This window comes from Xyrauchen texanus, chromosome 11 (assembly GCF_025860055.1).
Source record: "Xyrauchen texanus isolate HMW12.3.18 chromosome 11, RBS_HiC_50CHRs, whole genome shotgun sequence".
Lineage (NCBI taxonomy): Eukaryota > Metazoa > Chordata > Actinopteri > Cypriniformes > Catostomidae > Xyrauchen > Xyrauchen texanus.
Window position 1 is genome coordinate 14,693,184 of NC_068286.1, and position 72,089 is coordinate 14,765,272.

Genomic DNA, 72,089 nt, shown 5'->3' on the forward strand with positions numbered 1-72,089 from the left:
AGAAAGTCATGTGGTCAGATGAGACCATTTGGTCATAATTCCACTAACCGTGTTTGGAGGAAGAAGAATGATGAGTACCATCCCAAGAACACCATCCCTACTGTGAAGCATGGAGGTGGTAGCATCATGCTTTGGGGGTGTTTTTCTGCACATGGGACAGGGCGACTGCACTGTATTAAGGAGAGGATGACCGGGGCCATGTATTGCGAGATTTTGGGGAACAACCTCCTTCCCTCAGTTAGAGCATTGAAGATGGGTCGAGGCTGGGGCTTCCAACATGACAATGACCCGAAGCACACAGCCAGGATAACCAAGGAGTGGCTCTGTAAGAAGCATATCAAGGTTCTGGCGTGGCCTAGCCAGTCTCCAGACCTAAACCCAATAGAGAATCTTTGGAGGGAGCTCAAACTCCGTGTTTCTCAGCTGACAGCCCAGAAACCTGACTGATCTACAGAAGATCTGTGTGGAGGAGTGGGCCAAAATCCCTCCTGCAGTGTGTGCAAACCTGGTGAAAAACTACAGGAAACGCTTAATTGCAAACAAAGGCTACTGTACCAAATGTTAACATTGATTTTCTCAGGTGTTCAAATACTTATTTGCAGCTGTATCATACAAATGAATAGTTAAAAAATCATACATTGTGATTTCTGGATTTTTTTTTTAGATTATGTCTCTCACAGTGGACATGCACCTACGATGACAATTTCAGACCCCTCCATGATTTCTAAGTGGGAGAACTTGCAAAATAGCAGGGTGTTCAAATACTTATTTTCCTCACTGTATTTGTATACTTGATACCAAATAAGTTTGGTCTCTGCATGTTGATATGCAAATACAAATAATATACCCCATGTTGCAGGGAGGAGATTTTAAAATGAGGAGCACTTTACACCACACAAAAACGTCATGCAGATGTTGCCAAAATAAAGGCTTGACAGATTAGATCTCTGGTTTAACTGGACCGCATAGCAATGCCATGTGCATTACAAAAATATATTATTTTTGTATTATAAATAATAATAATCAATAAAATATTATACGTTTACAATAACATAATATTCAAGTTGACTGGGTTCCAAATAATGATGATGAATAGTGGGTTTAGACACTATAACAAAGTGGCCAAAAACAGGCATACATTGGTCAGGTACAATTTAATTAGAAGTGTTTTTTCTCCCTCTCTCTCTCTCTCTTTGATTCACTGTTTTATTTATGTATGCATTTGTGGCTTAAATGAGTTTGTTTCTTTTTAAGAAGGCTCCAGTGTGAACCCTCACAGAAAAGTCTTAGAACATGGGCAAAACATTACCAAATTTTGGTAAAAAGGAATCGATTTTCTGAAAACTCGAAAACTGCCTTTATATGCTTTTTAGACCTTCAAAGTTCTGGTCACCATTTACTTGCATTGTGAGGACCTTCAGAGCTGAGATATTCTTCTAAAATCTTTGTTTGTGTTCAGCAGAAGAAAGAAAGTTAATGAGGGTAAGTAAATGATGAGAGAATATTATGACAAGTTTCCCAATAATAAGACCACACAATTATATACTAGTGAGATTCACATGACATGGAATACTGTAAAAGTGACTGATATGTTTGACTGTGTGTGTAGCAGATAATGTATGAAGAGAGAAAACAATTCTCAAGGAAGACTCGACACTAATAGCATTTGTATATAGAAATGTTTAATAAAATGTTGTGTAACTGGTTAAACATAGTAAAAAATGTCAAACAATCAAAAACAAAGCGTATTTTCTTTCCTTCCTCACCACCATTCGGCTTTTACCCATGTTATTCAGAGTGGATAATCACGCCAGAGACTTAAAAACACAGAGAAAATGAAAGGTATAGTGACACAAGCTTTGTATTGTTTTGTTTCTATCTGCATGCATAAAAGGGAGAGACTGTATGAGAGTGTGTTCGTAATACCTCTGCGTGTACTCTGGGTCAGTGTTCAGTAGAATGTCTTTAATCTCCTGTGGGGGATTCATCCCATGCAGTGCGGCCCTCTCCCATCTCTGAAGTCGACTGATCCCTGACACACGCACACACACATGGACAAAGCTTGAGACGACTTTAATTCAAGACCTCTAAGTGATAAGACTGAAAGTTTTTGTATTTCACAGAAACAGAAGCCACATAAGGAAGATAATGAAAAAAATTTTAATTTACTAAATGAACATCCTGCAAAATGGCAGATGATCGAATGGTTGATAAAAGGGATGGATTACCTGTACATGGTCCGAACCTCTGGTCCAGATCAAACACCTTCAGCTCCTGTAGCTCTATTTCTTTCAGACTCAGCTGTGGGGGCTCAGGCTCTGGTTAGTAATAACAGGTTCATTACATAGTTATGAAAGCTGTTTCTCCGCTTGAGCATTTGTTTGCTTGAATTGTCATGCTCCAGTTTAGGGATACCAAGACAATTCACTTTGCTTAGATCTACCTTTATTTAAACATGCACATACTGTCCCACCTGGTGGTGAATGAGACTTGTCTCTCTTGCCACCTCTCCTTGCCTTCTTTACAACCTTAAAGGTGTCAGTGATGAGGCCACGCTTAGGTGTCATATCTGAAATGAAATTATTGTTTGATTAAACATCACAGTTTGCTAAAATGTGTCTTGGGTGAATAAGACACGTCTATGGTACGCATTCTTGAGATTAACATGTTTTATTGATTCACACATCAAACAAAGAAAAGAAAAACAGATATACACAGAATCAATATTTAACCCCCACTACCACCCTTCCCAATCCCCAACCCCAACCCCACCCCAAACCTCAACAAACACTCCTGTGGTCACACATGAGCACACACACACAAATATATAATAATCACACACATTAATAACTACACCTTTCTTCCCTCTGCCCCACCCCGATAGCCCTCCAAGAATGCCAAATATTTGCCCCATTTCCAAACAAAAAAATCCAAATTCCCCAGTATTCTAGATTACCCTTCTTCGAAAGCCACCACCCTCCCCATCACCGAGCACTTAAATAGGGGCACTCCAGTCGACTTCCATCCCCTTAAAACAACAAGTCTGGTGATCATGACACTGGTTAGGACCTTATTATTTTTATGTGTTTATTCCTTATATTGAGGACCACCCCATCGCCTAAAATACAGAGTCTGGGGCACAATGAAATTTGAGTGCCCAATACGTCACACATAAAACTCTGAACCAAAATTCTTGAATCTTAACACACCACCAAAAAACATGGGTTGTGTCTCCATCTTCTGATTGGCAGCAGGTGGGTGTGTCTTTAAGACCAAGCCTATACAATCTAGAGGGGTCCAATAGAATCTATGTAAAATATTGAATTGCATAAGGTGCACCCTTGCATCTCTAGATGTAGACTTGATGTTTTTTAGAGTTCTAGCCCACACTCCCTCCTCCAATACCAAGTTTAAATCTTGCTCCCATAATCTCTTGGGAGAAGTTGAAGCTCCATCCCCCAGACTCTGAATTAGCAGGGTGTAATACACTGATGCCTCATGACCTTTTCCAAAAGCAGTAATCACCACTCCCAGAGTATCTGCCACTTTAGGGGGTGTACACTACTTAAAAAAATAGTACAGAGCAGGTGGCGCAGCTGTAAATACCTAAAGAACTGAGATCTGGGAATCCCAAAACGTTGAACCAAATTTTCAAAGGACCTCAACACTCCACTCTCATATAGGTCACCGAGTGTATTAACCTCCCTCACAATCCACTCTGACCAGTAGAAAGGGGAATTATTAATACATAATTCTGGGTTCAGCCATATTCTCATGGCAACATTTAAATAAATGTCTGAATTAAACACTCTGGACACTTTTGTCCATACCGAGTGCAAATGCGAGATAACGGGGTGTAACTTCTCTGAATAGTTTGATAGAAAGGCTTTGCAATGGTGAAATAGGGGCAAGAACTTCATGTTCAATACCAGGGCTCACTCAGATGGAAGCAACCAATGAGCCAAATGTCTGAAGCCCGAATGCATAATAATAAAACAAAATCTTGGGTAGGCCTAGCCCACTTTTGTCAATCAGCCTATGCAATTTACTGAAATGTAATCTGGGACATACCATTCCAAATGAAGGACTTTACTATGCTATCAAATTGCTTGAAATAAGAGAGGGGGATATCTATAGGAAGGGACTGTAGGAGGTAGTTGAATTTTGGAATACAACTCATTTTAATAACATTAACTTTCCCAATCATAGATAAATGTAATGAAGCTCACCTGCCCACATCGCTCGAAAACCTTTTTATTAAAGGGTCAAAATAAACTCTAACTAAATAACACAAATTTGTTGGGAATAAAATACCCAAATTCTTAATGCCCTGTTTGGGCTACTGGATGGTGCCCGGCTGAAAAGGCGTTAATGAACAGCACGCTGTCAGAGCCAAAGCTTCGGATTTAGACCAATTAACTCTGTATCCTGAGAACTTAGAAAAGGAATTAATAATTCTGTGGAGGCAAGGCATAGATCTAGTGGGTTGGAGACAATTAATAAAATAAAATCTGAGTAAAGCAGAAGTTTATCACCATACATCCAGCAACCACCCCTGGAAAATCATCCTCCTTAATTATCTCGGCTGCTAATAGTTCCAGGGCAAGACAGAAAAGTAATGGAGAAAGAGGGCAACCCTGCCGGGTGACCCTATAACATAATCGGAAATGAATCCATTTGTTTGTTCCCCCGCTATAGGTGCCTATAAAGTAACTTAATCAACCAATAAATGTATTCCCGAACCAGTACATTTCTATAATCTTAAAAAGATAATCCCATTCTGCTATATCAAATGCCTTTTTAGTATCAAGTGAGATGGCAGCGACCGGAGTCTGGTCATTCGCCACAGACAACATGATACTGATGATATGACTGATGTTATTAGAAGAGCTACAACCCCGAATATACCCCATCTGAGCTATATGTATAAGAGATGTCATAACAATACTTAAACTGTTTTTAAAATAAAATAATGTAAAAATTAAATTAAAACATTTTTGACAATATTTTTACATCTAGCTGGATCAGGGAAATTGGACGTAATGCTTACACTCACTTGGATCTTTGTCTTTTTAAAGAATCAGACAGAACATCTAAAAATTCTTTAATGATTCCATATAAACTTCTAGCAAAAGTGTTGCCAGTTCTGTAGTATAAGATCTCAAAAATTCATCAGATGACATTCGGCACTTTAGCTCTGTCTCTGCACTTTTAATATTCCCTTCCAACTCCAAGAGTTTTCATGGTTTGGATTTTTTGGTGAATGAGGCATATTGTATGATCCCACCCTAAGAACTACCTTAAGTGCCTCCCAAGCCATGCCCACAGAGGATACTGAAGACCAGATGTCTCCATATAAACATTGATTTCACCCTTTAACATTTGTTGGAATTCAGGGTTTTGCAGTCTCTTACATTAAAGCACCAACAATATTATTTCCTTTTCTCCATATGTGGCAACACCTTAAAATGTGCCAGTGCATGATCTGAGACTAAAATGTTTCCAACTGAGCAATCAACAACAGATGAAATGAGGGACTGAGATTAAAAAAAGAAATCTGTTCTAGAATAAATCTTATGGACTGATGAAAAAAATGTATAGTCCCTACCAGATAGGTTCAAAAGTCTCCAAATATTTGTAAGAACAAGATTTTTACACATCCAGTGTTGCTCTAGGGGGCTTACACATTTTTGTTTCACTATGATCAAGGACTGAGTCCATCAATAGATTGAAGTCTCTTCCCAGTATTATATCATGAGGAGTGACGGCAGCTTGAATCATCCCTTCAAGATCTATAAAAAAGCCCTGATCATCAACGTTAGGTGCATAAATATTAGCCAAAATAAGACTTTGCCCCTGAATTTCAGCTAAAACAATAATGACTCTTCCTAATTTATCTTTAATCTGTTTGAGACATTTGAATTGTGGATACTTACTTATGAATGTAATGACTCCCCTGCTCTTACTTGAACACTAAAGAAAACATGTCCACCCCATACATTTTTCAGCTTTCAGTTTCTTCTTGAAGAATATCATATTTCTTATGCTTAAAAATATAACTAACCTTCCTTTGATTAATGGGGTGCCCCAACCCATTCACATTCCACGTGGAGAGAGACAATCCACCCATATTAATATTTGACATTTTGAAATATTACAAAAAATAGATTGTGTGTCAAACACTAAATTATAAAAACCACATTCCAACATTAGTGCAACAATCAAACCCCAAACTTCCCCCCCGAACCAAACAAACAGAAAAAAGAAAAACGTGCATTAATTCCACTCACGACAGCACCAACTGACGTCTATCCTTCTAAACTCAAACAGTCCATGTACGCCTACGAGAGCCCTCACGACAACTTTGCTGTCGGATTGCTCAAGTCCGGTGTTTCTATACAAATTTTGTGAGACAGAATTACACAACAAAAGATGTAACACAAAGAACATGTAGATTCATCCACATAACAGCCGCTAGGCAGAACAAGCACAACAACAAAGAATAGGCACTCATTTTCTTCAGACAGTCAAATGAATGTTCAGTGAGCTGGCCTACTCGGTTGCTACATGAATGCAACAAATGACCTAATCACTCCAACAAGAAATACTCCACAAAACAAATTCCAGCCAACAGGAGGCATAATTACAAGGAACATGCAGATTCATACACAACATTCTGAAGGATTGTTACTTCACAAAACAAACTCCAGCCGCTAAGTGGACCCTGCACAAAAAGAAACAAAAAAGGTGCTCAGTTTCCTCGTACAATCAAGTGACTGTTCAGTGTGTCAGTCCACTCGGCTGCAACGTGAGTACCAAAAAATAAATTACTCCATTGAATTTATGAAGTTCATCGCTTGCTGGGGACATGTAAATATGTTACAGCCATCCTTATCATCTATTCTCAATTTGGCCAGGAATATCATTGCAAAAGTGACCTTCTGTTGTTGTAAGAGTTGACCTTTGACCTTCGTCAGCATTGCCAACTTTTTCAACATTTCTCGCCACAATTCCTGCAATTCTCCAACCAAATCGACTCCCGGGCTCGAGGCCTCCGGGGGCATGTCAGCTTGAGCACATAAGTGTCTTTTAATGTCTCCAGAGCCAGAATATTTTGAATTCTTTGACATATTGTCTTCCTAGAACAGTTATGGAACGGAGTGTATCAAATCTCACCGGTTTATGACACTAATAGTGTTAAAACTAGCAAAGTGCTCAGAGCTCGCTGTTCATACATCCGAACCTCGCATGGCGGCACGCGACTCCCACTGTACGTATTCTTAAAGGAATAGTGGAGCTAAAAATAAAAATTCTCTCATAATTTACACACCCTCAAGCCATCTCAGATGTGTGTGACTTTCTTTCTTCTGCAGAACATAAACAAAGAAATTTAGAAGAATATATCAGCCCTGTAGGTCCATACAATGCAAGTGAATGCTGATCAGAACTTTCAAGATCTAAAAAACAAATAAAGACAGCGTAAAAGTACAACTCCAGTGGTTTAATCCATGCCTTCTGAAGCTATGTAATATATTTTGGGTGAGAACAGACCAAAATATAACTTTTTTTTTCACGACATATCTTGCCATTGCAGTCTCTCCGCATGATCACAATTTCAAGCTCGATTACACTTCCTAGCGCTTGACACATGTGCAGAACATTAGATGGCACTAAAAAGTGTAATCGAGCTAGAAATCATGACCGCCAAGGAGACTGCAGATATCAAGATTTATAGTGAGCAGTTTTATTTTGGTCTGTTCTCACCCAAAATCAATAAGATCACTTCTGAAGACATTATTTAACAACTGGAGTCATATGGATTGCTTTTTTGCTGCCTTTATGTGCTTTTTGAAGCTGCAAACTTTTGGTCACCATTCACATGCATTGTGAAGACCTTCACAGCTAAATGATGAGAGAATTTTCTTTTTTTGGTAACTATTCCTTTAAATTAAGCTCTCACAATGTGCTCACTGAAGAATCTAAAATTCATGATATAGAATTTATTTCAGCATCCCAATTCAACAAACATGTGTTCGTTTGACACTCAAAATCAATGTTGATTTGTAAGCAATGTTTGGGGTTTATTCATAGGAAATTATTGTAGCACACAGCACAGGAAGACCTTTTACTTGACAAAGTGGACTCATTATGTTATGACAATGTATTAACAATGAATATATTTGTAGCATACCAATGTTCATTTAAAATTAAATTGCATAAAATTATCAGCAAAGGCGGTCTAAGAAGATTTTAAGCAAAATCTTATACAAGGAAATCAACAATGCTCCCAAAGTCTTGACAAAATACCTTTGCATCTCCTCAGATATATATAAAAATTACGCAGTAAATGCACTGCGTACTATTTACTACACCTGAATGTTGCTAGAATGGTGTCAGATGGTATATTGTTTGCGAAAATTGACAACAGTCTGAGTCTTCATCGAGAGGGCTTTTAACTTTCGCTTTGTGGTTTGATCGTTTACAAAACACTGCTGGCCGACGTTTAACAGAATGGGAGGAGACACGCACACTGCGTGATGACGTCAAGGTGAATTTTTCCATTAAGCGCTGCACTCCGCACATCCACGCACGCAAACGGGACTCGGCCTTGATCCTGTCGCTGGATAACAGTAATTCCAATTTGAAAACTACACATATCTATTTAATCTTATATTCAATAAAAGTGCGTTAAATTATATAGTCTAGTTGAAGTATGACATTAATCTGAATCGTTTCGTCAGTCACAAAATAGAAAAATACAACTGTCCGCTATTGATTATCTGAAAAGTGTAGCTTTGTTAGCTAAGTGTATTTATTTATATATACATCAAGGTGAACTGTCATGCCTAAACATTACTGTACAGCACAAAGCTACATGATTTACAGCCAAAACAATGCAACTGCAATAAAAAGCGTGCTACTGCAATGTCACGAGACGATTTCTGAAGACTTCTGCAATACTCTTGAATCATAAAATGTTGTTGAAATCTTAATACCATAGGTTGAGGCATAATAGTAAATTCTTTAAGAAAATTGTGTGATGCATATTATTTTATTTATTTTATTTATTTTTTTTATTGCTCAAACGTAAACAACAGTATACAAAGTATACAAAACATACAACTTAATATTACCCTTGCCAGGGGGATAGGTATCACATACATTCAAACAAATTGTAAGTTATACAAATATTTCTAGTTTTCATAGCCTTTTTGTTCAATGAACCACAAATTAATTTTATATACGATAACATATCACAATAAAAATGTTTAAAGGCCGGTTTTTGTTTTACATATTTGCATTTGTGGATATAGAATTTAGCTTGCACAATTAGTAAATTTATAATAAAGAAGATGCATATTTCTAACTGTTTTACTGATGTCGCAGCATTTGAACGTCACAGGTGTGTCTAAGCTGGAGTGGCTGCTGCCATGAGCGACACTCTGGAATTCAATGAAATTTATCAGGAGGTCAAGGGCACCTGGGTGAGTACAAGATTAAAGAACAAATGGTCTATTGTACATGTTGGAAACTAATAAAAGAGTGTGTTTGTAGCATGGAGTATTGTTTTGCCATAAGTCAAAATGTTATTACCCTGATATTATTGTGTACTAACACTAAACATTGACAATTCTTCAGCAATCAACAATGGAATTGTGTGCAAAATCACTGATATATTTCCTTATGTCTGTAGAATGATGGCCGTCTGCGATTTAGTAAGCAGACAGTGGTATATAAAAACAACAAGACTGGAAAAGTGGACACCATTCCAATCCCTGATCTCACTCAAGCCCAGTGGAGGAGAGTCTGTCTGGGTCATGGCATCAAACTGTCCACCAGCACTGGCCACATCTACAAATATGATGGCTTTAAAGACACTGTGAGTCAGAGAGACAAAATAGAAAATGCTTAATTTTTCATAGACTAAATAAATTGCATATACACTTTCATTCCATTCCTCTAGTTTTCATCTGTCTCTTTATGTGTAGGACTTGGAGAAGATCTCGGAGTACTTTAAAGCAAACTACAAATTGGAGCTGGCAGAGAAAGATATGTGTGTGAAGGGCTGGAATTGGGGCACTGCTAAATTCGGTGGTCAGTACTTGTCGGAACACAATTTTCACAAGAATCCATGTTTTATAATCGGTCACTTTAAATCAAATTGCCATGATCTGTGGGTTGAATGGTGGAAGTAGGAATTTTGAAAATGTTATGCTATAATACTTAATGTAAATCAATTATACAAGTAAAGGAAGATAATTAAAGGGATTACTTGCCCAAAAATGAAAATTATGTCATAATTTACTGAACCTCATGTTGTTCCAAACCAGTCATCCATATTGTTTTATGCTTACATGGCGCAGAGATAGGGGTGGGAGAAATAAATCTCTTCTCCGATGCATTGTGATTCTTTCTCTAACAATTCTCTATCGATTCTCAAAAATTCAGAATAGTTTCTGAGTTCAGTTTAAACAGTGGCAGCGCAGTGGCACCTATGTTCGCAGCAGATACAGAGTGAGATGCTAGAAACAAATGATCAGAAACACATATACTAAAGCCTAATGCAAACTACAGGACTGATCTGCAGACTGGGTGTATCAACCACACGACCATTGTCCCTGAATGAAACTACGATCCCAAAATTAATTCCCAATCTCATGCACAAAGCAGCAGGGGTTTATTTGTGATAACATATCAAGAAACAACACAAACGACCATCTCGCTCCCGTTTTTGCACATATTTGCACAGAAAGGAAAAAAACTGTTAAAAATGTTGATGAGACAGTGGTTCAGGAGAAGTGGGTTATGCTTTTATTTTATAATAATTTTTTGTCTCCTGCTTTTCTCTCATCTGACACTCTCTTTCTTTAGCTGTTGCTCATTGCCGGTCTCTTGCTTGTCGGAACAGAGCACATACATGATGCTTGACTGATTTCTTAAAGGGATATTTCACCAAAAAATGTTTTATGTTCTCATAATTTACCATCATTTACTTTTGCCATCCCAGATGTGTATGACTTTCCTTCTGCAGAACACAAATTATGATTTTTTTGAAGAATATTTCTGCTCTGTAGGTCCATACAATGCAAATTAATGGGTGCCAAAATTTTCATGCTCCAAATAGCATATAAAGGCATCATAAAAATTAATCCAAATGACTCCAGTGTTTTATTCCATACCTTCAGAAGTGATATGATAGGTGTGGCTCAGAAACAGATCAATATTTTAAATCATTTTTTGCTAGAAATTCGCATTCTTGCCCAGTAGAGGGCGGTATGAATGAAGAATGTGAATCATTAAACAAACACAAGAAGAAGAATGTGATCGTGATCTGTTTCTCACTCACTCCTATCATATCACGTCTGATGACATTGATTTAACCACTGGAGTCTTATGGATTACTTAAGTGCTGACTTATGTGATTTTTGTAGCTTCAAAATTCTGGCACCCATTCCCAGGGCATTATATGGACCTACAGAGCTGAGAAATGTTCAAAAAATCTGACCTCAGCAGATGAATGAAAGTTATGCACATCTAGGATGGCATATGGGTGAGAGAATACATTTTTGGGGGTGAACTATCCCTTTAAGCAGAAAACCCACTTTTTGTGTCACTTTACTGTCGCCTGCGGTGAGGAAAGTAGAAGCTGACATCTGCACTCTCACAGAAGCAGATATCTCATGGCCATCCTGGACCAGCAACTGATAGTTGTGGTTATAATTATATGCTTGGGATCGATTCATTCTAAATTAATAATTTAATACTGTTTAATACTGAGTGTGCAGTATGTATTGATAAAAAACTGGCCCAGGGACAGGATGCATTGTGTTGCATTGAGAATCGTTTTGTAATAGAATCGTGACCACTTGAATCGTAATCATATTGAATCGGGAGGCCAGTGAAGATTCACACCTCTAAAAGTGAATTGTGACCATTCTGCCTAACATCTACTTTTGTGTATCATGAAAAAAAGAAAGCCAGATGGGTTTGGAACAACATTTAAATTACAAGTTCTAGCTTTGCATTTCAATGAAATGCTAAATCTTGGGAAAAAGAAATCACAATCATGTGTATGGTGTGGCACATGAATTTTGCCTTTCTGTCCATGTAAAATCAATGATTTTTTTATGCTACTTTCAGGACCATTGCTCTCATTTGAGGTGAGTGACAGTGCTGCATTTGAGATTCCACTCTCCAGTGTATCCCAATGTGCAACGGGAAAGAATGAGGTCACGTTGGAGTTTCATCAGAACGATGACACGGAGGTCTCCCTCATGGAGGTACGCTTCTATGTCCCACCCACCCCAGGAGACGAGGGTTCTGACCCGGTGGAGGTAAGTGCGTGGAATGTGTGTCCATGTGTTTCTAAAAGTTGATTGTTTGTGATTCATCGAACTAGGGTTATAATAGTTAAGAATTTAGATTTTTGTACTTTTTCAATAAGTCTTTTAAATTTAGTTTAGTTAAGTTTTTATTAGTTTTCACTCTGTGATTGTTAGTTTGGGTTTGGTTTTCGTTTGTTCACTGCCATGTTGAAAGCATGTGGTATGGGTTCCTGTAGCTCAACTGGTAGAGAATGGGGCTTGCAACATCAGGGCCATCGGTTCAATTCCCAGGGAGCACAGTGAAGGAAAAATGCATAATTTGAATGCACTGCAAATTGCTTTAGTTAAAAACGTCTGCCAAATGCGTAAATGTTCATGTAAAATGTGACCAGCTGAATATTACTCGATTTATATCAATAATCCCCATTAATGGACATTTTCACTTACTGAGTAAAGTTTTTACAATTGCATCGGTATCTGACAACTTTGTTTTTGCATGGTGTTGCATGTTCGCCTCACAACATAAACACAAATGTTGCTAAGTGTACCTTTAATATTAATACAGTTAACATAATTTAAGTATGATTAGGTGGGTTTCAAATCTTAAAAGATTCTGTGTGTGTGTGTGTGTCACGAAAATGTATTTTAGTTTCAGATTTTCCAAATGTCGTTTTTTATTTTATTCCATTTAACCAAAATTTTGTCATTTAGGTTTCATTTTAGATCTTGTTAACATCAATAACACTGCATTGAAACAACCAACGAGATACTGAAAAGACTATCATCATTTATTTTTTATATTTGCCTCACAATGACCAACAGATGGAGTAGTTTACCAAGTAATAATCATTACATGCACTTGAAAAAAACATTATTTACATCCATTAAGCTCACTTGGAAGAGCAAATATCAAAATCATAAAGTCCCAGTATTTGATCATCACAGCACTCTGATCAAGTCAATATATTGCTGTTTAGGCATTTGCCCAGAATGTTCTGTCTAAGGCAGATGTGATCCAGGCTACAGGAGATGCTGTGTGTATCTTCAGAGAGCTGCAGTGCCTCACACCAAGGGGCAGGTACACACACATATATACTTACCACACACCTCTCTCCATTCTCCTTACTGGGATAGTTCACTCAAAAATGACAATTCTGACATAATTTACTCACCCTAATATCGTTCCAAACCCATATGACTTTCTTTTTCTGTGGAATAAATAAAGGAAATGGTAGGCAGAATTATAGCCACAGTAACCATTCACTTGTATTGTATAGGAAAAATATGCAATTGAAGTGAATGATGACTGAGGTTAACATAATGCCTAACATCTCCTAAAGTCATATACTGTAGGTTTGGACATGAGGGTAAGTAATCGTTGACAGAACTTTCAGTTTAACTATATCCCTTAACAATAAAAAAGAATGAACTTTCATAGTTTGATAGGTTTCTTCCTTCTGTAGGTATGATATCCGTATTTATCCCACATTCCTCCATTTGCACGGTAAGACGTTCGACTACAAGATCCCTTACACCACCGTGCTCCGCCTCTTTCTGTTACCTCATAAAGACCAGCGGCAGATGTTCTTTGTGGTGAGTGGGGCATCACAACCAAAAACCAATCTCTGCTTTATCTTTATGGTTAGTTTAAGGGGCTGTGAATTCAAGTCATGATTGTAATATTAGTATGTAATGTTAAAGGGATAGTTCACCCAAAAATGAAAATTCTGTCATCACTGTCTCACCCTCATGCCATCCCAGATGTGTATGAATTTCTTTCTTCAGCAGAACACAAATTAAAATTTTTAGAAGAATATCTAATCTCTGTAGGTCCATACAATGCAAGTGAATGGTGATCAGACTTTTGTAGCTCCAAAAATCACATAAAGGAAACATAATAGTAATCCATAAGACTCCAGTGTTTAAATGCATGTCTTCAGAAGCGATATAATAGGTGTGGGTGAGATAGAGAACAATATTGAAGTTCTTTTTTTACTCAAAATCTCCACTTTAACTTTCACTTTTAGATGTGAAAGTGAAACTAAACAGACACCACATGTTACTTTCAGATGTAAAAGTGAAATTGGAGATTTAGAGTAAAACACCTATTATACCACTTCTGAAGGCATGGATTGAAACACTGAAGTCATATGGATTACTTTTAAGTTTCCTTTATGTGTTTTTTGGAGCTAAAAATGTCTGATCATCCCTTGCAATGTGAGTACTTACAGAGCTGAGATATTCTTCTAAAAATCTTTGTCTTACACATCTGGGATGACATGAGGGAGAGTAATTGATGAGACCATTTAAATTTTTGGGTGAACTATCCCTTTAATGTTGATTTTAGAGATGAACCCCCTTCCATTTCTTTTCTTTCAGATCAGTCTGGACCCGCCCATTAAACAGGGTCAAACTCGCTATCATTTTCTCATCCTTCTGTTCTCCAAGGAAGAGGACATCAGCCTCACTCTCAACATGAATGAGTGAGTGAGAGAGAGAAAGTGGAGGAGAGAGAGACAGAGAGCAATGGACAATGGTGAAGCGTGGGAGGGGAATGAGGATATTTGAAGGAGAAATTAATTATTTCCTATATTCTGTGTAGCAAAAAAAAAATATTCTTCCTGAACAGCTGTTTCACTTCAACAAAAATCTATTGACATTTCTGATTTGGATATTAGAGCAGATAGTCATTTTTTAGACATACATTAGACTTATTTCAGGGATCTTGAACCTGTAGCAAATTGGAGTTAAGTGCCTTTTTCAAGGGCACAACAGCCAATATACATGTACACCATTATACTGACTATTACAGAAATCTGCTTTTTTAAATAATCCAACAAAGCAAGACATCCACATTTACATGATATTTGAAATAATTGTGTTATACTTAGCGTTTGACGTGAACACATGAAGAGGCATGCGCACAATCCGTAACATAAAAATGCTGGTAAAGATGTTTACATTCAATGTGAAATCAGCATAATAGGCAAAAATCTGCCTGTGTTGATCGGTTTATTCTTACATCGTTTTACACTGATAAAGGAAAGCCATTTTATGCATTTACATGACCAAACACGTTGTCGGCTTATTAAGCATAATTGGTAAATGCGCTCAATTCTTATAAGAACAGCAAGCTTTTGGTTGCTCATACTTTTTGGCAGAGATTATTTAGCAGAGACTGGTCACTTCTATTTAAATGAATGGGAGAAATTGGAATGCCCAACCAAGAAGCTCTAGTGCCCAATGTTCAACGGATGTAGAAAGGAAGTCCCGCCTTAGAGTTAAAAGAGCCAATCACCTTTTAGAAACAGACATCACCTGTCAATCAACTCACTAACACATACGCATTAGTTATAAAAGCTGGGATTATTGTGTGTTTTAGCATAATATGAGGTAAAGAAGCACAATTTATAAAAAAATATTATCATATTTTATTGCTGATTTGAAATTTTTGACCAAGCATTTTTGAGATTTCAGTGTCCCCTCAATCAAGTAAATAGAAGCTGCACTGGCATGACTGGAAATAGCCTTCCCAGAACGTTCCAAAGATGGCCGATAGTGGACTGACTTGCTAGAAAGACTTTGATATTTGTCCAGTACACCACGCAACACCACCTCCCAGTCAGGCACTGTTTTTAACAAATCCTCCTCACTTGAGTTATATTTTTCATTATCCATTTTCATTTAAAAATTGAAATCTTGTTTGACTGCTTCATCGCTTTTAAAGCTATTTTGCTATTTTAGTATTTTTCTAGTAATGTAAACACCTTTTGAATTCATTTAAAGGAGCAATATGTAATATTGACATCAATCATTTAAAATGGGTACTGCAGTCCAAATTCAAAATATTAGAGAGTTGTCTCCCCCGCCCCCTCCTCCCCAGACTCGAAGCTCATGCAGGTTGCCATGTTGAGGACACGCAACAGGAAAGAGCAAACTGACAAAGGCAAGCGACGAGCCTTACTCTGTAAGTTGATCAGCTAATGTACACGATTGTAATGTTTTTATTGTTTACAAATGATAAACCAGCTCATGTGGATTTTTTTATAACTGTCAATGTTAGTTAGATGTATTGCTGGCTTCCATGGCTGCAGCGCGCTGTGTTTGCCCACTAACTTGTTTCAAATCTGGCAACCTGGGGTGTCGAAATACTATTGGGAAATGGGCAGTGGGAGGGATCACACAGGCCAAAACACAAACAGAAATTCCAGCCCATAACAGCTAACAGGAATTTCAAAGTAGAATATACTGGCTGAAGCATTGATTTCAAAGAAGACAGTATTTCAACTTAAATCTATGATAACATATTATGATAATTTTGTGCTTTAGTACAGTAAATATATTGCATATTGCTCCTTTAAAAATCTAATTTAAATTGGCTTATAATGAGTTAAAATTTACAAAAATGTCTGGACAGCTGTTCTAGAAGAGATGTAAATGATGAAGATTAGCATTTTACCATCTCAATATGTGAGAAAATCATAAAAAACACTGATTATCTCTAAGCGTGAACCCATCTAGCTGTATTTTGTTTTCTCTCTAATTCTGCAGGGAGGAGGTGGAGAGACGTTTTGAGGGGAAACTTAATAAAAACATGTCTGGCTCTCTCTATGAGATGGTCAGCAGAGTTATGAAGGCCCTGGTCAACAGGAAGATCACAGTGCCTGGAAATTTCCAAGGGTAAAATATGCATATTTTTTTCATATTTGCCTTTTGCTGTATGTACATTTTAGCCAGATTACATAGGCATAAATATACAAATACATATCATGACGTATGACCTCATCACTGTTAATGTCATTTAGGGCTGCACAATAAAATAAGTAGTTGAAAAATGAAAATTCTATCATTATTTACTCACCATCATGCCATCCCAGAGACGCGTATGACTTTCTTTCTTCTGCTGAACACAAACAAAGATTTTTGGAAGAATATCTCAGCTCTGTAGTTCCATACAATGCAAGTGAATAGTGACCAAAACTTTGAAGCTTTAAAAGCACATAAAGGTCTTCTGAAGCAATCGAATCGGTTTTGGGTGAGAACAGACCAAAACGGACTGTAACTTCTTTTTTACTGTTTATCTTGATATAGTGAATTTTCTAGGCATGATCTTGATTTCAAGCTCGGTTACACTTGCTAGTGCTTGACACATGCGCAGAGCGCTAGATGGTGCTAGTAAATGTAATCAAGCTTAAAAATCATGATCGGCATGAAGATGGCTGAAGTCAAGATTAATTGTGAAAAAGGAGTAATATTTGTGTCTGTTCTCATCCAAAACTGGATTGCTTCAGAAGACATGGATTAAACCACTGAAGTCTTATGGATTACTTATGTGCTGCATTTATGTGCTTTTTGGAGCTTCAAAGTTTGGTCACCATTTACTTGCATTATATAGACCTACATAGCTAAGATATTCTTCTAAAAATCTTTGTGTTCTGCAGAAGACAGAAAGTCATACACATCTGAAATGTCACAAGAGTGAGTAAATGCTGAAAGACATTTGTGTTTTCATTATTGGGAGAACTATTCCTTTCACTGGAAAAATTATTGAGATCACATTTACAGCTGCCGCAATTAGTCAGTGGTGAAAAGTATCAAATACAGAATTCCCATTAGGTCTGCTCCTGTCGTGACAAAATTTTCTCCATAATAATTTTCTTTTTTGCAGTGTTGAGCATTGCAACCAATCAGAGACAGTCTGTTGTGTGCATGAATACAATGGTGAATCAGTGTTTATATTAATCTGTATAAACCAAATAGAATCTATGCAGATTTTGTTGTAAAATCTGCAGAATAAGGGAGTTTTATCAAATTCAGTCATCTAAAATATTTACTAAACAAACACTAGGGGCAGGGGATGTGTGGAAATATGTGAATATTTCATTTTCCAAGTGCGTGGAATTCAGCGTGTGCAGACTCTGTATGGCTATCAGAAACAGTCCTAAAGAGTGAGTTTAGCACAGTCTGACGCATGTTTTATGTCTTACGTGAACACTGTTCTCAGCTGATTTTGCATGTGCAGCCTAAATAAAAAAATATGGCATGCAGTTGTCCTAAACAAAATAAATATTTGTATGTAAATTCTATTAATTGAAATTAATTGCAATATAAATCATTCAGCCCTATTGTCTTTCTCCCTCTTCTCTGCAGTCATTCCGGTGCTCAGTGTATAACATGTTCATATAAGGCCAGTTCAGGTCTGCTGTATCCTCTGGAGAGAGGGTTCATCTATGTGCACAAGCCTCCAGTGCACTTGCGCTTTGAGGAGATCGCCTGCGTGAACTTTGCTCGTGGCACCACCACCACCCGCTCCTTCGATTTCGAGATTGAGACTAAGCAGGGCAATCAGTACACCTTCAGCAGCATTGAGAGGTACCTATAAACCTGCATGTTTACTCACCTCCAAGAGGAATATTTTAGTCCAATGAGCTGACATCAACAAACTGCTCATGTAGAAGTATGTTACTCATTGAGAGTTTTACTTTGTGGGAACAAACTCGTACCATTAACAGAAAGACCAGTATCCACATCCGCCTTACGGCACTTCCTTCAATTATGTCCTTGAGCACTTAACCTCCATTTGCCCCAGGAAGTCCTCTTTTGTGGTGATTCGCCTCTCTTATAGAAGAGGTTATGTGCCAAAAAAATCAATACAATGTCTAAAGACTTTTCCTAAAAAATTCTCTACGAAATTGAGATTTTGATGGTGCATCACCATAAAGTGCTGCCACAGCATGAAAAACTGGTAAAAAAAATAGTGATGCAAATTAAACTGATCTCTCTTAGTGACCTAACCCCTTCTACATTAGACATTGAGACAAAACAAAGCAACATTATGCACATTAACTCTGTACTGTGTCTATATACTAAGTCAACTGTACATTTCTGAGCAGTTCTGGAACTTTGTATTGCGCTTTTCATGTGTCAGTCTCCCAAACCTGAAACAAATATTAACATAATGTGCTTAAAGTGGTAGCATCTAAATGAACTGGTTTGTTTAAAGTCGAATATATCATTTAACATATATGAATCAACCTGACTAGTTTGGGTTATTCTACCAAAATGAGTTTTACTGTAAGGGTTAGGTCAGATAGAAATTGCTCCTTTAGGTAACAATTGCAGGTTGCCACTTTTTACACTTTAGGATTGATCTTTTAAATATCTGACATAATATAATAAAATATATTATATAGTAATAATAGTTTTTATATTATTTTATGTTATAATTATTATTAAATATCCTGTGGATAAACGCTGCTAAATAAATAAAAGTAAAAAGAGAAGTGAAAGTGGTAACCTGGAAGATATTTGATCTGATCTAACCCTTAAAATTAGTTTTATTGCTGTAATCTAATGTATTCAGGAAGATTCAGTGATGCAAAATCATATTTTTCATTTTTCAATAAAACTAATAATTGTTTTTCAGTGTAAAATAATGCACACTGTAAATGGTAAACTGCAATTGTTATTTAAAGGGATAGTTCACCCAAAAATGAAAATTCTCTCATTATTTTCTAACCCCCATGGCATCACAGATGTGTATGACTTTCTTTCTTCTCCAGAACACAAATTACGATTTTTTTTTTAAGAGTATTTCAGTTGGTCCTCACAATGCAAGTGAATGGGTGCCAAAATATTGACATTAAAAAAGCACATTGAATTTATAGTTTAAATTAACTTAAATATTGTTCTGTTTCTCATCCACACCTATCATATCTCTTCTGAAGACATGGATTTAACCACTGAAGTATTATGGATTATTTTATGCTGCATTTATGTCCTTTTTTGGAGCTTCAAAGATTTGGCCACCATTCACTTACATTGTGAGGTCTTACACAGAGCTAAAAATCTTCATTTGTGTTCTGCATAAGAAACAAAGCCATAGACATCTGGGAAGGCATGAGAGTGAGTAAATGATGAGAGAATTTTCAATTTTGGGTGAACCATCCCTTTAAACTAACAATTACAGTTTACCATTTACAGTGTGCATATTTCCACTTGATCTAACCCTTAAAATTTGTTTTATTGGTGTAACCTAATGTATTCAGGTTGATTCAGTGATGTTTAATCATATTTTTTACTTCAGTCAAACCAGTTAATTCAGATGTTACTACATGAAGCAAATTTTGTTTGGTTAACATTTTTGTCATTGCAATAAAGGTGTCATTGTCCTTTCTCTGTTCCTTTTATTCAACTGTCTTTAGGGAGGAATATGGAAAACTCTTTGACTTTGTCAATGCTAAAAAGCTCAGTATCAAGAACAGAGGCTTCAAAGAGGTATGTCTATACACTCTTCATAGCTTATATCAAGCGGTACATAATATTCTATCTAGATGTATCCATAGATCCGTCACCAAGTGTCGGACACTTACTCTGCTCTTTGTGTTTGTGCTGTATGTCTGTATTGTATTATGTAGAAAAAGGTTGGTATTGCCCTGCAGTTTGGCCTGGTGTCGGTTTCCCTTTGCTTGCACGGTGTGTGTTTGTGTGTGTCTCAATCACAACCTGAGTGTCTAATGCATTCTCTCTTTTCTTTTTAATGGCTTAAAAGGATATCTCACCCAAAAATTTTAATTATGTCATCATTTATTCACCCTCATGTCGTTCCAAACCTGTTTGACTTTCTTTCTTATGTGGAACACAAAATGAGGTGTAAGCAAAATGTAAGGGACTTGAAGCATCAGTCACCATTCACTTTTCATTTTGTTGCTGACATATAGGCTAACATTCCGCCTAATGTCTCTTTCTGTGTTTTATGGAAGAGAGAAAGTCATATGGTTTTGAAACAACTTGTATGAGTAAATAATAATTTAATTAAGATTTTTAGGTGAACTTTTCCTTTAAAACAGTAATTTCATCCACCACAGAGGCGGAGAACATGCTGGATCGGATTTAAATGGCTTAAAGCTGTGTTCATTTCACATAGACTATAGTAGTCTCACAACAATATCTAATTTGAAACGTGACTGTACATCTGTGGCAATATTTTATGAGCAAACCATTTGTGCAGGTCTTAGCCAAGTCTGTGTGCCTTGAACACAGCGTTACTCAAAGGGGTGCATTGAAACAAGTTAACACTGATTGTGTGTATGAACATAAATGTGTATTGAGTGAGAGTCGGGGGAGGTTTTGATACAATCAAACATAAATGGTTTAAAAAATCTTTGCTTGGAGAGGGCTTTCCTGTTGCCACTTGTTTACAAATACTAACTTTACAAAGACATTGTACAGGTAAGTACAGGTAAGAAGATGAGAAAAAGCAGGACATTTGATCAAATAAAATCTTCATTATTCAGTGTGATCCATCTATTAATGAATTAGTATTTGTAATGGATTGATATTGTTTTGATTTGTACCTTGTTAGGGCATGAAAGGTAATGACAACATGTACAGTGACTCAGATGAAGACCAGCATGATGCATACCTGGAACGTATGAAGCAAGAGGGCAAGATCCGTGAGGAGGGCAATGACAGTGATGACTCCGAGGGCGAGAGTGGTAAGTGACAGGTGTTTTAGACAATCAGAGAGCAAGTTTACTAAGATTTAGGAAATGTGTACCTGTGTCAAGGCATTATAAATGATCATTTGTGAGCAGGGTTCCCATGGAAATATCAGGAAATTAAAAACATTGTTTCCTGGCATGGAAAATAATGGAAATAAAAAAATAAAAAATCCTAAAAGTCATGGAACTATTTGGTCAAAAGTTCTGTATCAGAAATTGGTCTGTACTTACCAAAATTCAAAGAAATGCCCTCAATGGCCGAAGCTGGAATTGTTGTTGAGACAAAATGTCCACAGGATGGCGCCAAAAGCAAGTTGTATTTTAAGTTGTAAATGATAAACCAGAAACAAAATCCCTTTGTCAAGCATTTAGGTCACATGACCGAAACATTGTATTAATTAAATGGTTTATTTGCAAGCAGCAGGAGTGTGCAGGATTTTGTTTCTGGTTTATTTAGCTCAGTATTCTTTCCTACACACCTGTTGATAATTTATCAGGTCTGCGGGGGTTTCTTGCCCTTTTTTTTACAGTTGTAAATTATGAAATGCAGTCACCAGGAATGCATATTTTATAAACTGTACCCCCAAACCCCAACCCTAAACCTAATGGTTAATGGAGTAAAAATATAATTTTAGAGCAAAAATGGAACCTCCAAATCATGCTCACCAATGTTTATGTGAACTCAATTTCTTGGTCTACATGACACAGAGATTGCAGCCGCAGGGAGAGGCGAACATGTTTGTATAGATGCATAAATGTCTGATGGGCATGGCGCTTGTCAGCAATTCGGCAGAATGGTGTTGATTTCAGGGAACCGTGCATTCGGACCAGAGGCGGCGAGAGCGTCAAAATTCGCTCTGGCTGCCCTGCTAACAATGCTATGGAAGATTCTTGAACCCTCTGACGTAGTTGAAATAGGTGGCAACGTTCGTTGAGAATGCTTGGTTTTGTGAACTATATTTAAAGTTGACGCAAAACATCCAGACATGTCGACCGGTATCTTTTTGACGACATATCACAAGTATTGTATATCCTCATGAAATATTAGTATAGTGACACACTATACTCTATGCTTTTACAAAATATACTATGCACTTAATTGTGTAGTGTATGAATTTTCAAAGTGTAGTATGGCCCCAAATGGAACACTTAACAGTTTGTTACTACAAATGGTGTTCGCCATTTAACAGCTGACAGAAGTGACGTTTCAAGCACATGTGATGTGTTGCAGTTAACTTTAGCAGACCTCAGTTCAACACTTGTATCTCAACCAACGTGCATATTCACACAGCGTGGTGTGATGGTAAAGTATTCAACTTACATATGCAAGGTGCTGTCTTCACAGAAGTTTCACTAGCTGCTACATTCTTCATTATTTACAACTGTTTTGTCAGAACAGCAACGCAGCCAGGTAACTCTGCCCCTTCCGCTATGTATGGCAAGCCGCATGCGCTGAGTGTCCAACATTCCATACTTCGTTTTGACGCTTGAAAAAGTGCATCATCCGGGTACTTAAAGTACACTTCTTTTTGTTGAATTTTCAGTGTAAACATGCTACTCGCACTACTACAAAATTACGTAGATTTGTGCAGAAGTGTGCGGTTTGGGATGCACCTATGGAAATTCATCGGTCAGAATGGGTGGGAACCTTGTGTGAGCCATTCACATTTGGATTTTTGTTTTTTTCAGATGAATCCTTTAATCCTGGAGAAGAGGATGATGAAATTGCAGAAGAGTAAGAGATGTGTCAATATATTTTCCATAGTTTTTGTTCAAACTCTTAGTTAATGATAAGATTGATACATGTGTGTGTGTTTCAGGTACGACAGTAAAGCCTCTGCCAGTGAAAGCAGCGCTGATGATGGGGACAGTGATGGGGACCGGAAGAAAAAAACAGCCAAGAAAGCTAAATTAGTAAAAGAAAGAAAACCTCGTAAGAAAGAGGTAAGAACAAGCTAATTAGAAGACGCTGCTATGCCTGCAATAAACAAGTACGATAACTGAAACCTTGGGGCTTGTTGAGGATAGATGTGCTATTACTTTTCCTTGCACTGAAGCACGATTTTTGTCTCCAGGACGCTGAAAACAGGTGAAAATAGTATAGGTTGACCGATAGTGGATTTTGCTGATACCGATAACTAAGGTGGTGGAAAAGACCAATAACCTATTAATCGGTCAGTTTTTAATATTGATTTATAGAATTTAAAAAATAATTACTTAATCTTTCCTAACTCTGACAGGCACAGACCCATGAGTCCAAAATGAATAAAATCCCAGATGTAGTTTATTGTCCAACCAAAATCCAAATAAAAATGTTAAATGTTTCCATTACAATGCTAGATAAGCAGGCTATTTACAAAATCACGTTTTTTATAGCCTATATATTCACCAAATGATGAGTTTGAAGTAGATTAAGAAGTTCTGAACTTTTAATATCCTGACTATAAATTGTGATCCGTTGAATGCCACTTTGGTGACTAAAAGTACCAATTTCTTTCCATAAGTGAAAAATCTGTACTTTATTCCGCCAATGTGTGTATATATATATATATATATATATATATATATATATATATATAACCCATAACGTTTTTTCCCTTTAAAGGACATTGTTATGCTGCAGAACCAAGCCGTTATAACTGTAGAATCCTCCAATGCCAGCCACAGAGGAACACAAATGAATAATAAAAAAAAAAACCTATCTGCAAATATCGGCATAGATTTTTGCAGATAACCGATAGTTCCAAAAAGCAACAATCAGCACCTTTTAATAGGTAAAACAGACATATCATTCTACCTCAAGAAAATAGTCCCATAGACTTAAATAGAAGGAGGCACCTGTGCCATATCTAGTTAGACTGCTGAATATTTGTTGAATTTAAGATTAAAATGCACAAATAAATGAATAAAAAAAGGCTAAAACAGATGAAGTGCAACTAATAAAACAGATTGTGGGTGTCTCAAGATGTGTTTTACAGGTTAAATTTCTGCACGAGATGCTGAAAAAAAAAAATGCGAGACACGGTGCAATGGTAAAAGACGTCCGTCTAGCACATGCTTACATAGACAAAAGCTTAGCGCATTTGGAGTGAACAGCCCCCTGAGGTTGAGGTGTTGACTCTGCCTTGCTCGCTTATAAACATCTCACTGCTTAAAGGGATGTGACGTGACAAGAGGCAACACAGCTCTCAGCGGGACAGTTCAAGTAGTGCCAGGACACAAAGTTCAAATGTAAACAAGGATTTTATTACAGTTCTTGGGAACTAGCAAAACAGCGTTCCATATTCATAAGGGTAACTAAGGATCAGGTTGGCCTTCCATAGTCAAAACTTAAACGATGCCTCTTGGGGAAATGGTGAGATTATAGTCCCGGTTCCCTCAGGAAAGCAAACAGTCTTTTTCCAACCTTATTTCAGTCCGTGCTGCAGCCCATGGTCAAGCCAGCGGTAAGTCTTTCAAATGGCTGGTAAGTGGTTCCAACCTTCAGTGTTCCTTGTGGAATTTACTGGAGCGGTCTGGTCTTCTGTAGAGAGCACAACCAGAAGCTTGTCTCCCAGGCCTTACACCCTCACAAACTGTGTCTCTAACCCTTAAGAAGCCCTTCAGCTCATCAAACCCTGATCACTCTCAGGTGTGCGGGAATGTGGTGTATTGAGGGGTGGAGTTCCCGACTCCACCAGCAGATGGAGCCATAGCTGTTAGTGGCTGCAGCCACCTCAGGGAAATGTAGCGGCTGTCCAAGACACAGCCTCTTGTGACATCACAGGGAGTTCACCCAAAATCTTTAATTCTCAACATTTACTCACCCTCATGTCATCCCAGATGTCTATGACTTTCTTTCTTCTGCAGAACACAAATTATGATTTTTAGAAGAATATTTCAGCTCTGTAGGTCCATACAATGCAAGAGAACAGGTGCCAACATTTTGATGCTCCAAAAAAAGCACATAAAGGCATCATAAAAGTAATCCATACAACTCAAGAAGAATGTGAATCACCAAAAAAATTATAAGAAGAATGTGAACGTGATCTGTTTTCTTACCCACACCTATCATATCGCTTCTGAAGATATTGATTTAACCACTGGAGTCTTATGGATTTTTTACTTACTTGTGTGATTTGTTTTAGCTTTTTTCTTTATTTGGAATGCCCAATTCCCACTACTTTACTTAGTAGGTCCTCATGGTGGCGTGGTTACTCACCTCAATCCGGGTGGCGGAGGACAAGACTCAGTTGGCTGTGCTTCTGAGACAGTCAATCCATGCATCTTATCACGTGGCTCACTGTGCACTACACCGCAGTGACTCACAGCATGTGGAGGCTCATGCTATTCTCCGCGATCCACGCACAACTTACCATGCGCCCCATTGAGGAGGTTACCCCATGTGTCTTTAACCTCCCTAGCAACCGGGCCAATTTGATTGCTTAGGAGACCAGGCTGGAGTCACTCAGCGCGTCCTGGATTGTGACTCCAGGGGTGGTATTCAGCGTCTATACTCACTGAGCTACCCAGGCCTGAGATTTTTGGAGCTGTAAACTTTTAGCACCCATTCACTTTCATTTTATGGACCAAAATAGTTGAGTAAATTCTTCTAAAAATCTTAATTTGAGTTCAGCAGAAGACAGAAAGTCATACACATCTGGGATGGCATAAGGGTGAGTAAATGATGAGAGAATTTTCTCTTTTGGGTTAAATGTTCCTTTAAGCATTAGGTACGTACATACAACTGTATTTAATGAAAAACACTGTAGTTATGCCAGTATTATAAAGCATGAGTTTGGGTAGTACTATGGCACTGGTATAGAGTTTGCTACTTGTGTAACACTAAGTTAACATAGAACCATCAATATTTGGATATCATAGAGACTTGGGGGTGAGCTCTTTTGACAAGTAAGCGACTCCCTAATGTCCACCCAGAGCACCCTAGCAACCACATAGCAACCCTCTAAAATCCACTCAGAATACATTAGCAACTTCCTGACAACCCACGTAATAGACTAGCATTATGTAGGCAAGTTCTTCACAGGCAAACACCACTCATTCTTCACTTTTTTTCTCAGGAAATGTAAAAATATAGTATAAGCAATTGAATTGCAGTTGCTTTAATATTCATTGCTACTTCTGTGACTGTTAAGGATGTTATGATAAATCAAACAATGTATAGTTGTGTGGCTAATTCTTATATTGGCTGTTCTACATCTATAATGTGTCTGTATGCTTTTGCGTAGAAAAAGGCAAAGGACAGCAGTGCACCCAAAAGGCCAATGAGTGCCTACATGCTGTGGCTGAACTCGAGCCGAGACCGCATTAAATCAGAGAACCCTGGCATCTCTGTCACAGAAATCTCCAAAAAGGCTGGAGAAATGTGGAAACAAATTAGCAAAGAAAAGAAAGAGGTGATGCACCACTGGCACATTATCTTGCCCTTCCACAGCATCAGTGCTTCTGATTTTATTGTCTCTCTATCTGCTCCAGTACACTTTAAACTTGAATGATTGTCTGTGTCTTGTCCTCTCAGGAGTGGGAAGGAAAATCTGAGGAAGCAAAGAAAGATTATGAGCGAGCGATGAGAGAGTATAAAGAGAGTGGAGGAGGCTCCTCAGGCACCTCAAAAAAGTACTAAACATATTCTACCACTATCCACGACTTTCAAAGCTTTTGGGCAAATATCACTGCAATGTTGAATTCTCAGTTCTCGGGGTAATGCAGTAATTTCTCAATTCTCTCTATTTTCCTGCTGTTTTTTCCTGAAGGGAGAAGAAGAAGAAAGGAGGGAAGAATGAAGAAAAGAGGAAGAGGAAGTCGGGTGGTGGAAGGGAGAAAGAGAAGGAGCGAGCCACAGGCAATGACAGCTTTAAGAGTCGAGAGTTCATATCCAGCGAGGAAAGCTCATCAGAGTCCGAGAAGGGCAAGGGACGTAAACGCAAGGTAACAAACACTCAAAAACACACAAACACACTTGTGTTTACTTCAACTCATCTAAGAGGGGACTTTCCTATGACTTCTACTGTTATTATATTGAGCTAATTATAATTAATATAGCTATTTATGATCACTATTAACTAAAAAAGTAATAAAATATTGATAAATCGATTATTATTTCTTTTGAGTCTCAAAATGTTTTTGAGTCACCAATATCTTAACATTTAGGGTTAGGGTTAGACATTTACATTAGAAGCCTAATTTGTGTGCTTTCCAATTCACTGTCAGCTGGCCTTCCATTTAATGTAATCTGATGGAATGGTCACACACTGGATGAGAAGTTTGCAGGTAGGACAAGGCATATGTATCACACACAGGACGGGTTAATGCAGTGCAGATGGCAGTCCAAAGTTGTGAATCTAATCACCATACACACAAAGGTTCTGAAGATTTGGTCCTTAAGAATGAACAAAGTGATGTTGACCAGTTTGCAGGTTAGTGGATGAAACTAGTGTAACTGCGCAAACTGAACGATTAGAAATGGTGATGTTTATTATACAATATCTGTATGTAGCCTTGAATATGTTTCATTCAAGCTATCAAACCACAAAAAGACACTTGTAATTGAAAAGGCATTGTGTAGGCTATATGAAAGATGCATTTACACAATGTATCATCCAGTGATGGCTTTAGTAAATAATCTCCTTTGATAATGACTTGGGTTGAACTGAATGGAAAACTTTGGGAGTTGGGCTCTGTGGTTTCAGCCTCTGGTGTCGAAGCTGGGTGCCACTGACAGATGCCGAGCCGCTACGGCGGTATGCGTACCTTTATAGAAATAATTGTTTCGAATTTTAGAACGCACCATGTTGTCCATCAGTCTCATCTGGTGGGCGACCCCTTTTATATAACCCTACCGCTCATACTTTACCAAAGTTTTGTTGAAAAATATGTATGGAGAAATATGTATGAAGCGACTTGGGATGTGCACAAGTAAAAGATTAATCGAGTACTCGTTCAGCTTTAAATATTTTCGACCAGTAAAAACACTACTCGAAGATTGCAAGTTGACTTTCCTTTGTGCCTTTGCCTGGCATGAGCAACAATAAAACTGCTTCTCTTACCTAAATCTTGCATGTTGTTGTTAAAGGGATAGTTGACCAAAATGAACATTCTGTCATTTTCTGTCAGATTTGGAATGTTGGTTTATGTGTGAGTGTAAATGTTTATGAACTTAAAATTCAAAATTTCAAGTAATAGATTACTCATTTTTTTATTTTGTAGAGTACTCGACTACAAAATAACTTGAAAATTACCATCCCTAGTAGAGACAAAAACTACTGTGCAACGAGAGGCCCTATTTATATCTAAAAAATACAGATATTGAACAATAATCACCAGGAACATTTTCTGATTATCGATGTCTGAAAAGGCATCGATCCCAAGCTCACCATTAACCCAATAAAACAACTTTTGGCACATTTAGAAGTAAAAAATGTGTATTATTAACATGTTAAACATAGCAAACGTAGCAAATCTTGCCAACATATTGTACCAATAACCCTAATCGTAAAATAACAAGAATTCCAAGTTGGCATCTCAAAACTTTTATATAAATTTTTTTCTTTCATTCAAAATATAAACCTGCAAACTTAAACTGAATTATCGTTCAAACGACAATAGTGTTTTTTTGCATCAGGTCAGCAACAATCTCCACTTCAGCAGCCCTCATATGTTGTCAAAAAATAAAGCCTATTTTTTTTGCTCCAAACAGACAACAAATTAGCAAGCAATGCCTTTTATATCAAAATCATTCCTTTCATTTGCTACTATGGAGCATTGAATGTGACTGTACTGCAAAATTCTGTCCAATTTTTTGTTACAAAAACTGCTGAATTTTGCCAGACTTTTACCAGATATTTTAGAGTTATAATTATAAAACATAACTATGAAATATGAATTCTAAATCTAATTAACATATTAGAAAACTATTTTGCTCACATTTAGATTTAGATTTTACTTTTATATTTATATAGGACAATTAGATTGATCATATTCAATATAATCTTTTTTAATATTTATTAAATCCTAAATAGGTTTTTGTATCCTGGAGGATAGAAACAAGAATAGGGATGCACTGATACTGTATCGGAATGGGGTCCAATACAGCGCTCATGTACTTGTACTCGTACAAGGGTTGCTCCGATACCAACATTTTGGCGCAATACCAGCCCTGGTACCTTGGTATCGATACTATAATCAACAAATAAAAAGCCTCAGATTTTTGATGAAATTACACAGAGGATGACGTGATTAAAAGAACTGCATAAAGTCTCACAGATACATATTATGTGTTCTAATTTGGCTGGATTCCATGTTAATGTTTTAATTCAATGTTATAATCAAATGGTGTTTCATCAAATTGATACATACAGCATTAATCAAATCAAATATGTATTTATTTATTTACATCTCTTTTTATTAAAAAAAAAATTATATATTTTTTGGGTAAAATAAAATGTTGCACAACAGAGCTTCACAGTATTAATGAAAACATTCATGAAAAAAAATCTGAGTATTATTGTTACTTTTTTAATATACAATTTTTATACAATAGTTATATTTTTCTGTCTTCAATTTCACGCATCTAGTTGAATAGAGCTTTCTTTTAAGCAGGACTTTTATTTTGACAGACCTTCCTGTTTTTGACGGTTTAGTTATATCAAGCTTCCCATTAACGCTGGGATAATCCTGTCATAGCTCTCAAGCTGAAATTTCTGAGCTACACCGGAGGAGTTCATTTAAGTGTTAACAGCCATTTATACTCTTAACACACTGCATGAAAATTAAGCACCAGTAGTGTGTGTTGCTTTTGTGTGTGTGTGTGTGTGTGTGTGTGTGTGTGTGTGTGTGTGTGTGTGTGTGTGTGTGTGTGTGTGTGTGTGTGTGTGTGTGTGTGAGTGGGTGCGTGCGTGCGTGTGTGAAGCGGATGACAGAGCAGAGAGGCACCTCTTATTCATTCTGTAGCGTGCAGCACATGTGACTGTATAATATTTCATTAAATTACATCCTTCTGCTGTTTATTGATCACACTTGGCCATATCCAGAGGTTTTTTATTTTCAAATTGTGATTCTTAACAAAAGATTGCACTGTGAAAAGATTTATTTGTTTGTCATGTTTTTGTCACTCTTTCCGAATCAGTTTCATCAGAGATGAACTGCTGAATATTCGGCAGAGCACACCTGATAATTTTTGCCGGTATTTGATTATTCTGACATTTTATTAGACATCTTAGTTGGAGGTGTAGCGGTGCTCTACAAGTGATCCAAAAGACGCACGTGAGGGAAGCGAGCCGGCGCTTGTGAAGATTCATCAAAATGGCTTTAGGACTCCGCTGCTTAGTATTCATCTGGCAAATGTCTGCTCCGCTGCTCTGTGTTTCATGGAAACCTTGCTGAATGAAGTCATCTCAGACAGCGTGTTTCATCTGCCGTGCTTCAAGTTGTTCAAAGTGGATCGTGTTGCGAAATCATCTGGGAAAACGACAGGTGGTGGAACATGCTTTACATCAACAAGAGTTGGTGCACAGATGTAACAGCATTGAAGATGTGTTGTCCGAATTTAGAAACATTCTTCATAAATTTTAAGCCTTTCTACTTGCCACAGGAAGTTTCCTCCCACAAGCATGCGTGAACACAACTTTGCAAAAGCTGGCTGATCACATAATAGACACGGAGCAAACAATACCTGGACTCACTTATTATTATCCTGGGAGATTTTAATAAAGCTAACCTAAACCGCGAACTGCTAAAATACAAACAACACATTTCATGCCCCACTAGAGACAGAAATATACTGGATCACTACACCACTGTAAAGGATGCATATCGCTCTGTCCCATGTGCCAATTTAGGACTCTCCGATCACTGACTGGTTCATCTTCTTTCAACCTACAAGCAGAAACAAAATCAGCTAAGCCTGTAGTAAGGACTATAAAAGAGATGTAATAATGAGGCATAGCTGGAACTACAAGCCTGCTTTGACTGCAATGATTGGAGTGTTTTTGAAGCTGCAGCCACAGACCTGGAGGAGCTCACAGATACTGTGACATCATATATCAGTTTCTGTGAGGATATGTGCATCCCTACTAGGACCTTTTTAATCATTCAATAATGATAAACCATTGTTTACAGGAAAACTCAGACAGCTTTGTCATGCCAAAGTGGATGCTTAAAGAAGTGGGGATAAAATATTTTACAACTAGGCCAGGAACACACTTACTAAGGAAATCAGAGTGGCTAAAAGAAGCTACTCTGAAAAGCTGAAAAAACAGTTTTCAGCCCACGATCCTGCATCTGTGTGGAAAGGCCTGAAAAGCATCACCAAGTATAAACCACCTCCCCCTCGCTCTGTAGTCAACTAATGGCTGATGAACTGAATGTGTTTTACTGTAGGTTTGAAAAGCTCAGTCTCACACACCTTCCCCGCTCTGATCTTCACTTCACACACACCAACACCTCATGGAACACCCCTCCTCCCCCCTCCTGCTACTCAATCTGCACTTATGATCTGTGAGGAGGATGTGTGCTGGTCCTTTGGAAACAAAAGTCGAGGAAAGCTTCGGGCCTAGATGGTGTTTCACCTGCCTGTCTGAAAGTCTGCGCTGACCAACTGGCCCCCATCTTCACATAGATTTTCAATAGATCACTGGAGCAGTGTGAAGTTCCCTGCTACTGCAATCACTCCACCATCATTTCGGTCCCCAAAAAAAACAAAATCACAGGACATAATGACTACAGACCTGTCGCTCTCACATCTGTGGTCATGAAGTCGTTTGAGAGACTGGTTTTGGCCTACCTGAAGGACATCACTGGGCCCCTGCTGGACCCCCTTACCGAACAAACAGGTCTGTGGATGATGCTGTTAGTATGGGACTGCATTATATCCTGCAATACATCGACAGACCTGGGACTTATGCAAGGATCCTATTTGTGGACTTCAGTTCAGCCCATAAGGCTTGATCTTCTCTCAACCAAACTGACCCCGCTCTCTGTGCCCACCCCTATCTGTCGATGGACCACCAGTTTTCTGATAGATTGGACGCAGTTAGTGAGACTGGGGAAACTCACATCCGGGACCCTCACTATTAGCACTGGTGCTTCTCAGGGATGTGTTCTCTCTCCACTGGTCTTCTCCCTGTACAGGAATGACTGCATTGAAAAGGACCCCACTGTCAAGCTCCTGAAGTTTGCAGACGGCACCACGGTCATCTGCCTCATCTGCGACAGTGACGAGCATGCATACAGAGGGGAGGTTGATCAGCTGGCTGTCTGGTGCGCTCACAACAACGTGAGCTGAACATGCTCAAATCAGTAGAGATGATAATGGACTTCAGTAGAAACCCCCCCACCTGTAGGTCTCCAGAGTGAGGCAATGTGCTGGTAGAATCATTCTGGACCCCACACACCCTGACCACTCCCTTTTTTAACTGTTGCCCTTACAGAGTGCCGGGACATCAAAATAAAAGCTCAATTTAAATGAAAAATGTATGACAGAAATAGATCACTACTACAATATATAGTTATGTAATATTCACTGTTATACTACTAATAATAATAATAAATCAATAGTAACTTTATTATATTTAAGCAATATCTCACATCTGTGATGCTCTATTATGCAGCACTTTATTTTACAAAAATAACTAAATACAATGTTGTATTTAGGATTAGGCTGAGAGGTTCACTTCAAAGGGTAACTAAACACCTGCTCAGAGTCTGACTCCACCCACTAGAAATATTTGAAAATGCTGGAAAAGTGGGCAGACCCCGGCGGGGATAGAGGGAACGAACCGAGTCGGGCTGAGCGGGTGGGGGCACCTGAGACTCGTAGTGACGGATTAATTGACAGCTGCTGTCAGACTCTATGTTATTATTATTCGCCACATGGTCGCAAGACGACATGTACATGAATCTGCCGTGGTGAGCTGGAACCGGCTTACGTCAGCTGTCACCGCTTACGTCACGAAGTACCGCAACAGCCAATAGGAACATTCAACTGCAGTAGCCACCGTTCAACCTGAAGAGGGCAGCACTCAGACGTTTTTACACCATATATTGTAGAATTAAAACACTTTATACACAAATGTCAAAAAAATTACTTGAATCAATGACCAGTACTAATAAAGCCCCATGCTTACAGACCATTAACTAAAAAAAGTTGGTTTAGGGTTTAGTTACACTTTCAATTGATAAAAATAATACATTTTATGTTGAAAATTAATTGTTATACTTACATTTGATTCAAGTTTTAATAAAAGTATTTATTTAAACACAATTTTTATGATAAAATTGAAATAAACTGCTGATATTGAGTTCAGAAAAAAAGACTCTGTATACTTTTTCTATTTTTTTTAGTACTTTGTACTAAAAACAAAGTATCGTATTTGTACTCGTTCTTAAAAAAATTGTATCGGAACATACCAATTTAAGAAGTTAGGAGAGGAGTCAGTCAAATTTGTTGAAAAATATTGAAAAGGGGGTCCTCGCAATACTGATGACATGCATCTTTGTATATAATGACATTAACTCACAATTTTTATCTAAAGGTAAAATGGCAGTATTTTTGGAGGAGGCAGCTGATCTTGTGGCAAATGCTCCTATATTTTCAATGTTATTTTTATGATTTCTACAAGCTGTTAAATTTCAAATAAAAGCCATATTTTAGAGAAAAACAACTTTGAAATATATTATGCTGTATTACATATAGCAATTAATAAAATACATTTATGGTTAAGAAACATGAAACATCTCTATAGTATCTCAAATGTATATCTCTAATTTTAAGACATTTTGGTAAGACATTGTATTTGCTTTTTCAGCATTTTATTGCTTTTTTATTATAGCTTTTTGTTGTTTTTACCTTTGCTGTTACTTTTTTGTTGTTTGTTGATATCCAGTAAATAGTGGCAGGAAGCTATTGGGGGGAGAGAGGGGAGTGGAATCGGGAAATGATGATGGGAGCCTTGTGGGCTTTTCTCTGCTCTGACGCAATCTGCTCATATTAAAATATAATCTTTGGGCTCATCAGCATTCTGACTCCTGACACTATTTTACATTGTTAACTAATTAGATACATTTAGATTTATTTGAACATATACCAGCAGGTACTAGCAGAAAATAAATGACATACTTGTATTCATTGTCTTTCTTGAATGATTCTCTATTTATGTTCCTCCCACTTTTTTATTTGCAGGGGTCTGATGATGAAGAAGAGGATGTGGCCAGCACACCGCCAAGCTCTGAGGAGTCTGGCTCAGACTGAAAGACAATAATAACACATAAACAGTGAAAGACAACCCTTACATCAGTTTCAGATATGTTACATGGTGTTCCGGATAGTATGTATTACAGCCTAAAATGTTTAAATTTCACAATTTTACTGTGTCAAGACATTTAAATACACTTGTATATATAACTCTGGTAGTGTTGAGTAGTGTGTATTCAATGTATATTGTCCTGTCCTTTTTCAGATCACAATTGTATCTGTTTGTACAGAGATCTTTCACTGTGTTTTCCGCTTACCAAGGAATAGAAACTGTGTCTTTGACACACACACACACACACACACACACACACACACACACACACACACACTATATTGAGCTTAAGATTTTTGAAACACAAAAGTCAGTACAAAATAGCTTGTTAAATTGGTTTTCTCCTTTAACCATTTTTAATTTTTTCTATCTAAACTCAACATTTGTTTTATACAATACACAATATTGTTTAGCACACACAATACTGTATATCAGTTTGTTTATTAAAAGAAATGTTAAAAACATCTGTTAAAACATCTAATTTAATGTTTATAAGGAATTAACCACTATTTACACTTGAGCTACTGACTAGATAGGTAAAGTTTGTTAAGACAAACTTTGTTGGCTTGACAAAGCCTGGCCTGAAAGTTTAAAAACGTGAGGTTTGAAGGTTTAACAGACCCTACAGAATTTTGGGGGAAGTTTGATCTTCCACAGTGTGAAAACGGTTACTCTGATCAGTTAGAAAAGTCCTGACATAGACCTTCAGACTGTTATGATGTAGCACGCTAAGTTTGGTGGATTTAGCTTGAAATGTCTAGTTACATTTTACATTTACAGTTGTTGTAATAACATTTAGTTGTAGTTACATTTTACATTTAGTCTCTATTTATGAATTACATTTAACGGTATATTGAATTTTTCAAGCTGCCATAATTAACGAGAACGCTGTTGACCTGTTTGAACATTCCATCAATGTAAATCTCCAATGGGATTTTTGATAGGCCGATTTGCGAGAAACGTAGGTCAGATCAGTTCGAAAAAACATAACACACTAAGTCAGAACAGTCTGAAGGTCTATGCCGAGTTTGTTGGGCGTAGCTTGAAAGCTGTAGGAGTTGCATATAATAATTTTGGTCTTTGTTTAGGGATTGTAAAAATCCTAAACCAAGACTGTAGAACAGTATGTTGGGTTTGTCTGTGTTTATAGTATATCAGTGCCATATTCATCCTGGTGCTTCTATTAAAATGCATTGACTTTCTTATGTTTGCCCCCTCACACTGGAATGCTGGTTTCCTCAATGGCGTTAGGAAACAAACAAACTGAGTTTTCAACCGAAATATATGCACATATTCTCAATGTAAATATACTGTAATCTCCAATGTAAACATTTAAGCAACCTATGTCCAGCTGAACAATTACTATATAATATGTGCTAATGGTGCCCAGCAAAACATAGACCCCAACAGTTCTTAATCTTATCATGGACAGATTTACATAACCACCACACTCTGAACATAGATCTTTTAATGGGATTTTACAACCCGTTCTCTAGCGCACGTGTATCCACACACACCTGTATTCTACAGTGTCAGTAAGTGGATGTGCAGTGTGGTTTTTAAGATAAAGAGCTTGTGGTTGTAACAAAAGCAGAGTGATTTAAGAGTGGTCAAAATGCCCCTCTCTCAAAACCCAACAATATACAAACAGTCTGATAGCTGTTAGCTAATGGGTGTATAGTGTTGTGGCAAACAACGTCACACCAAACACCAGTTATAATCCAATTATTCAGGTGCATAGATCATAAAATATGAAGGAATTATGAATCTGCAGTCAAAAATTGGCTAAATCTGATATAATCTATACAGAGGCCCCAACAAAGTATAAATTGCAAAAAAAGTGCCAAGTGTAGCAGCCAGATGTTTTCGGGTTTACCCGTTCATCACTGCTAAATACTTATGAGCACACACCTGCAATAATTTCTAGGCACAAGCCTTTACTGTAAACACTCTAATATTGAGCATGCAACTAATTCAAAAGTCATGACATAGTTATATACATTCCAAGAAACATTGCTTGAATCTATAAATAAAAACATGTTAATTTATAGGATCAAATATACATTATTTTCCATTGGTATAAAACATTTATTTTATTTATTGATATAGAAAGGACATTTTGAACAGCCCAATTGTTTCTAAATTTCACCCATTAATTATTCGTCTAGACTACGGTGTGTATATATATATATATTTATACCGTACCACACACACCTGGTACAGTTCTGTATATCAAAAATAATTTAATTTAATAGCTTAACAACATTTCTGAAAAAACAATGTCTTTACTTAAACGGCCACCTGTCACATTCCGTGTGGTAAATGTATCGGATTTAACTAAATAATCTCTCATATTTTTCGCTCTATAATAGGAAAAGAGCAGAGGATCAAAAAATAATGTAGAGCATACACGACCACTCGATAATATATGCCAATGCTTTTTGATTATGTTCTTAATTTCTTGACTTGCCTATACGCTGAATACGCAGTAGTACAAACTACAGAAAAAGGGTTACTCTTTCTTAGTCGGTGTATGGGATGCGTTATGCATGTCAATTGCATCATCAAGACACTTCTTTGGATATCTCCTTAAACAAAATAGCTTGTACGTTTTAACCACAAACTCGAAATCGTATTCTAAAGGCAGATACGCTTCAGCCGAAGACAATGTGTGTATGCTAGGATGCGCACTCGAAGCGTATAAAACACTATTTTTATCCATGGGTTTTGTATATAAAGTAATCCAAAGTGTACCGGATTAAAATAAGACTTTTGTATCAAGAATCAAAAAAGAGTGAGTGTCAATTTCTGCCTTCATGTTATTCAAAGAAAAGAAAAAAAGGAGAACATCATTAAAAACATTCCTAAGAACACATCAGCCACATATATATTTGATCCTATAATGTAATATGTTTTTATTTATAGATTAAAGCAATGTTTCTTGAAATGTATATAACTATGTGTCATGACATTTGAATTAGTTGCATGCTCAATATTAGAATGTTTACAGTTAAGGCTTGTACTATAAATTATTACAGGTGTGTGCTCATAAGTATTTAGTACTAATGAAGGGGTAAACCCGAAAATGTTTTTCTGCTGCACTTGGCACTTTTTTTTGCACATTTTTTACTCTGTTGGGACCTCTGTATAAATAAATTGATGTGAGATTTTGCCCATTTTTGAGTTTGGATTCATCAAATAAAGAATTCTTATTTTACCAGCATCAGTGTTGGTAAAAATATTGTCATGTTTGTATTTATCATTATGTGTGGTTATGGAGGAGAGAGTAAGCAACAGATAGCGACAGTATGAAGATGGAGGATGCTTGGAAATCTGACCCTTAATCATAAATGTGCACGCTCACACAACTGTGTCCATTATCCCTTATTGTCTAATTGCCATCTGCATCACAACAGTGTAATGGAATGAGCACTAACATGATTAAGACACTTAGCAGGCATTAATCATAAAAGCAGACAATGATTTCAGCATCATTTATCATGTATCACAGTCATTTATAGCTGCAGACAAATTAAGACAACAACAAAATTCGGAGGGAGGGATGAAATATGTTTACCACTCATTTTACTCATCCATAATACAATGTAAACAACATATTTTGAATTGTTCAAATTCTATCTATCTATCTATCTATCTATCTATCTATCTATCTATCTATCTATCTGTCTGTCTGTCTGTCTGTCTGTCTGTCTGTCTGTCTGTCTGTCTGTCTATCTGTCTGTCTTTCTATTTACATCCATCCATCTATCAGTGTTATAAATTAAGTGTAAATGTAAAGTATTTCCAGCATTTCACATTGTATGGATTTTGTTAAAGAATCTCAAAAACTGCTGGATTGTTAAAAAACACTTATTATTATAAAGAATTATTAAATGTTAATCCTTGAGCTACTAACTAGATTGATAAAGTTTGTCAAGAAAGACAGACAGATAGATAGATAGACAGAACATATTTATAAATATAGCTGCAAGCAGCAATACCGGGGTCAAGACAATTATCGGCAGCATGAGTCGCAAAAGAAGCTTTGTGACATGTTTTTGATTAGTCCGATAAACAGTGTATGAGTTTTATTTAAAAATTAACTAAAAATAGCTAGTTCTTAAAATTTTTCATAGCGACACTAGGGGTCCATAATTAATCACGGCATGCACTGAACTGTGTACGTGCGCTGCTGACGCAGACTGCACGTACCCTTCCCAAACGCCCCATAAAATCATCATAAACCTTTTAGGTTCCCGGAACCCAGAAGGGGGGAACAAGGCAACGTGCCAAGCATGGGAGCAGGCCGCGCCAGCCGCGTCTTTTCTCTCTCTATGTTTCTCGCATAGAGTCAAAGTGGCTGGGGCCGTCTTAACGCTATCACATGCATCGGGGAAGGCGTTCTTTTCCAACTCCTATTCTTTCAGGGGGAAAAGACCCCATGGGACCACCACCTGCCCAGGCTGGAGGAAGGTAAAGAGTGGCAAAATACATCACATGTGTTTTCAGGCCACATGTAGGAATGGCGTGGTGGAAGATCCTACCTGCTGAGAGGGAGGAGTTGCTACTACACAGTGACTGGGGGCAGCAGGGACTGGGAGGCACAAGGGAGATGCGGGTCTGCCCGTAGGTGGACCGCACCGCGGAAAATACACACAGGGGGATTAATTCACCCAGGGGCCAGTCCTGTGGAACACCTATTCCAGTACAGAGTAGTTTCAGTACCCGTAGTGGGTCTGGTCGGGGAATTCCTCAGCTGAATTCACGGACCAGAGGGTTAGGGAGAAGTCATCCAGGGAGCCGAGTTAGCGGGGTCTCCTGGGATAAGAGCGCACGTGATCACTTCAGTGGAGGGGAAAGGCACTAGATGTAAGTGGTACACCTGGTCAGTTGTTCCGCGTTACCGAGTTCTACCGGCTCGGACCTGAGAGAACACGGGACGAAACCGACTCAGCCCTGAGATTGTAAAATCTCGTAAAGGTATTGGGAGTTGCCCAGCCCGCTGCTCTGCATATGTCTGCTAGGGGGGTGCCATTGGCCAGTGCCCACAAGGATACCACACTTCTCGTTGAGAGTGCTCGAACCTGCAAGGGGACGGGCACGGCCTGGGTGTGATAGGCCAATACTATGGCATCAACAACCCAGTGGGAAAGTCTCTGTTTGGAGACAGCGTTACCTTTCCACTGTCCACCAAAGCAGACAAAGAGCTGCCCAGAACGTCTAAAGCTACATACGTACGCAGGGCACGTACTGGACACAGCAACGAAAACGTAATGAAAATGAAAATTTCTTTTGAGACAAAATACTACATTATCATTTTCAGTTTTTTTTAAGGTCATTAAATCAAGCATTTTTCAATAACTGTCCAATAGGGGAAAGGATAGCATTTGGGGTAAAAAGCCTCCCTGTTGCAGGGGCTAAAGGTCCATATAAAACACATTGTTTTTCTTAAATGGGGTGAATAGATTTGTTATGAAAATTTTTCAAAGTTGGCTCACATTGACTCCAATAACAGATATTAGTTTGTTTATAGAATACTTGAGATGTAATAAAATGCCAAATGTGTTTCAAATGAACAGGAAATCATTGTCTTTTTTCTGACGTGGTTATTTTGAGTAAGCATCATCTTAATTTGTTACTAAAAAAAGCATCTTGCTGTCTAAAAATTACTTGCATTAGTACAAATTGTTCCCTATAACATTTGCCCGATATGTCACAATGTCACTTTAAACACCCTAGGGGCATTTTATCCCGAGTGAAGGGTAAAAGGTTCCCTCACCACCCTTTTATATAAAAAAAAGAAATTTAATCAAAGCAACCTTCCATTATTATTTCTTTTCACACAATTTACTATATGTTGCTCCATCAATATTCAATAACAATAAAAAAAATGTTTGACCTTCATACATTTTGTGAACAAAAAAAAGCTACATTTCCTAAATTTCCTTAAGGTGTGCCTTTAGCCCCTTTAGTCTAACATCTGTGATGCTCTGTTATGCAGCACTTTATTTGCCAATGTTGCATTTTGGATTGTGCTGTGAGGTTCTGTATATGAGCATAAAAAAAATACAATATTTAGTTGAAAATGAATTGTTATATTTTCATTTGATTAAAGTTTCAATTAATTAATTTATTTAAACACCATTTTGATGATAACATTGAAATGAACTGTTGATATGGAGTTTAGGAGAGAGGAAAAAAAAAAACAGGTATCGGACTCAGTATCGGCGAGATGATTGGGACTTATACTCGTTCTATCGGGACATCCCAACTTTGAAGAATTTTGTCGCCTCTTCTTTAACGGGTATATGTGTGAAATTAGACCTTAATTCCTGCATCTCTCCCCTCCTCTTCCCCTCTCCTTCTATTTTCCTTTAGTCTCGTTTTTTTGTTTTTTTGCATGACTCCCTCTAGTATCTGTTACTTTTCTCTCGATTTTGTCTGTCTCTCAATCATGGCTCTCAAACCACTTTGCTGATTATTGCATTTGGTGTATTGATGATTTTGTTCACCAATTTGTATTGAGTCACATCCATTTCCTCACTCTCTCCCTCCTCCTTTTTCATTCTGTACCCTCTCTTCATCTCCAGCTCCTGTTTCAAGACAATTGAATCAGCTTGAGACATCTAACACTAACATTATCTTTGACTTAAAGACATCATCTTATACTCCAGCAGTGCTTGAGCGTAGCGCCACTCTTGTTTCTTATTTGATCTGGTCCTCTATCACGCGTTACTCTTGCATTGTGTGTGCATGCGTGTGCGTGTTTTGTGGGGAAGTGAGTCCCAGCTGTATTGTAGTTATAGAGGGAGATAACCAAAAGCTTAATGGTTCCACTCTTGGCAATGGCAAGAAATGTTATCTCTCAATTGTGGCTGGAATTGTGGGTTGTCTTTGTGCTGGTTGTAGGTCAAAGGGGCAGCATCCTAACATGCCTTACTGTTTTCCATTTTGATGATTGGGATTGGAGTTAATGATGGTATTGCACCATACTCTCTTCTAGAACTTTATAAATTAACCTCTAAGGTCTACCTTCCTTCCTTCCATCCTTCCATGTCCATGTGATTAATCTATTCTGTGCAAATTGCTATACTGTCCATATCATTTAAGTTTTTATATCTGTTTTGTATTCTATTTGTCTGAATTGAATATATATTCAAAGTTAGCTTTTAGTTTTCGAACTTTGTTAGTATTTGTTTTGTTTTAGTTTTCTTAGTGTTTTTTAGTTACGGTTTAGTTAGTTTCAATTTTTGTATTTTATGGCTGCCAAGGCTAAATCATTTACTGGTTTCATTTAAATAAATCTAACGTCATTACATTTCTCAGGGTAGTATTTTGTTTCAGTACCTCTATCTAGTGACATTTTCACGTTTAACTAAGGTGGATTGTAAATGTTTCACATTTGTATTTATTCAGTTAACATAATAATTTTTTATTTAGATTTATTTTAGTTTTGTTAACAATAGTAACACTACTGTCCATCAGATTATTGGTACAGTTCACATACATGAAAATGCTTCTATTTTTTTCCATTACAAAATAGATTATCAGCATAATAATTAACAATGAAATAAAAAAAATGAGTACATTGAATATATATTAATTAAATGTGTATTACTTTAATGACAGCATGCTTTTGGGCTGAAATTATCTCCACAAGTTTGTGCAAAGCCTGACAATCCATATTATCCCAGCAGGATTTGTTCCAAAGAGCATCTTCAGAGATAACATGGCTAATTTGCTTATTTGATTACAGATCTAGAATCTTAAATATGTCTCTAGTAACATTTTACATTAATGTTCCCTTTGGAAAGGGGTTCATTAATGATGAATAAATAGCATTGTTTTGTTTTATTCAATTTATCGTTTAAGTGCATTATAAATCATTGATATGCAGTTTTTTTTTAAAAAAATGGGGCACTTTCATGCTAAATGTGCCAAATATTGAGCATTTTAACTCACATGTTGCTAATGCAAAATAACACGTATTCAGCATTAGTAACCTTGGCACGTTGGCATGTTATAAATGCTTAATAAATACATGTATTCACTTACAGTCTACAAATCAAAAACCTCAAATTCCCTAATCATGATTCATATCACATTGCAGAAATAATACTGTAGATTGTTATAGTGAGATTAAAAGGAAGGATTTTCATTTTACAACAGTCGGCTTAGTGTTTATATGAATTACCGTAATTCCCTTGACTCACTTGTATTGTCCCTTCCTGTGTCACATTGATGTAAAAAAAACAAATAGTGCTACTCTGAGTGCTGTCCCAACTTACCTAGGCCTAGTTACCTAAAGTCTTCTGCATTCATGCTTTTCAGGTCTTCAAGCTCATTCACAGCATACTGTAGTGGACATAACAAAGCCTGATGAATATAATGTTACCAAGTCCTTAATAAATTCTTCACATGTGTCCACTTTACATTAAGATTCATTTTCAATGTTGAAGAAGTGTTATTAAACATGTATAACATGTGAGGTAATATGGCTCACTATTTAGCAGGTATTGCATGAAAATCACCTTTCTATTCCTGTTGTATGACCGCAAATCAATTATTTATAATGCATTAGTACATAGCAGAGTAACAGAGCTATTGGTCATTAATAAACCCTTTATAAACCCTTAACAAAGGGAACATTAATGTATAGTGTTACAGAAGACATAAGTAAGGTTTTGCTCCATTTCTAAATTTCTAACAAGCAAATTGGCCATGTTAAGTCCTTTGTACAAAAGGTCAGATTGCTTTGCTTCCTCTGAATCTCACAAGATGATGTATGTGCAATACTTCTCCATTTAATGTTATAACACTTTTTTGTTTGAAATGCTTAAAAATCCAAGTTTACAAACTGGATCTGTGTGACGCAAGTTATTTGATCTGTGAACTGTATTGAAAGTTGCCTAAGAAAATGTCTGCTAAGAATACAAATGTAAATTGTAAATCTGAAGACAGGATAGAGTAATTGAAGGAGGAATATAAGGAAAGAGGGTGGGGACAGGGAGGGATTAAAAGGGAGAGGAAGAGGGTTGGTATTAAAGGAATTGATCTCAAGATGTGGACACGTTTTATCCATCAGGCAATCAAATAAGGGAGATTATTGAAGAGATTTTTTGGACTTTTATTGACATATATGTTTTTAAGATTCACAAACATTTCTAACAACACAGGATAAAGCTTTTGGACTGATTCTTCATCTGCGATAACACTATATTCTCTTATACACATCACACAAATATATAGATATCATTTTTGTGAATGCAGAAGTGTGCTGGAAAGATGTGGGGCTGTATAACAGATTTCTTTACCTATGAGACAACCAAGTCTGTGGTGGTAAAGAGCTGGACCATCGGCATCATCAACCGTGCTGTCCAACTCCTCATCATCACATACTTCATTGGGTGAGTGTTAGATGACATTTTTACATAGTGATGTTTATAGTGTTGTATATGTACAGCAGTGAAAAGTGGTGATGTTTCTGTGCATTTTAGATTGAACCTTGAAATAAAGAAAAAATAAAGACATTTGTGTGTTTGTGAACATTGTAGGAAAGATATGAGTAATGTTCCTTTAAATGTGGTTAACTGTTAATGGACTATTACTGTTAATGTTGTTTTTGATATATGTGCAATGACATAATTGATGTGAAGTACTTTAAAAGTCTGTTGTTTGTTCTAAGTGAAAGGGAAGTACTTGGAAAGAACTCATTTTTGGCCACATTTTTTAGAATTGTTTGAATCTTGTGTTATAGATATTCAAAAAGAAAGTAAGCTTTTAATTGCTCCATATTTCTCTTTCTCTCATTTTTTTCTCTCTTTCTCTGTCATTCTACCCTACCCCCACTCTGCTCAGTTGGGTGTTTTTGACCGAGAAAGCATATCAAGTGAGAGACACGGCCATTGAATCATCAGTGATGACTAAAGTGAAAGGTTTTGGAGAGTATAACAACCGGATCATGGATGTAGCCGATTATGTCACTCCTACTCAAGTAAATCAATTGCACAGTTTTAAGCACTTTGTTTGTGTTATTACAAGTGTGTGTGTGAGGGTGTCAGGGTTTGCCTACATTGTGGGGACCTTGACTTAATAAACCTACTAAATAAGATCTTTATGGAAGTCTAAAAACACAGGAAGAATTGTGTGTGGGTTATGTTTAGGTTTAAAGGATAATAATGTCAATAATTTGGGTATAAAAACAATGGAAGTCAATTGAAATCCCCTAGAAAAACAAACAGTGTGTGTATGTGTGTGTGTATGTGTGTGTGGGCGGGTTTGGGTGGTTTACGAGGACTTTTTTTTTAGGTTACAAACTGGAGGTTATATAAGGTTATTGTGCTATAAAAATATGGATTATGAGGACATTTCTAGTGTCCCCATAATTCAAATCGCTTAAAAGCATACTAAATGATGTTTTATTGAAAATGTAAAAATACAGAAAGTTTTTTGTGAGGGTTAGGTTTAGGGGATAGAATCTATAGTTTGTACAGTATAAAAATCATTATGTCCTATAGAGAGTCACCATAATGATAGCTGCACCAAAATGTGTGTGTGTGTGTGTGTGTGTGTGTGTGTGTGCGTGTGTGTGAGCGTGTATTTATCACTTTGTGGGTACCAAATGTCCCAATAAGGATAGTAAAACCCGAAATTTTTGTCTGTCCCCATGAGGAAAACAGCTTATAAATCATACTAAATTATGTTTTTTGAAAATGTAAAAATGCAGAATGTTTTCTGTGATGGTTAGGTTTAGGGGCTAGAATATAAAGTTTGTACAGTATAAAAACCATTATGTCTATGGAAAGTCCCCATAAAACATGGAAAGACAACAAATGTGTGTGTGTGTGTGTGTGTGTGTGTGTGTGTGTGTGTGTGTGTGTGTGTGTGTGTGTGTGTGTGTGTGAGCGTGTATTTATCACTTTGTGGGGACCAAATGTCCCCATAAGGATAGTAAAACCCGAAATTTTTGACCTTGTGGGGACATTTTGTCGGTCCCCATGAGGAAAACAGCTTATAAATCATACTAAATTATGTTTTTTGAAAATGTAAAAATGCAGAAAGTTTTCTGTGAGGGTTAGGTTTAGGGGTAGGGTTAGGTTTAGGGGATAGAATATAAAGTTTGTACAGTATAAAAACCATTATGTCTATGGAAAGTCCCCATAAAACATGGAAACGCAACGATGTGTGTGTGTGTGTGTGTGTGTGTGTGTGTGTGTGTGTGTGTGTGTGTGTGTGTGTGTGTGTGTGTGTGTGTGTCCGTCCACCAGGGGGCGTCAGTGTTCTGCATCATCACTAAACTCATCACAACAGAGAACCAAGTACAGGGAAACTGTCCTGAGGTGAGTCAAGTCACCCTATTCTGAATAAGAGTGTTCCAAAAAGAACTGAAATCTAAAAAGATTACTGTATATGTATTGTGTGTGTTCATTTTTTTGCTTTTGTTTTTGTCTTGTTTTGTTTTTTGTGTATGTATCTGTTTAGAGTGAGATGAAATTCAAATGTGATGATGACAATGCATGTAAGAAGTATATGTCAAAACCTTCTAGCAATGGTAAGATTTACACATTTTCTCTTTGATTTGGGGGGGTGTAATTTTATGTAAATTTTTATTTCTATAACTGATTCATTCAGTGAACATTTCTGCATGTTACATTTTCATGGCAGTTGGTGGCAGTTGGTGGCGACATGTAATGAGTTACTCAACTGATTCGTTAAAAAACACCAGAACGATTCGTTTTCAAAGGACTTTAAAGGATTTCCCAAAATCCCTAAACAAAGACCAAAATTATCAACTGTAACACCTCCTAGACCTAGAGCTTTCAGATTACAACCAGCAAACTTGGTGGTTCACAGACCTTCAGACTGTTCTGACTCATGTTTCTATTACTTTCCTAATTTGTCGGAATTACAGTTTTTGCACAAACAAATCTGAAAAATCTAGTAGACTTACATTGACAGAATGTTTAAACAGGCCAAGACCAAATGCCAACTGTCAAAAATGTTAATGTAAACATTACTGTAATATCTGTATAACTATCAAAATTCAAACTTTTAAAGCTAGTTTAAACTTTCATACAAGGCTTTGCCAAGCCAACATCAATGTTTATCTTGACGAGCTTTACCAATCTAGTTAGGTTTGCAACAATAAAAATGTTTACTATTTAAAAATGATTGGTATACAGTAAAAACATAATAACTGATACCTGTAACTGCATTTTCACAAGTAGAATTTCACAATTATCTGTCATTAAGCCCTGTTCAAAATGCAATAACAAATATTGAAAATGAATTTCTTACTAGTTGGGATTCCAATTTCACATATGTACTGCTAATTACTAAATTATAACTTTTGATGTTAATGATTAATTATACATATTTTTAGTTGTGTTGGGAGTGAATGACAGATCATTGTAATATTCTACTAGTGAAAACGCAGTTACAGATAAATAAATGTTTTTTATTAGTCAAAATAAAATTTTTGATATCAAGAATTAGCTTTAATTTAATTTTAGATGTCTATAATTCATACCCTGCATGTGATGAAATGTCAAAAGGGCTTGCGATATTTTGGCTTCTTTTGAAATAATTTTCACTGGCGGGGAAGACGTGTACAAACTAGTTGGCCAATTGTTTTCCAAAGTGCAGATTTTTCAACATCATGTCATTGTTTGTTGAACTGTTGTATAAAAGTGGTATTGCTTAATAATGGATGGATCTTTAGTGGTCAGTTTGTTTGCTCCAAATCGTCAGAGTAATATTCAGTTATGTTCAATTCCTTTTATTGTGTTTAAGGCTTGCCAACAGGCCGATGCGTAAACTTCAACGTAACACACAAAACCTGTGAGATCAGAGGATGGTGTCCAGCAGAGATTGATGATGTTCAGCCGTGAGTCCACCTTTAAATGAACATATGAATGACAGCATGGTTGAATGGATTGTTGAATAAAGAGAAGAGATGATGAAAATGTCTTCCTTTCATATTTAGAATCCCCATGATGGAGGTGGAGAACTTCACCATCTTCATTAAGAACAGCATTCGCTTTCCCCGTTTTAACTTCACAAAGTAAAGGCAAACAGACACTGACAAACATATCAGTAATACGTACTTGAGTACTGTATATCAGAAAATACATAAACCATTCAACAATAGAGGGCCAAAATCATGTAATTAAAATATTGTCTTTTCTATAAACATTTACAGTATGGTGTCACAAAAATCCTTGTAGGAGTTTTTGAAAATAAGAGCCCTAAATGTTTCAGAAATTGCCATTCTCATATCAGATAATGTTTAACTGTTTCATCAAATCTTTCTCTTTTCCTGACAGGGGAAACTTCTTGCCCAACATCAACAGTAGCTACATAAAGAAATGTAACTTTGACTTTGAGAGTAACATGTATTGTCCCATATTCAAAGTGGGGGACGTGATACGATTTGCACAGCAAGAGTTCATCACTCTTGCGAAAAAAGTGAGACCTCTTTCTTTCTCATTCTGTGTTTCCATTCAATTCCCTTCAGTTCAATTGTATTTTATTTTCATGTGTATTTTCCCCTTGCATTCTTCCTTTTGTAATCTAGCTTCACAGATAAAACAGTTGATAAAACTCCCAAATTGCATCACCTTTTTTCCCTCTGTAGAGGAGTAGTTCACCCAATAATGAAAATTCTGTCATTATTTACTGACCTTTCAAACCTGTATGCTGTATCCTGTTTTTTCCTGTGGAACGCAACTGAAGTTTTGATGAATCTTTACACTATATTACAATTACTCAAAATATATTCATATGAACTTTTAGGTCCTTTTTGGAGCTTGATAAAGATGTGTGTTCCACAGAAAAAATAACAGCAAATGTATTTGGAATGACAAGAGGGTGAGTAAATAATGACAGAATTATTCCTATAAGTACAAAGTAAATTGAATTTGTGGAAGTTATATCTTTCTTTCTCTTTCTCTCAGGGGGGAGTGATAGGGATAAAAATAGCATGGGTGTGTGATTTAGATAAAGCAGATGATGAGTGTAAGCCCGCCTACTCCTTCACACGTCTGGACGCCATGTCAGAGAAAACCACTGTGTCTCCAGGATACAACTTCAGGTTCTGGATCATTTCTTTCCTTCTATCAAAATTTCACACAGAAATGAAAATGAATTCATTATTTACTCAGCCTCATGAAGCTCAAATCCTGTGTGGCTTTCTTTTTTTCCATGGAACACAAAAGGAGATGTTGACCAAGGCAGAATAACAGACTCAGACACCATTTCATTTCATTGTATGAAAAAGAAATGCAATAAATGTGAATTAACTTCTACTGTGTTCCATAAAATAAATTGATAAGGGTTTGGAACATGCAGCATACTGAACATTTGCTGTATAAAAAAATGGCAAATCATTTAAAGTTGTAATATGCTGGAAAATCTTCAAACTAGATTGACACTATATGTGCTAACAAATCGCGGGGGGTCGGGGGGGTCAGGACCCCCCCCATCTGAGGGTTGTCCCCCCTAAAATATCATTAAAATATGTGTATTGTAAATAATATAATGATATATTCTTAAAATAATTGTTTAAGAAATAAAATAATACAATAAAATAATAAAATAATAAAGAAATAAAATAATACAAATGCAAATGGGGCAACAACAAAAAAACCCTTGGTGTCCCCTTCAAAAATTGCTCTTGAGAATTGTTATGTTTATTGTCCCCCCCAACATTTTGATGAAATTTTCGCCCCTGATTAGGTATGCAAAGTATTTTAAAATGGAGAATGGAACGGAGTATCGCACTCTGCTGAAAGCCTATGCCATCAGATTCGATGTGCTGGTTAATGGAGACGTAAGTTCTGTTAATGGGTTTGTGTGGGTTTCTGACTTCTGTGAGCTGGAAAGATTTAGCTTAAGGGTAGTTCACTCTAGTTGTGCATCTCTGTATGTGTAACAGCTTATTAGCTCAAATTATTTGTTTTAGTTTTTTTGTCTCATTTACAGGCAGGAAAATTTGACATGATTCCAACTCTAATCAACATGGTTGCTGCCTTCACCTCTGTGGGTGTGGTATGTATATCTAATATGATGCTAAATTCTGTTTTGATGCATTTTATGTGCATAAACATTACAGTGAATGTAAATTGCCATTCATAATCCATTTTACTTCCGTGATGTGATATACTGCAGAGTGAATCTAGATATTCAATAAGAAAGAAATGTAGGGCAGGACTTTCTGCACCACTTGTGCCACTAAATGCAAATGCAAAAAAAAAAAAAACTGTTATCAAACAGCTTTCTGAAAATTACCCCCATCTGCTGTTGATAGAACAAACAAATAGTCCCACCCCAACTCACAACATTGGTTTAATCAATGTTCCCCTTCTGTCGCTCACTCGACGTTGTGTCGAATGAAGCAAAACTTGTGGACTAGTGGATTTTACCTCTGAACTTGAGAAAAGGCCAATGAGAATTTGGCAGACAAAATTTACATGTCCCTCCCCCAGACATCTGTTCATTCAGATCTCTTATTCGGAGCCGAGCGGTTGTGCGATCAGCGAGCTGAGATCACTTCTGTTCCACTCACCTCTGTAGAGCATCTGCTGTTGAATCTACGGCGCATATCAGCGGCTTTCTCCTTCTCTGCACGGCAGTGCAGCTTTGCCCCTGGGCGCTTCGACAGCTCTTCTAAAGGAGAGTATTTTCCCTAAAGGTGTTTATTGCTCTAAAAGAGCAAACACATAGCTGGCGTTTAACTTACTTTTCAGGACGTGTCTTTGTAAAGACGCCCTTATGCCCCGTGTAGTTCCTGGATGCGGTCGATTTCTCTCCGCTCCTGACAGTCATAGACGCTGCTTTGTGTATCTGGGCCACGATCACACTGAGGTAGCATTTGTGAATGGTTCATGTTCTCACTGCCAGAACTTAACCATGGCAACGTAGTGTTCACAGCCATCCCCACGAACCACCCGCTCCCCGGCATGCTCGTTGACTTCCGTCCGGGCTTGAGGTGAGAGCGGCTCGCTCCTGGTCGAAATGCGGGAGGTAGACAAAGCCCGCTTTCTCAACACCCCATCTCCCAGCTCTGCCTATTCGGTGACACCGTCAATGACATTGCCCAGCATTTCTCGGCGGTGAAGAAACAGACGGAGGCCGTTTCCCACATCATGCCGCACCGCCGTTCCAGCACGGGCCGTGCTCCGTTTGCTTGCCGAGGGCTTCCCCCTGTGGCTTCCAAACGCCAGGCAGTTCCGCCTCAACCTGGGCCCAGCTCTCAGCCCCAGCATCGAGCTCCCCGCAGGAAGTGCACGCCCCCTCTCTCGCACGTCCTTGAGGACCCAAAAGGCTCCCAAGCGTAACTGCTCCGCCCGCTGTGAAACCTCACCAGGTACGTCAAAAGCGATCGTCCCACTAGTGCCCATCGCATGGAGCTTGGACACGTGGCTTTCACTTCCCAACCCGTTGCGCTTACTGGCCAGGACCATCCTACTAGGCTACGCGATTCAGTTCGCCAGGCCCCCGCCCCCTTTTGCCGGTGTCCGCTTTACCTCGGTGCACGGCGAAGACGCCAACACCTTACATGCAGAGATCGCTACCCTTTTACTCAAAGAGGCGATAGAGCCTGTCCCTCCAGCCGAGATGAAGAAGGGTTTCTATAGCCCTTACTTCATCATACCCAAGAAAGGCGGCTGCTTGCGTCTGTTCTTGGACTTGTGAGTTTTCAACAGGGCCTTGCACAAACTCCCGTTCAAAATGCTCACGCAAAGACACTTGTGTCTGGCATCAAGATTGGTTCGCAGCGGAAGACCTTAAGGATCTATCTTGCCTAGCCACCGACCCTTCCTACAGTTCGCGTTCGATGGCCAGGCATACCAGTACAAGGTCCTCCCCTTCACCACGTCCCTGTCCCCTCACATCTTCATGAAGGTCGCAGAGGCAGCCCTTGCCCCGTTAAGGGAAGTGGGCATCCGCATACTCAATTACGTCGATGACTGGCTCCCCTAGTATCGCTTAGTATTCGACACAACGTCGAGTGAGCGACAGACGGAGAACGTCTAGGTTACTGTTGTGTCCCGCCGGCCACGATGCTGAACCAAGCCACTGTAACGACCGAATATTATTCTCGGCTCCTCAGTGCAAAACCTGAATGAACAGATGCACGATTCCCTCCTTTTATACCTATATGTCCAGGGGAGGGACAGGCAAATTCTGTCTGCCAAATTCTCATTGGCCTTTTCTCAAGTTCAGAGGTAACCAAGGCCGTCAAGAAAGTCCCCTAGTGTCGCTTCATTCGACACAATGTCTTGTTCAGGAAATGGAGGTTACAACAGTAACCTAGACGTCCTTGTGTCAGTATAGACGGGTTGCTCAAAACATGCTTTTATAGTGCCACAGAGACACAGTGTTTAAAGTTTTCAGAAAAATTCTTACTACATATGGCTTACTTACAATTGTCTCCGGATATTAAGAGAATGCATTTTAGTAATGAAAAATCCCACACTTCAGCTTTAATTTTATACATCAGGAGTTGATTGGATTGTGAAAATTGGGCATATTGTAGCACACCAAACCTGAATGCAAATTTGCTAAAACATTGCCTAAATAACTTTATGACTCTTGGTTAAAGGGTTTGTTCACCCAAAAATGAAAATTCATAATTTACCCATCTTCATGCCATCTATGAGGTGTATGACTTTCTATGTTCCACACTGAAGAACACAAACAAAGATTTTGTTATTAACACTTTTTATTGATTCTTTATATATATATATATATATATATATATATATATACACACACACACTAACCTAAAGGATTATTAGGAACACCTGTTCAATTTCTCATTAATGCAATTATCTAATCAATCAATCACATGGCAGTTGCTTCAATGCATTTAGGGGTGTGGTCCTGGTCAAGACAATCTCCTGAACTCCAAACTGAATGTCAGAATGGGAAAGAAAGGTGATTTAAGCAATTTTGAGCGTGGCATGGTTGTTGGTGCCAGGCGGGCCGGTCTGAGTATTTCACAATCTGCTCAGTTACTGGGATTTTCACGCACAACCATTTCTAGGGTTTACAAAGAATGGTGTGAAAAGGGAAAAACATCCAGTATGCGGCAGTCCTGTGGGCGAAAATGCCTTGTTGATGCTAGAGGTCAGAGGAGAATGGGCCGACTGACTCAAGCTGACAGAAGAGCAACTTTGCCTGAAATAACCACTCGTTACAACCGAGGTATGCAGCAAAGCATTTGTGAAGCCACAACATGCACAACCTTGAGGCAGATGGGCTACAACAGCAGAAGACCCCACCGGGTACCACTCATCTCCACTACAAATAGGAAAAAGAGGCTACAATTTGCAAGAGCTCACCAAAATTAGACAGTTGAAGACTGGAAAAATGTTGCCTGGTCTGATGAGTCTCGATTTCTGTTGAGACATTCAGATGGTAGAGTCAGAATTTGGATCCATCATGCCTTGTTACCACTGTGCAGGCTGGTGGTGGTTGTGTAATGGTGTGGGGGATGTTTTCTTGGCACACTTTAGGCCCCTTAGTGCCAATTGGGCATTGTTTAAATGTCACGGCCTACCTGAGCAGTGTTTCTGACCATGTCCATCCTTTTATGGCCACCATGTACCCATCCTCTGATGGCTACTTCCAGCAGGATAATGCACCATGTCACAAAGCTCAAATCATTTCAAATTGGTTTCTTGAACATGACAGTGAGTTCACTGTACTAAAATGGCCCCCACAGTCACCAGATCTCAACCAAATAGAGCATCTTTGGGATGTGGTGGAACGGGAGCTTCGTGCCCTGGATGTGCATCCCACAAATCTCCATCAACTGCAAGATGCTATTCTATCAATATGGGCCAACATTTCTAAAGAATGCTTTCAGCACCTTGTTGAATCAATGCCACGTAGAATTAAGGCAGTTCTGAAGGCGAAAGGGGGTCAAACACAGTATTAGTATGGTGTTCCTAATAGTCCTTTGGGTGAGTGTATATATATATATATATATATAAACTGAATAAACAAAATATATAAAAAACAAAGATTTTTAGAAGAACATCTCAGCTCTGTAGGTCCATTCAATGTAAGTAATTGGTGGGCAGGCCTTTGAAGCTCCAAAAAGAAGATCAAGTCAGCATAAAGATAATCCATAGGACTGCAGTGGTTTAATCTGTTTTCTGAAGTGACTGAGTTGGCTTTATTTGATAACAGACCAAAATGTAACTTCTTTTGCACTGTCCATCTTGACAGCAGTCTCCTTGGCGATCATGATTTTAAGCTTGATTACACTTCCTTTATGGCCACCTAGCTCTCTGTGCATGCATCAAGCACTAAAAAGTGTAATCGAGCTTGAAATCATGATCATGCTGAGAGACTGCAATGGCAAGTTAGTGAAGATGTACAGTGAAAAAAAAGAGTTATATTTTTGTCTGTTCTCACCCAAAACCAACTGAATTGCTTCAGAAGACATTGATTTAACCACTTTAGTCATATGGATTATTTTCTACTGACTTTATCTCCTTTTTGGAGCTTAAAGGGCCTGGCCACCATTCACATTGAATGGGCCAACAGAGCTGAGATATTCTCCTAAAAATCTTTGTTTGTGTTCTGCAGAAGATAAAAAATCATACACATCTGGGATGGCATGAGGGTGAGTAAATGATGGGTGAACTAACTCTTCTACTGCACTATTTCTTGTTCACTGAATAAATGTAATGTAAATAGGTCATGTTTCCTTGCTTCCATTAAAACACGTGATTACTGATTATGACATTTGTATTTAAATTAGAATAATACAAAATAGAACCATTCTCACAAATGGACTCATATACTAGCAAAGTATGGATAAAAACATGAATGCGTGTGAAAGACAAAGCTTTCACTGTCTGTCCTGCCATAACCCAACTTTTGCTGTAATCTGGCTGGTGTATAAATGTCCAATAAATAAAATATGATTGGTAGAGTTAAGGAGTCTGAAATGCAAACCAGTGGAGAAGTGAGCAAACTGCCAATCTGGCCCCAGATCTTCAGAAGCAGTCGATTTGTATAGATGTGTAATTTACTTGCATAATAGATACACCTTACAGAGGTCAGGTGACATTTTAGAGAACGATTTGACATTTTTGGTATAATGGTAAGCTACTCTTCAGTTTTTTTTGTCCATTCTCATTCTTAAGTATAACTGTTAAGCTGTTGTATTATTCACTCAAATGCATTTAGTGGAACTAAAATGCAATTTTTCCTTAATTCTATTTATAAACTTATGGGAGAATAATAGAACATTATCTTTTATTATTGATGATTGTATAATCAGTGCCATTTGGCAACTTTCTGCTTGCCTCAATGTTTATTTTGCCTCTTTTTTATGAATCAAATATTATTAAAGCACTTGCATGCATTTTTGTGGAAGTATAATGTTAAGAGATTAATACAGTATATGCATGTATCCATAAATCATTGTTTATAAACATTGATAATGTTTAATACTGAAATTATTCACAACATAAATAGAATGGCTTCTGAAAATAAAAAGGAATCACACTGTATAAGAGGAATAAACTGATGCTTTTTTCACATTACTTAATTTAGGGAACTGTGCTTTGTGACATCATTCTACTGAACTTCTTGAAAGGAGCTGACCAGTACAAAGCCAAGAAATTTGAAGAGGTTTGTTTTTTAAGTCAGTCTCCAAAAACATTGTATAATCCATCTTGTTAATAATCATCATCTCACTCACTCTCTTTTCTTATTCTAGGTATCAGATTCACATATTCAGAGCAGTAATTCTTTATACAGAACCAGAGAGCAGAGCCAGAGCCAGCAGTCAGTCAAACCAGAAGAGAAGTTCTCGAATGATTCTGGAGCATATTCCCTTGAACGATATTGCTAATAGTGGCTGTTCGCAGAAGGAGGATTCCAAAATCATTCTGCTTCATTCATTGCACTTCAGACCAGTTGTCTAATCTTTCTCTCTATTCACTTAACATAGAACCACCCACCTAGAACATCCTATGTAAACTAATCGGATATTTTATATACATATACTTCCATAGGTAACTGCTTACACCAACCACATTTACTTTAACTATTCATAATATTTGAATAATAACCATGACCCCAATCTTAAACAATCAACATATTTTTTGTTAGGAATGTTCACTGAAAACTCCCTCAAACACCCAGAACTTGAGCAATACATCATTTGCTTTACTGACAAATTAAATACATTACTATATTTTGTAAATAATAGTATTAAGTAAATAATCAATTTCTTCTGCGTAGGCAGTTAGAATTTGCATGATCTCTCTCATCATCTTTTCAAAATTATTTTACTAACTCATGTGAAATTGTTTTGTTCACACCAATGCAGCTATATGTTTTTATTTTGTGTATATAAAGTTATTGTAAAACAGTAGCAAATGGAAACTTTCATATACATCAAATGTACGTCTCGGTTTCAAGCCAAGTGTGAGCTAAAACTTTACTGCATGATCAAATGTAGACAACAATTAAGCACTATGTTGTATATAGAGTTGTCATTAAGAAAGAAATACTTTGAATTCTTGCTTGTTCTTTTTGCTACGGTGAAGGGGAGAAATAAAAAATACATTTGGGTTTACTTTATTTATCATTTATATTAGAATTAATTACTATTCCAAATCAAAACATTGCTTAATTCAGATCCTAATTCAAGTACCCATCTTGCGGTAGTGTGCCAACAGGTATGCACAGTAATACTGTGACCTTAAGGTATACAATAGCACTTTACTGTAATACATGTTATGTTATGCACTGCACAATGCAGCTAATAAGATCAAGCTTCCTTTTCTAGACAGCCTAGTGTATCACTTTACAGCATTTTCATTCTAAAGAGCAACATGGCAAACTTGCATTTAGTGGACAAAAAATTCAAATAGGTTTATGCAAGGGTTTTACACATTTTGTCATGACTCAGGAGTCTTTATTGATCGCAATTATTGTTCGATCATTGTTCTTCAATTTTGATTGGTTAACATTTACTGCACTCTTGTTAAAAATGGCATGTGTTTTATATTTAAAGCAAAACTTCCTCTTAAAATTCATGCTAATACAGGTAGATAACAAGTTCTCAATTGGATTTTTATGTGTGATGAGGATTGCAGTATAAGTCTTTAAATGTGAGAGAAGTAGGAGTCAATAAAATGACATTTATACCAATATAGAGTGAAATGTAAATGAATTTAGATAGATTCAAATAAAGATAGATAACGTCAAAGGATTTTTTTTTCTTTTTTTCTATAAAGCAACCCTTCTGACCTTTTATGAAACTGGAGTCTTGAATCACACCACCAGTGCAGTCATTCAGCCTGTTCCATTATAGATTGATGTAAAAGGTAGAAGTTAAAAGGGAAAGAGATTAGCAAATGTGTCTGTAACTACAAGAGACAGTGGTTTAACTGTCTGTGATAGAAGAGAAGGCAGCTTAATTGTCAGTTAGCAGATTACTTTTTTCTGTTGTGCCTTTTTAAGTGTTGGACAAAAACACAATTGTGATTGGATAGCATCAAGATTTGCCATTTCTCCTGGTGAACTGGCTCTCCCATAAGCACAGAGTGAGCAATTTTGGATACAAAGTTGTGTGTAAAATGTCATCATTTCATACTAGTCATGTGCTTTTATATACCCTTCCAGAGCATCTATGCACTGGCTGCATATGTCAACTGCAGACTTCTTTATAATCATCCACATGGATTGATCAAAATACATTCACAAGTAGAGTGCATGTAAAGCAACATGTAATTGTAATGGAGTCTTAAGAAGTAAAGATTATAGAAACTTAAAAATGTATTGCAAAACTTCAAGCACACAAGAGACATGCAACCAAAACATCATTAACATTACTGTCTACTGGGCACTAGAGAACTTCCTTTACATGACAGAGGTTCAGCTTGTAGAACACCACTGAGGGAGCCAGTGGACAAGCTGAGAAGCAGAGAGGATCTGAAGACTTTGGGGGAGCAACCGGCAGTAGTAGAGACCACGGGGGATCTGGCAGATGAGCTGTAGACCAGGGTGGAGCTGTAAATACAACCAGGAAACCATGGCTGAGCCGGTGGACCAGGAGACGAGGTGAGGGAAATGGCAAGTCAGGGGACTTGGGCGAGAGCAGTGACAAGGCAGGGCTCTCAGTCAAGGACAAGGCAACAGGGGATTGAAGGCAAGGGCAAGGCAACAAGTGATCAAGGTGACGACAATGCCAAAGCAACAGGGGATTAAGGTAAGAGCAAGGCAACAGGGGATTAATTCAAGGGCAGTGGCAAGGCAACAGGGGATTGAAGGCAAGGGCAAGGCAACAGAGGATCAAGGTGAGGCCAATGGCAAGGCAACAGGGGACTCAGTTGTGGGTGAAACAGCAGGAGACTCAGACAAAGAAAATGGAGGATATCATCATAATAGGGACCTCCAAAACTACTGGAGCAGGGAGCTGAGAGGACTCCATAACGGGTATCTCCTGGACCACTGGAGCAGGTAGCAGATGTGCCTCCATAGTGGGGTCCTCCGGGACCACCAAAACAAGGAGCGGAGGGGGCTCTGTGGCTAGGATCTCTGGGACCACCAGAGCATGGAGCAGAGGGGCCTAAATTGCAGGGACCAGGGTTGGGTTGTAGACCTCTTCATTGGGAATCCAGAGGGCATCCATGGCATCGAGACAGGATCTGTTGCCTTTATCCTTTTCATATTTATTTTATTGACCACTGCCTCCAGAAAAGATCACTGGGTGCTGTCTCTGGCGAGACAGCGCTGCTCTTGTCCTTATATGAGTGGTACACACTCTCAAGAGTGAAGCTAACATCCTCCCTGGATGTGAGTTCTCCCATCTTTGGCAAATCTACATTGCAATAAAATTTTTATGGATTTCACATGGGGGTCATCCCAAAATGTGAGCTGAATAATCCAAAAAAGGAATTCCTTGACAACATAGGTCAGCAAATTCAGCCGGTAATTCCATCAGATCTTCTGTAATGAATGAGTCTTAAGGAGTAAAGATTGTGCAAACTATACAACGATTTAATGCAAAAATATTACTAGAGATGTTCCACTACCGATAATGTTATCGGAATCGGTCTGATACTGGGCTCACTTACTCATACTTGTAAAAAGATACCAAAACCGATACCATCTGATGGATGATTCAAGAGATCATAAAGCAGCATTGCTGGATGAATTGTCAAAATAAGAGTTCAGTCAAAATAAGAGTTCCATTCAAACAGACCAAAATATGACAGAAATCACATATCACTACTCTATAGTTGTGTATTATTGACTGTAATAATAAAATAATATTTGTATTATATTAAGCAATACCTGACATCTGTGATGCTCTGTTGTGAAGCAATTTATTTGACAGTTGTATTTTGATTATCTGTAAAAATACAAATAAAACACTTCATATAATAAAATAATGCAATGGTATGTTGAAAAATTACCGATAATTGTTCTATTTTCATTTAATTAAAGTTTTATTGAATTAATTTGTTTAGACACCCTTTAATGATGAACTGTTAAATATGGAATTTGTGGAAAAAATTATTTCTGGGTATGATAAAATGGGGGATAGAATGGATTAAAGAAATGGACAGGCTATACATGTTAACATATAGAGATGCTTCTTGTCAGAAAAAAGACTCTTCCCTTTAAATAGGCAAAATCATTTTAAAATAGCTGAAACCAGTAAAGTTAACAGTTCATCTCTCTTGGTTTTCTTTACAATTATTAGTTGTTGTTTTTTTGTTTACTGTAATATTACAAGAAAAACTGGTATCAGTATCGGCAAGTACTGAAAAGGAAGTATCTGTACTCATTCTCACTACCAAAAAATGGTATCATGACATCCTTACCTATAACACAAGAGATAAGATAGACAGGAAACCTGTCATGGAGAAAGTGTAAACAACACGTGAGTAAATCCAGTTTGAGCAGTGTTGCAAACAGCAGGTAAGTCATTCCCAGACAGGGAAATAACATGATATACAGATGAATAGATAACTCACAGCAGGCTTTAGATACTTGCAGGCAACTTTGAAGAAACAGGAGAGTAAAAATGCTGGAGGATACCTGGTGGAGGAACCAACATACAAACCCAGATGAAGATAACAACAAGAGTTAATATCCACAGAATATAACATAAGGTAAGTATCAACAAGTATGTTTGTCAATACTAGGAAGGTCCATAGTCTCTGAGAAAACATAGATGAGAACAGACAAAGGGTGTGTGTGAAAGCTGGGAATAAATGCCGTCATCGATTATCCACTAATGATGTGCAAGTACATGTGATTAAAACTCAGGGGAGAGTGAGCACTGTGTCGGCAGTGAGGGACAAAGAGAAGGAGATCCGTGACAGTACACCACCCCCCCTTCAGGGACCGTTCCTGAGTCTCTGACGTCGGGCCAAACCTTTGTCGTGGAGCATGGAAGTCTTTTCTCCTCTTTCTGTAAGAAAACTCTGGAAGTCAGGAATTCCAGATGTCAAAGGTTTAGAGTTTATTGAACAGAACAACAAACCCAAGATGTCAGCTGAGATCTCACTTCCTCAGTCACAAACCCTCATTCTTATACAGAGTGTGATCTAGCATTACCTCATTTTGATATTTTGTATCAAATAGATCCAGTCTCCCATCATTATTTCCCAGCACCTCTGACCTCTTTTAAATGGTGGGAACCTGGCTGTTAGTCCTTTTGAAAAGTAACATTTTAACTTCATTTATCATGAAAGTATACATTTTGACTAAATAGTACATACTTTTGCTGGGCTTCCCAGAGTTTTCTCATGACTCAACACCATTGTTCATTGTGACAGCTGAGGACTCAGAGTATTTCTTGCAACATCATCATATACCCTCTCCTTCGTCACACAAAGTCCACACTTCTAGTAACCTCATATGCCCTCTCCTGGGTCACACACAAAGTCTAGGCTATTTTATATTAGTACTTTTCTACATTTGATATATAAACGTCTACTATATATTCTCTCCATTGAGACTTATAAAAAGTCTCACCTTCTATCACCCTTTTCCCAGAGTGCAAGACAAGACAGGCTCCTTCATTTCTGTCAAGTAACCAATATAAGTCACACATTCCTCTACCAATGCCTGCACTTATGGAACTGCTCTCCGGAGAAGAAACCAGACCAAATATCTCCTAGACTAAAACATTTAAAACATGCACATAATCATTATAAACTTTCTTAACATTTCTTCTTAATTCTGGTTACATTACCTAGTTACATTACCTCATAACACGGATAATAATCTGCTTCAGACCCTTTCACTCAAGTTCGCTCAAGGAGCGGTTGCCTCCAGCGACGCGCGTCTGGACGCTCCGCGATTTCGTGGAGGAGACTCTGCTGGCATGCGGCTCGCCGTTCACTGTGGGCGTTGTTGAGGAGGATCCTGCCTCTCCTCCCATAGTGGTGACCCCCCCGTCGTCCATGGCTCGTCCTTTCACGCCTGCCCCACCTGCCAGCAAGCCAACCCCCACGCCTGCCTTGGTCAACGAGCCAGCGCTGCCAACTTCGTCTGCCCGGAGGAGGAGGAGAAGAAAGGCTTCCGCTCCCCAGCTCACGCCTGCCACGGTCTGCGAGCCAGAGCCCACGCCAGCCACGGTCAGCGAGCCAGAGCCCACGCCAGCCACGGTCAGCGAGCCTGAGCCCACGCCAGCCACGGTCAGCAAGCCTGAGCCCACGCCAGCCACGGTCAGCGATCCAGCGTTGCTGGCCTCGTCCGCCCGGAGGAGGAGGAGAAAAGGAAAGGCCTCTGCTCTCCAGCCTCCGCCTACCATGGCCAACCAGCCAATACCTGCCCCGAACGTCAGTGAGCCAGTGCCTGAAGCCTTGAACATCAGTGAGCCAGTGCCTGCAGCCTCGACCGTCCCAGAGCCAGCGCCTGTAGCCTCGACCGTCCCAGAGCCAGCGCCTGTAGCCTCGACCGTCCCAGAGCCAGCGCCTGTAGCCTTGACCGTCCAAGAGCCAGCGCCTGTAGCCATGACCGTCCAAGAGCCAGCGCATCTCGAGCCTCCCGAGCCTCCGAGGGCTCCACCTCCTGAGCCTCCCAGGGCTCCGTCTTTCGAGCCTTCCAGGGCTCAGCCTCTCGAGCCACCCGAGCCTCCCAGGGCTTCCAGGGCTCTGCCTCTCGAGCCTCCCAGGGCTCCGCCTCTCGAGCCTCCCAGGGCTCAGCCTCCCGAGCCATCCAGGCCTCCGCCTCTCCAGCCATCCAGGGCTCCGCCTCTCGAGCCTCCCAGGGCTCCGCCTCTCGAGCCACCCGGGCCTCCCAGGGCTCCGCCTCTCGAGCCTTCCAGGGCTCCGCCTCTCGAGCCTCCCAGGGCTTCGCCTCTCGAGCCTTCCACGGCTCTGCCTCCCAGGGCTCCGCCCCTGCAGCCTCCCATGGCTTCAATTCCTGAGCCTTCCATGGCTCTGCCTCCCAGGGCTTCGCCTCTCGAGCCTCCCAAGGCTCCGCCTCCCGAGCCTCCTATGGCTCCGCCTCCAGAGCCTCCTTTGGCTCTGCCTCCAGAGCCTTCCAGGGCTCCGCCTCTAGAGCCTCCTACGGCTCTGCCTCCAGAGCCCTCCAGGGCCCCACCTCCTGAGCCTCCCTCAGCTCTGCCTCCTGAGCCTCCCTCAGCTCCGCTTCCTGAGCCTTCCTCAGCTCCGCTTCCTGAGCCTCCCTCAGCTCGCCTCCTGAGCCTCCAGAGCCTCCCTCAGCTCCGTTTCCAGAGTCTCCCTCGGCTCTGCCTCCAGAGCCTTCCATGGTTCCGCCTCCTACGGCTCCGTCTCCTGAGTCGCCCTCGGCTCTGCCTCCCGAGCCTTCCACGGCTTCGCCTTCCACGGCTCTGCCACCCGAGCCTTCCTCGGCTCTGCCTCCCGAGCCTCCCTCAGCTCTTCCTCCTGAGCCTCCCTCGGCTCCGCCTCCTGAGCATCCCTCAGCTCCGTCTCCAGAGCCTCCCTCAGCTCCGCCTCCTGAGCCCCCCACGGCTCCACCTCCTGAGCCTCCCTCGGCTCTGCCTCCAGAGCCTTCCATGGTTCCGCCTCCCACGGCTCCGTCTCCTGAGTCGCCCTCGGCTCTGCCTCCTGAGCCTCCCATGGCTCTGCCTCCTGAGCCTCCCACGGCTCTGACTCCAGAGCCTTCTACGGTTCCACCTCCTGAGCCACCCATGGCTCTGCCACCTGGGTCTTCCACGGCTCTGCCCTCCATGGCTCCGCTACCAGAATCTTACATGCTCTGCCTACCTCGGCTCCGCCTACCTCGGAGTTCCCCATGGCTGTGGTCCTGAGGCCGACTCCCAGACCTCCCAAACCTGTCCTGTGGCCAGTTCCCAGGCCTCCTGAACCTGTCCCTGTCCTGTGGCCGCCTCCCAGGCCTCCTGAACCTGTCCCTGTCCTGTGGCCGCCTCCTAGGCCCCCTGAACCTGTCCCTGTCCTGTGGCCGCCTCCCAGGCCTCCTGAACCTGTCATTGCCCTGTGGCCAGCTCCCAGGCCAACTGACACAGTCCCAGTCTTGTGCTCCTCGTGGACTGCCTGTCTGCTCCCTGTGCCCCCTTGGACTGCCTTCTTGGCCTCTGTGCCCCCTTGGACTTCCTGTCTGCCTCCTGTGGCCCCTTGGACTGCCTTCTTGCCCCCTGTGCCCCCTTGGACTTCCTGTCTGCCCCCTGTGGCCCCTTGGACTGCCTTCTTGCCCCCTGTGCCCCCTTGCACTGCCTGTCTGCCCCTTGTGCCCCCTTGGACTGTCTGTTTGCCCCTTGTGCTCCCTTGGACTGTCTGTTTGCCCCTTGTGCCCTCTTTGGTCTGCCTGCCCCCCCTCACTCCTTGGACGATTTTAGTTTTTGGGTATTCTTTTTTTTTTTTTTCCTTAGGAGCATCTGGAAGCTGCTCCTTTGAGGGGGGGTTATGTCAAGATCCCCTGTTGTCTGCCCCGTGTTGCACTACAATTCCCATGATTCCCGGCCCTCATCACTCTGTCATTGTTTGCACCTGATTGTCGTTTGTGATCATCCTGTGTCTGTGTATTTAAACCCTGTTTGTTTCTCCATTCCTCTGTCGATTGTTGAATGTTTCACTGTTTTGATGTTTTAGATGTTCCGATGTTTGCTCCGTTGCCTGTCGTGTTCACCCAGTTCCGGGTACCCTCGATGTTTTCCTGTTTTAGTTTTGTTTTCCCCCCGGGAATGTTTCATTTGTTCCTGTTTGTTTTGTGTTCTTTAATTAATAAAACCCGCATTTAGATCCCCACTCCTCGTCTGCCTTCATCTGCTGCTCATAACAATGCGGAATCTGTATAAATATTAACAGTTTGATTTTTAGCTAGCAGACAAGCCTCAGTCAATGCTTTCAATTCAGCCAATTGTGCTGAGCATGGCTGCTCACAATGCTGTTTCACAATTGGAACAACATTTTTGTCATCTCTTTTAACAACAGACACTACGTCCTATTAATTTCTCATGACTCTTACTTTTTTCTATTATATATCCAAATAATTCAGCATCATTTAACAATACGATTTTTCAGTTATTATCTCTTATACTTATCATAATTTTTTGACAAATGATTCAGTTGAATAGCAGAACCAAAATTCACATTGCAGAAACGAAATGATAATTTCACCTATTAACTATGGCAAATGGAAATAGTAGTAAAAGAAAAAGACACTCAATCCTTCTTAGCCCCCACTAACCTTTTTTATTTATTTTTTGTGAGGGTACTCTCTGGAAGATTTAGGGCAGTAACCAATCCAATCGGTAACTCTAACTTTGCCATCAAGTGTGTAATATTTATTTCTTCAAATCAATAAATCAGTGGTTACCTGCTGGATTTAAATTTAGACCCTCAGAACAATTTAGATATGGGTATTGAACCCATGGATGGCAGTCTAGAAAATCAAAAATCCAATTAGTCGTATAAGACTGAAATCAACTAATCCAGAGAAATTTTAATCCACATTAGAAATGTCAAATCAGTAATAATAACCAGCGGTCATGAGAGCAGGAGGACCAATCAGATAATAGCCCACATCATTTTCAGTCTTCTTTTTCTCTGGACATCCACATGCTGTATTAGCAATACATCATCTGGCCCTGCCATCAGCAATGGTGAGAGACTTGTTCCAGAATGAGTAAATGAAACAACATACACATGATGATGACAAAAGAAAGGATGAAACATCAAAGACACACAGACTAGACTCATGAATATGAAGTTATTCACATTCATAATTGAGGAAGCTATGATGTTCAATTTAATCTTAACATTTCTCCATGGGCTTCTCCTGCCTCCAATGACCAATTTTTCTTAACATTATTAATAATATTTTACAATCAAATGCATCAAAGATATTTCTTAATTCTTAAAATCAGAACTTCTAGCTGGTATAACATTTTCCGTTTTATGTACATTCAAAAGAATTAAAATCTATTTTATTAGATATCAGAGCATCTGAGCAAAACGTTTCCTTTGCTCTTCCTCATTATTGGAGGTTGGGACTTTTTCCATTTTATCTGGCATGACTGGTCACAGATCATTAACCCAAGGAATAAGCATCACAATATTTGGCACGGCTACCACACATAAAAATCAGAAAACTAGGTATTAGGAGCAGAACTTCAGCTAATTGGAACGGCAGAGAATATGTTCTTAAATTTATTTTCCTTTAATTTTAATCTTAAAGGCAGCTTCTCAGTGTACACAAGACCAACCGACGCATATACTGTGTATCTAAAACAAAAAACAAATAAAATAAAAATAAATATCTAAAAATAATCTGCTTATCTATCTTTTCTAAAATCGGGGCCCCTGTTTGAACAAAGACACTAAGAGAGACGAGCCACCCACTTTCAGAGCAGCATCTCACCCAATCTCCCCACCAGACAATCCCTGTCAAAATAATAAACTCTACCTATCTTGTTTTTGTTGGTTGATCAAGTTCACACCGACTGAGCTGCAACTCTCATGTAAATGTGTTCTCCAAACATTCTCAAACACATTTTTACTTTACAGTGTTTAATTTAATATTGTTCAAATTTTTATTCTCTCATAAACTGGACCAGACATGAATGTGAAGTTTTCACATTTAAGGTTTACTTCTCATATTCAAGTTATAATATAGAATTTGGTTTTGGGAAACATTTTTCCTTAATAGTCAGTTTCACCTTTTTTCCTCTTTCCCATTTCTTTGAAATTGTATCAATCTTTACAAAATTCTTTACACAGTGGATTTCTAGATGTTAGTGTTTCCATTGGAGTGTTTGTTTAATTATATCTTGTAATATAAATTGTAATATAACTACACTTATCTTCAATACAAGTTTTTTGTTTAAAATCCAATTATTTAGTTGAATTTAGGTTAAAGTAATGCACTGGACTGCAAAACTTTATTGTTTGTCCAGATAATGTGATACTAACTTTAACTCTAGCACAAATATACCACTTGCTCTTTTTCAGTTTAGTTAATCTTATATTACGCTTCTTTCATGCCATGAAAAGAGCATCTGAATCCTGTCCAGTCAGCTAAGAGTTCACTTTTTGCTTCATTCACACTTTTACAAACAGTCGCACTTCACAGTCACTTCACTTCACAGTCATTTCACACTTTTTACAAACATCAGGCTTTGTAAAAACAGAGCTCTCAAAAAAAAAAAAAAATTCTGAAGCACAACTATGACTTCAGCCCCTCCTTTTCTCTCCCTCTTCTCTCGGTCTCACACACTTAATCCTACTCATTTACTCCTACTGTGGAAGAGAGAAACAGGTGCTTTTTCTTTAATTTACTAACTTTAATTTAGTTTCTTTATTAATAATTGTGTTTCTTTATCTACATATAGATACTTAAATCGACAAATCCAATACCTTATAACGTTTTTGTTCTTATAATAATTTTGCGAACTGCTTTTGCTCTTTTTATCATCCATTTTATAACTTATCAAATACTGAGCCTCTCTGAAAATCTTTGTTTCTCTACAGCACAGTTCTCATGAAACAACAATTACATGGACATATATAAGACACTTAACCACACACTCACAGTCTAATCTCACATACACACCAGCATAACACTTTGCAGCCAGCATAAGCACAATACAGTCATCATAAACACATCAACCAATGCAGCAACGCAATTACATTTATTTACAACTTTACACAACCAAAATACTTATTTATATTAAACTATTCAACATGTCACATATTTACACTATTCAGCATGTAATTTTAAATATCAAAACATCTTAACTATCACTATGCCCCTCTTGGGCGACCACACCCCTTGAGCGCCTGCCAATTCCCCTAAATGCAGTGCTATTTTGAGAACAAGGCCAACCATCTATGTGGGCTCCTTATTTCTCAGCCAGGTCAAAGGCCAGCCATCTATGTGGGCTACTTTTCATTTACTGGTTTCACTGCATTCAGCGTTATTCGCAGAATTCTAAACACCCCTCTTACGTGACCTACCAGAGCTGCTCACTTTCGCACTGCCTAAAAGTGCAGTATCCATAGGATTTGCACACCTCTTATGTGACCTACCAGAGCTGCTCACCCCTGCACTAGCCTAGAGGTGCAGTATCCGTAGGATTTGTGCACTTCAACTTATAAGACATATTTACATTTGCATGCATAGTTTTTTAAATCTGGAACCCAGTTCTGTTTTATCCAATTAGTCATTTAATTAAGTTCAAGAATGGAGAGACCTTTGTTAGAGTTACCACCTGGACCAAAGTTTTACAACAGACTTCACAAAAACACAATTTTAAGCAATAATGCTTCCCTCAGTTTTTGGTACCAGTGAGTTTGTGGAGTCAGTGCAAACAAGCCCTCAGGGGCTCCCCTGGCTCTGTACCAGTCCCTCTTTGTGGTCGCCAAATTATGTCGTAGAGCGTGGAAGACTTTTCTCCCCTCTCTGTAAGAAAACTCTCCAGATGTTCCAGATGTCAAAGGTTTAGAGTTTATTGAACAGAACAACAAACCCAAGATGTCAGCTGAGATCTCACTTGCTCAGTCACAAACCCTCATTCTTATACAGAGTGTGATCTAGCATTACCTCATTTTGATATTTTGTATCAAAAGGATCCAGTCTCCCACCATTATTTCACAGCACCTCTGACCTCTTTTAAATGGTGGGAATCTGGCTGTTAGTCCATTTTAATGAAAATATACATTTTGACTAAATAGTACATACTTTTGCTGTGCTTTCCAGAGTTTTCTCATGACTCAGCACCATTGTTTATTGTGACAACTGAGGACCCAGAATATTTCTTGCAACATCAGCACCTCATATGCCCTCTCCTGGGTCATACACAAAGTCCAGGCTATTTTATATTAGTACTTTTCTATGTTTTATATATAAAAATCTACTATACCTTCTGCCCAGGACAGTAAGCAGTAGTCTCTGATCTTCTAGCATCATCCTGGTTCTTTTGTTGCCAAACTGCCCATTGAAGATGGAAATGAGCTGAGTCCCAGACCCTCTCGCTTTCCTCGAACCAGTGGCTCACAGCTGGAATGTCTGAAGGTTCTCCAGACCAGGGAAACAGAGGGGGCTGAAAGCCAAGCACACACTGGAATGGGGTAAGTCCACTGACTGGTTAATGGAGAGAGTTCTGTGCATACTCGGCCCAGGGTAGGAAATGGTTCCAGTTGTCCTGGTGGTTATGGCAGTAGGGCCATAGGAAGTGATCAATCTCCTGAATCTTGTGCTCTGTCTGCCCATTGGATAGCGGATGATATCCAGAGTTTAAACTCACTGATACATCCATGAGGGAGAAGAAGGACCTCCACACCCGTGAGATAAACCTGGGGCCGCTGTCAAACACTTCTGGGAGGCTGTAATTCCAGAAGACATGATGGAATAAGTCTTCCGTGGTCTCCAGCGCCATTGGAAGGCCCTTCATCAGAACCAGACGACATTCCTGACAGTTGCTGTTAACAGAATCTAATACACAGGTGAAGGAATCAGAGGCAGGTAAGTCAGTTATCAAATCCACCCCCAGGTGTGACCAGGGGCGCTGAAGAATGGGCAGAGGAAGGAGCTTACCAGATGGAAGATGATGAGAAGATTTGGAGATTGCACATTCTGGACAGCCTTGGATATATCACTGGACTTCCTGGGGCATACGGGCATGTGGGGATTTGCGTCCCTCTGGAAACCCAGGCGGAGCAGGTTCTTCTCTGGTGGCCTCCTTTATTTGATCGTTCAGGGCCCACTGGATGGGACTGACAATCAATGCTGATGGTAGAATGGATTCATGTGTACCATTAAGAGGTTCCGCAGCATGCAGTCGAGAAAGAGCATCCACTCTGGTGTTCTTGGACCCTGGACAATAAGAAACAGAGAAGTTAAACAGTGTAAAAACAAGGCCCACTGGGACTGGCATGAGTTCATCCATTTTGCTTCTCTCAGGTATTCAAGGTTGCAATGATCTGTGACGACCAGAAATGGATGATGTGATCCCTCCAGCCAGTGGTGCCACCCTTCCAGTGCCAGCTTGATGGAGAGTAGCTCCCGGTTGCCTATGTCATAATTCTGCTCTGCTGGAGTGAGCTTCTGTGAGAAGGCGGCACATGGATGAAGCTTGGGTGGATTCCCCTGCCACTGAGATAATAGGTAGAGGCATCTACTTCCACAACAAAAGGTTGTTCCATGTCAGGATGAACTAATATGGGGGCAGTCATGAATGCTTCTTTTAGGCGTTGGAAGGCCTCCAAGGTGGGCTGGTTCCAGGACAGAGATTTGGGCTTAGACTTGAGAAGAGAGGTTAGAGGAGCAGACATAAAACTGTAATTGCGTTAGAAGCGACGATAGAATCTCTTAAGTTCTTTAATTGTGGTGGGTTTGGACCAGGAATGAACTGCACTAACCGTACCCTGGTCCATTTCCACCCCTCTGGGACTGATGATGTATCCGATGAACTGAATAGATGGTTGATGAAATTCACAATTCTCCAGTTTCAGGCAGAGTTGGTGTTCTATAAGCTTCTTCAGTATGAGAGCCACATGCTGACGATGGTCAGTCTTTTTCCGGGAGTAGATGAGGATATCATCGGTGTAGACAATGACAAATAATTGGAGATACTCCCAGAACACCTTGTTCATAAAGTTCTGTAACATGGAGGGGGCATTTGCTAGGCCATAGAGCATGACCTGTTATTCATAGTGGCCTGTTGGGGTCACGAAGGTGGCCTTCCACTCGTCCCCCCTCCGGAAACGAATGAGGTTGTAGGCGCAAGTCAAGCTTAGAGAACACAGTGGCTCCTCTTAGGAGTTCTAGAGCTGCCGGGACATGGGGAAGGGGCCTCATCGATATAATCCTCCATGGCCTTCTGCTCGGGAAGTGAAAGAGGATAAATACATCCGGTGGAAAATAGTGCTCCTGGCATAAGATTGATGGCACAGTCCCATGGTTGATGAGGAGGTAAACTCTTTGAATGCATTCCTGGGGCACGCCTACTTGAAGCTCACTTGCAGGACTCTCTACTAAAGTGGCACACACAGACACAGCGTCGCTGGAACATTTAGGATGGGGAAGATGTAAACATTACCTTACCAAAAGCCATCACTTCTACTGTAGTCCATGAGATCTGTGATGAATGTAGTTGTAGCCAAGGATGCCCCAGAATGATATCAGCTGTAGAGCCCTCCAGAATCATAAATAACATTTCTTCAAAATATGTGCACCCCACTCTAAGCGTAATTGATTGAGACTGGTATGTGATGATTCCTCTTCCAAGAGGTCTTCAAAACACTGAGTGGACGGAGATCGGGGAGGATCATTTGATTGACAGGAGTTGGAGTCAGCAGCAGAGTTGTTCTGAGATGAAGATGCCTGCCACCCGGAGTCAATGAGGGCCTTGACTGAGAGAGAAACATGTGGACTGATCACTGAATCTATGGTAGACAATGGAGCATGTACAATAGGCTTTGCATAAGCATGACTCACTGTAAGTCGGAAGGGACGAACAGGACATTCGGCGATCACATGCCCACCAGATCCACAGTACAAACATAGCCATTCTTGTAGTCTCTATTCACGCTCGAGTGGGAACAATCTGAATTAATCAATTTGCATCGGTTCTTCTTCTGATTCTGGAGAGCATGGATAACAGCGTGCAGGCAGGGATTGCATTTTACAATGTTTGATAATGCAGGTCTTCATCCGCTGGGACACACATATGGAGAGCTGAAAAAAGCATGGAGTTGATGGAGGTGTCATGCGCTGCCAGCTGCAGCCTCAAAAAAGGTTCCAGCCCCTGTCGGTAGGTTGTTAGAAGGGCTGGTTCATTCCAGCCACTCGAGGCTGCAAGTGTTTGAAACAGCATAATCTGTGATCAACTTCTTTCCTTGTTTGAGATTATAAAGTTGTTCACTCACGACAAATCACCAACAGGTAGTCCAAAAACCTCCTTAGGTCCTTCTAAATTTGCGCATATTAAATATAAAAATATTATAGCACTAAACTGCTGTGTGTACATTGGTACACATGCCACATATCTCTGGAAAGCTACGATTCTTGTGATTCTATTGATGTAAACCATTTAAAGATACAATCACACAGCGGGTACAATCAATGTCTTTGTCAGACCACCAACATATATACAAACAATAGCAAAATTGAGGCAACTCAACAATGAAGCCTCATAGTAGTCCACTGATCCATAACATACCAACAAAAATGGTCTTGTTGCATTGCCAAAGGTCCAAATGATCCAATCAAGTAAAATATCAATAAATACCCACGGACTCTTGTTGCATCATTTCAAAGTACCCGGCAGCTGTGCCTAATCTTTCACATATTCTCGGTCATAAATTCAGTTCAGATGTAAACATTTCTGATATCTGGAATCAAAATGTATGCTGCACACTGACCTTTCGATTAACACCTCATTTAACCCAATAGGAGCTTCCATGTCCTGTCCATAGCTTTCAATAGTCAATGAGAGTCCGCATCAAAAGAAGGCGCCT

General features: G+C 39.0%; 3 protein-coding genes across 5 annotated transcripts; 2 read left to right on the forward strand and 1 right to left on the reverse strand.

The window, feature by feature from the left end:
• Positions 1 to 1,671: 1,671 nt before the first annotated feature.
• LOC127651712 (DNA polymerase delta subunit 4-like) lies at positions 1,672 to 8,509 on the reverse strand. 2 transcript variants are annotated; one of them, XM_052137675.1, is made up of 5 exons: positions 8,373 to 8,509; positions 2,474 to 2,569; positions 2,229 to 2,318; positions 1,927 to 2,032; positions 1,672 to 1,817 (listed from the first exon to the last, which is right to left on the reverse strand). In XM_052137675.1, exons 2-5 carry the CDS (start codon positions 2,565 to 2,567, stop codon positions 1,793 to 1,795), a joined length of 315 nt encoding a protein of 104 aa, XP_051993635.1. In that variant the 5' UTR covers positions 2,568 to 2,569; positions 8,373 to 8,509; the 3' UTR covers positions 1,672 to 1,792. The 2 variants fall into 2 exon arrangements, with proteins under 2 accessions (XP_051993635.1, XP_051993634.1); XM_052137674.1 differs by having other exon boundaries at positions 2,444 to 2,569.
• Positions 8,510 to 8,538: 29 nt separating this feature from the next.
• LOC127651612 (FACT complex subunit SSRP1-like) lies at positions 8,539 to 36,262 on the forward strand. Of its 2 annotated transcripts, none has more exons than XM_052137530.1 (18): positions 8,539 to 8,630; positions 9,388 to 9,485; positions 9,695 to 9,880; positions 9,990 to 10,095; positions 12,142 to 12,335; positions 13,304 to 13,404; positions 13,790 to 13,919; positions 14,706 to 14,809; positions 16,878 to 17,006; positions 18,477 to 18,698; positions 20,531 to 20,603; positions 21,691 to 21,823; positions 23,519 to 23,564; positions 23,650 to 23,773; positions 27,058 to 27,225; positions 27,348 to 27,445; positions 27,583 to 27,757; positions 35,007 to 36,261. In XM_052137530.1, the coding sequence occupies exons 2-18, from the start codon at positions 9,432 to 9,434 to the stop codon at positions 35,073 to 35,075; spliced, it is 2,112 nt and encodes a 703-aa protein (XP_051993490.1). In that variant the 5' UTR covers positions 8,539 to 8,630; positions 9,388 to 9,431; the 3' UTR covers positions 35,076 to 36,261. The 2 variants fall into 2 exon arrangements, with proteins under 2 accessions (XP_051993490.1, XP_051993491.1); XM_052137531.1 differs by having other exon boundaries at positions 8,593 to 8,630; positions 9,404 to 9,485; positions 35,007 to 36,262.
• An 8,132-nt stretch (positions 36,263 to 44,394) lies between these two features.
• Positions 44,395 to 56,008, forward strand: LOC127651312 (P2X purinoceptor 3-like). Its single transcript, XM_052137093.1, has 12 exons — positions 44,395 to 44,537; positions 44,989 to 45,124; positions 46,398 to 46,469; positions 46,612 to 46,681; positions 47,923 to 48,016; positions 48,116 to 48,193; positions 48,456 to 48,597; positions 49,086 to 49,222; positions 49,867 to 49,960; positions 50,113 to 50,178; positions 55,708 to 55,785; positions 55,874 to 56,008. The coding sequence occupies exons 1-12, from the start codon at positions 44,395 to 44,397 to the stop codon at positions 56,006 to 56,008; spliced, it is 1,245 nt and encodes a 414-aa protein (XP_051993053.1).
• The last annotated feature ends 16,081 nt before the right edge of the window (positions 56,009 to 72,089 follow it).

Bases quoted from the DNA above. Each gene is read 5' to 3' on its own strand.
- LOC127651612 (XM_052137530.1), top strand. From the start codon at position 9,432: ATGAGCGACACTCTGGAATTCAATGAAATTTATCAGGAGGTCAAGGGC. The intron at 23,774-27,057 runs GTAAGAACAAGC...GCTTTTGCGTAG, and splicing joins GAAAACCTCGTAAGAAAGAG to AAAAAGGCAAAGGACAGCAG. The intron at 27,446-27,582 runs GTACTAAACATA...TTTTTCCTGAAG, and splicing joins TCCTCAGGCACCTCAAAAAA to GGAGAAGAAGAAGAAAGGAG.
- LOC127651312 (XM_052137093.1), top strand. From the start codon at position 44,395: ATGCAGAAGTGTGCTGGAAAGATGTGGGGCTGTATAACAGATTTCTTT. The intron at 45,125-46,397 runs GTAAATCAATTG...TCCGTCCACCAG, and splicing joins ATTATGTCACTCCTACTCAA to GGGGCGTCAGTGTTCTGCAT. The intron at 48,017-48,115 runs GTGAGTCCACCT...TTTCATATTTAG, and splicing joins GAGATTGATGATGTTCAGCC to AATCCCCATGATGGAGGTGG.
- LOC127651712 (XM_052137674.1), bottom strand. From the start codon at position 2,567: ATGACACCTAAGCGTGGCCTCATCACTGACACCTTTAAGGTTGTAAAG. The intron at 2,033-2,228 runs GTAATCCATCCC...TGCGTGTGTCAG, and splicing joins GAGGTTCGGACCATGTACAG to GGATCAGTCGACTTCAGAGA. The intron at 1,818-1,926 runs GTATTACGAACA...TGTGTTTTTAAG, and splicing joins GACCCAGAGTACACGCAGAG to TCTCTGGCGTGATTATCCAC.